Source organism: Peromyscus maniculatus, chromosome 15 (assembly GCF_049852395.1).
Source record: "Peromyscus maniculatus bairdii isolate BWxNUB_F1_BW_parent chromosome 15, HU_Pman_BW_mat_3.1, whole genome shotgun sequence".
NCBI lineage: Eukaryota > Metazoa > Chordata > Mammalia > Rodentia > Cricetidae > Peromyscus > Peromyscus maniculatus.
In genome coordinates, this window is record NC_134866.1 from 1,223,435 (window position 1) to 1,294,147 (window position 70,713).

At 50.3% G+C, this 70,713-nt stretch overlaps 2 protein-coding genes across 4 annotated transcripts; one reads left to right on the forward strand and one right to left on the reverse strand.

Moving 5' to 3' along the window:
• Positions 1-9,416: 9,416 nt before the first annotated feature.
• Mrpl36 (mitochondrial ribosomal protein L36) lies at positions 9,417-10,670 on the reverse strand. 2 transcript variants are annotated; one of them, XM_006989999.4, is made up of 2 exons: positions 10,528-10,670; positions 9,417-10,266 (listed from the first exon to the last, which is right to left on the reverse strand). In XM_006989999.4, exon 2 carries the CDS (start codon positions 10,251-10,253, stop codon positions 9,939-9,941), a length of 315 nt encoding a protein of 104 aa, XP_006990061.1. In that variant the 5' UTR covers positions 10,254-10,266; positions 10,528-10,670; the 3' UTR covers positions 9,417-9,938. The 2 variants fall into 2 exon arrangements, with proteins under 2 accessions (XP_006990061.1, XP_042117278.1); XM_042261344.2 differs by lacking the exon at positions 10,528-10,670 and adding an exon at positions 10,345-10,490.
• A 2,228-nt stretch (positions 10,671-12,898) lies between these two features.
• Positions 12,899-22,296, forward strand: Ndufs6 (NADH:ubiquinone oxidoreductase subunit S6). Of its 2 annotated transcripts, none has more exons than XM_076551663.1 (4): positions 12,899-13,055; positions 13,631-13,684; positions 21,727-21,849; positions 22,115-22,296. In XM_076551663.1, the coding sequence occupies exons 1-4, from the start codon at positions 12,948-12,950 to the stop codon at positions 22,268-22,270; spliced, it is 441 nt and encodes a 146-aa protein (XP_076407778.1). In that variant the 5' UTR covers positions 12,899-12,947; the 3' UTR covers positions 22,271-22,296. The 2 variants fall into 2 exon arrangements, with proteins under 2 accessions (XP_076407778.1, XP_006990060.1); XM_006989998.4 differs by having other exon boundaries at positions 12,900-13,055; positions 22,108-22,296.
• The last annotated feature ends 48,417 nt before the right edge of the window (positions 22,297-70,713 follow it).

Below are 70,713 nucleotides of genomic sequence, written 5' to 3' on the forward strand. Positions count from 1 at the left end.
GAGGAACACGTCCTGTGGGCTAATCAGAACCCGCAGAAGAGCCTCGGTCCAGAGCTGTGGACGGACAGGCAGTCGAGGGGTCCAGAGCTATGGGCGGACAGGCAGTCGAGGGGTCCAGAGCTATGGGCGGACAGGCAGTCGAGGGGTCCAGAGCTGTGGATGGACAGGCAGTCGAGGGGTACAGAGCTATGGGTGGACAGGCAGTCAAGGGGTCCAGAGCTATGGGCGGACAGGCAGTCGAGGGGTCCAGAGCTATGGGTGGACAGGCAGTCGAGGGGTCCAGAGCTATGGGCGGACAGGCAGTCGAGGGGTCCAGAGCTGTGGATGGACAGGCAGTCAAGGGGTCCAGAGCTGTGGATGGACAGGCAGTCGAGGGGTCCAGAGCTATTGGCGGACAGGCAGTCAAGGGGTCCAGAGCTATGGGCGGACAGGCAGTCCAGGGGTCCAGAGCTATGGACGGACAGGCAGTCGAGGGGTACAGAGCTATGGGCGGACAGGCAGTCGAGGGGTCCAGAGCTATGGATGGACAGGCAGTCAAGGGGGCCAAAGGCAGCCAATCCCACAAGTCCCAAAGCCAGGAGTGAAACTCAGCCAAGTGGGTGTGCAGAGTCTCCTTCCATGCTGGCATTCTGGGTCATTGTTACCAAATCTCTCAGTTAGCATGGGCGCAGAGACCACAGGAAGAGCAGGGTCACAGATCTCTAGAAGACACCATCAGAGAGCACTGTATGTAGTAGCTTCTCCCTCAAAGTAAAGGCCCTGGCCAGGCTGCAGAATCTTCTACAGATGTGGAAATGAGAAACATTCTCCTTAACAAATGAGCCAGAATCACATGCTGCCTCAAGTCAGGGGCCACAGCCCTGGCTGCAGAGGGCACTGTATTTTTTTTGGTAGAGGAGGTTACTGGGATGGCTCTCCTGCATGATAGGCCAGTGCTCTGCCATGGAGCTGCATCCCAGACTCAGGGATGCTCTCCTTTGAGGTTTCCATAGTGGAAGGGTTCGAATCTGGCATCTTGGTGAAGAGGCAGGAAACTTTGTACCGGGCTGACTGCTGCTTTGGAAGAGGCAGCTATACTTCAATTTGATCTTCTAGAAGTTTCTCCTGAGGCCCCTAGAGCTGTGTCTCTCTTCATAGACACTGGAGCTGAGTATCAGAATAGCTAAACACAGAGTTGCCCTAACAAAACCAACCTACGCAGATGCAGAAAGAGAACAAACTGGGTCAAGAGCTCAAGGGGTCCCTTCCCCACCTGGGTCCGGCAGAGGACCCAACTGCACTAACGCCCTCCACTCCAGATACTCCAGACGGCCTGGAAGGGGACATGAGCAGCTGGCCTTTCAGGGTTGATGCAGGGCTGAGGCTTCTGAAGGGCTTCACAGGAACCCACAGGAACCTCCTCTGTGCAGCTGGTTGTGTCTCCCTCTGGGGATCCAGGCTGAGGGTGCTGTCCTGGTGTTTGCCCGTTCTTTCCTCCCGTGTGAACACAGGTCCTTTGTAGGCTTTCTAAAATGCCCAGCATGATCCTGAAGGGAGCCGAACCCGTGAACATCTCCCTGCAGGAACCTTTTAGGCTTCTGCCTTTGCCCCCTTCCTTCCTTCCTTCCTTCCTTCCTTCCTTCCTTCCTTCCTTCCTTCCTTCCTTCCTTCCTTCCTTCCTCCCTCCCTCCCTCCCTCCCTCCCTCCCTCCCTCCCTCCCTCCCTCCCTTCCTTCCTTCCTTCCTTCCTTCCTTCCTTCCTTCCTTCCCTTTTCCAAGTTACCAGTGTCTCCTAGGTTAAAAGTGATTCCTGGAGAGATGACCTCTCTTCCATCTGCCCCTGTCTTTCTAACTTCTAACCTTATTTTATTCCTTCTTCTTCTTCTCTCTCCCTCCCCATTCCCTCCCTCTCACATACACACTGCAGGATCATTTCATATAGCCAGTAGGTGACTCTGCAGCCCTTCCCCCTACCCAGTCCATGGCCAGTCACCACTGACCTGGGGACAAAAGGACGGACACACGCTGTCTTTAGTCCTGGGAGAACCTCACACAGGCCTAAGCAAACAGGATGTCCTCTTAGTCTCAGAAAGCTACAAGGGGATGCAGATGCCACCCTTTACCGTCTTGAGGTACCTTAGGATGACTCAGGAGGCTCTGTGCTCACTTCCAGTATCAGAAAGGAACAGAGAAGTCCCTGTGTGTCAGATGCTGGCTTTTGTCCCTTAGGGCTGCCTTCTACAGCATTCTTGTCACTGGTACCTGGCTGTGTTTTGGGATCTTTCTGGAAAAGCCAAGCTCAGCTTTCTCTTTCCTCTGCAGGAGGAAAAGACATTTTCAGAAAGTTCTCATCCCATCTCATCTGGCCCAGGTGTGGCGAAGCCCATCAGAGCAATGGCGGCGGCCGGTGAATGACACCAGTATGCACCATGGCTGTGTGATTGTTAATCTTGATTATCAACTTCACAGATTAAGAATTACTATTGAATACACCCCTGAGTGTGACTGTGAGGGTGTTTCTAGAATGATTTAAGCGAAGAGGAAAGACCCTGAATATGACCAGCTGTTTCACTCTGCCTCTGCCATGCTTCCTCACCAGGATCAAACTGTGATCCCAAGTTAGGCCTATTCCTTAAGTTGCTTTATCAGGTGTTTGTTACAGCAATGAGAAAAGGAATGAACATGCCATGGTAGTGGGATTCAAACATGTGCCACTCTAGCCCTCAAACATCCCTTTGTGATATTACCTCCTTAGACATGCCTCTGGGCAAAATCACAGGGCACGTGCACAGTGGCTGCAACCAGACACACTCCAGAGCCAGGCAGGATGGGACTCTGAGCAGTTCTGCTCATAGTCATTTGCTCCAGGCCTGAGCACAAGGCCTAAGCCCAGTGTCTCTCAGAGACCCCAGAGGGTCTTGTTGGTTCCCAGTGAGGCTTGCTCTCCCTGAGGATGGGCTGCCCTCCAATGGCCACAGCCTTCCCAGTAGATCAAGTCCCTGAAGTCAGGCCTGAGAAAAACTGTGGAACATGGACATGTCGCAGGTCTCTGCACCTGCCATGCTACTAAAGGAACTGGCTCATCTCTCTTGACTCTGTGGCTGGATGGCAGGACTACAGCAACATTTCCACCAGAGCTGGGGTAAGAGGAATGCTCTTGACAAGGAAGGGACTGGACCAGCATGAAGCTGCTGGGCCTTCTCTGTTGAAGAGAAAGTCACCTGGCTGCACCACAGCCAGGGGTGTGTGCCAGCATCAATATACTCAGGACTGAGATGCTGAGTGGGTACATGCAGGCTCCAGGTGGGATATTCCCCACGCTGCTGTTTTCTCAAGCCACACACTCCTGGGTACTCCTCCCTTCCCATCAGTAAATTTCTCCCCACAGACAAAGCTAAACATCCTTCGCTTCCCAGGCAAGTGTTTAGAAAGGGCCCTTGCCTGATGTAGCATGAATCTTAGAAGGTCTTATTAATAAAATCAAAACTGAGGCCTAGTATTGGGATGAACACTGGAAGATCAGAGAGACAGAACAAGCCACAGCTAACCTCACTTGGCCAACTTCTCAGCTGATCTTGTTTCCTCAGACTGGATGCCTCTGAGTCCTCATCCAGAATGGATCTCAGCTGAACTGTGCTGTTCAAAACCTAAAGGCTTAACCAGCCAAATGCTTCTAGTTTTTGGTCTTCACGCCTTATATATCATTCTTTTTCTGCCATCACTTCCTGGGATTAAAGGGGTGAGTCACCATGCCTGGCTGTTTCCAATGTGGCCTTGAACTCACAGAGATCCAGATGGATTTCTGCCTCTGCAATGCTAGGATTAAAGGTGTGAGTGCCACCATTTTCTAGCCTCTGTATCTAGTGGCTGTTCTGTTCTCTGACCCCAGATAAATTTATTAGGGTACACAATATTTTGGGGAACACAATACCACCACAGCCTGACATGGGTTTCTGCCTCTGCACGTAGGGGACTCTCCTCTGTCCTGGGACTGCTGAGCCTATGATTTTATGAGCAACAACCTGGCCCTAAGGAACTCCTTTCTATCATGTCTACTTTCCAAAAATGAATTGTAGTCCAGATATTGATCAGGAGCCAAGGCCTTTTCTGTGTTCTCGTTGGGGTATATGCCAATACACTTGCATGTACAGACATACAACACATGTGCACATTTGTGAAAGCATACAAACATACACATGAACACCCAACATACATGGGCAAACACACCTGCACAATTCACAGGTGAGCTCACACTGACAATGTACACCCACAGTAATGCAACACATAGACATACACCAGGTATGTATACTATTTGCACATTCCCCCCAAAACATAATGCATGAGCAGATACGTGTACACATGTCTCCTCATACATGTACACTACACAGGCACACCAGACATGAACACATTTTGCTTTTGCAAACATACCATCCCACACCACAATGGCCTAGTGCACATGTGTGCACACATGTGCTGTGCTCTTCTAAACAAGACCTGGTAGACTCCTTACAAGCTCTTCCCTTGAGGTCTGGATTCTTTCCCAGGGAAGCCTGAGAAACCACTGTAGGTCACTGATCTGACACTGGGCTCTGGACTCCATGGTCCTGAGTGGCCTTTTAAAAGCTAGTACTGCCTGTAAGCATGTGTACTTTACAGTTTCCAACAGGTTTGTCCCTCTGGGCTGTGTCACATGGCCAGTTGGTGCCTATCCCCTGCTGCTAGTGTGAGAGAGGGTGAGAATTGGTAAGGCTGGGTTCCTTATCAGAAAGGGAGTCTGGGGGCCCTTTGAAGCAGCCTTTCTGAATCCAGAGACTTGTGTTTGGTGCCTGCTCCATGGCTGACACACTCACCTATAAATAATGGTGGTGACAGGTCCCCTGTCAGCACCCGCTGATGGACGGCTCCTTCTCCTGCCATTACAGCCTTGTGACTGTGGGAAAATTAATTTAAGTGGTAGTTAATTTCTAATGAATTCCATTCAAGCGGCTAATATGGTCCCTTGGTGTTATGGTAACCTTCACGGATCATTGCATTATGTAAATAAATTCTACTTTATGCTGGTTTATTAAAAAAAAGAGAGTAAAGATTGGGAAGTCTGGGTAATTCTCACACAGTCACACAAACAACCCACAGTAGCTGGAAACTCTTTAAAGGGGAAAATACAAGCCACTTTGGAGCCTGTCCAAGAAGGGACAGCCGCAGAATGGTGGAATCATCTATTTTTAGGGCTTTGCATACACCGGCTCTCCCCACACCTCCCGAATCTATGCAGCTTATGTTGTATTCCAAAGAGAGGGTTTCTACCTTAAGCCATGGTGAAGTTGTACCTTAGGGAGTCTTGATTTCAACACCTAGGTGGGGGGTGTCTAGGTGAGGCTTGTCCTGGATTCAGGAGGACGGAGTTTGGCTTCAAGTCACACTTAGGAGAGTTGCCATCAGGAACAAGGCCTTGACATCTCTGTGTAGTGTGTAGTTTGAGGTATGTGGTGTGGTTGTAGTGTGCAGTGTGTGTGTTGGAGGGAAGTATGGCTGAGGCAGTATTGGGAAGAGGAGCAGACCATCTCTCCCGAGGGACTCACTCACCCTGCAGGGGCAGCCCAACCGCAGCTCACAGGAGAGCCAGGGCCTGGTGGTCAGCGCACACAGAGGAGTCGAGATGCAGCCTGAGCCTTTACAGACGGCCTCCCGTCTTCCTCACTCCGCTCTTTGGCCCTGCCACCATCATTCCTGCAAGGTGCTGGGCTTCTTGGTGGCATGGGTAGCACTGAACACCTCTCCACCCTGATACTCTGTCCTGTCCTGCCACAGCTCTTGACTTCTCCTCCTCTAGATATGCCTCTTTCACATCGCTATCTCTTCTTCTTGGGTCTAGGGGCTGGGGTTCTGCAGTCCATCATTTTCAAGATCATTCACCTGTTTTCATCTAATACAATATCCAGACCACCCAGAGGTCCTTCAAACTGCAGCTACCCTGATGGGGGAGGCGCAGCAGCACTGCTCACTAAATAAAGAGTATACAAGCCACAGCCATGGGCTGCCAAGAACACACATCCGTCTGTATTGTTTAACATTGAGAAGTGCACATTTGAAACAATTTGAAATTGAGTCACAAAAAACTTATAATGTTATAAGTTTACCGTTTTGTATTAGGTCTCATTCATAGCTTTCTTGGGCCACATGTGGCTTGTAGGCTGTGGTGAACTCTCAGGGCACTAGAATCCTATAGAATATTATTGTAAGGTGTGCTACTTTTGTTTCTGTTGCATTTGTTTAACTCTGTGAAGCTGTGTTACTGTGCCTGTCTAAGACACCTGATGGTCTAAGAAAGAACCGAATGACCAATAGTAAGGCAGGAGAAAGGATAGGCGGGGTTGAAAGGCAGAGAGAACAAATAGGAGGAGAAATCTGGGAGGAAAAGATCAAGGAATGAGAGAGGAAGGAGGAAGACTCCAGGGGCCAGCCACCCAACTACACAGTAAGAGTAAGATTTACAGAAGTAAGGGAACAGGAAGAGCCCAGAGGCAAAAGGTAGACAGGATAAGTTAAGGAAAGCTGGTAAGAAACAAGACAAGCTAAGGCCGGGCATTCATAATTAATAATAAGCCTCCATGTATGATTTATTTGGGAGCTGGGTGATGGGGCCCTGTTGTTTGTTACTGCTCTTTTTTGGGGGCCTTGCTACCCAGCTCCCAAATAAATCACACATGGAGGCTTATTCTTAATTACTTAATTAATTCTTAATGCTGGTCTTAGCTTGGCTTAGTTTCTAGCCAGCTTTTCTTAACTTTAAATTATCCTGACTACCTTTTGCCTCTGGGCTTTTCCGTTTCTATTCCTAAATACCTTTGTTTCTTACTGTGTGGCTGGCTGTGTAGCTGAGTGGCCGGCCCCTGGGTCCTCCTCCTCCTCTGGCTCCTCACTCTCCAATCCTCTAGTCCCAGATTTCTCCCTCTCTGTATTCTCTCTGCCTGCCAGCCCTGCCTATCCTTTCTCCTGCCTTGCTATTGGTCAGTTCTTTATTAGACCATCAGGAACCTGTGCTCGTGAAACATCAGAGTTAACTGGGGGGCTCGGGTGGCATCAGCCATCGATAACCCAAAGATGAAGATGCCAGAGGGAGGGCCGCTCTGGTCAGTGTCCAGCACCAGTGCGGGCAGAGGATTAGAGACAGTGTCTTGGTTTGCAGGTTTTCATTTGGCCCTTAGTACCCACAAGGTCGAATCAGAACACTGTGAAGCTGTTCCAGGGAGAGCAACTAATGTAACTAATGTTTCTACCACATTTTACCCAAAGAATTAAATGCTTTTCTGAGAAAACCAGCTCAGTAAATTAAGGCTTTAAATTTTTAAATTTAGAAAAAGTACAGTATTTTAAGACTTAAATTTTTCATCACGACAAAAATAAAAATTAACCAACCAAGGGAAGGAAGGGAAGTGTGCCCCCATCAGACTTCTGTAGCATGTTCCTGCCAGCACTCGGGATGCAGACTTGAGTGGCCACCTGCAAGTATTCCTGCTCAGGTATGAGGTCAGTGTAACTTGGTCCTGCAAGTATTCCTGCTCAGGTATGAGGTCAGTGTAACTTAGACCTGCAAGTATTCCTGCTCAGGTATGAGGTCAGTGTAACTTAGTCCTGCAAGTATTCCTGCTCAGGTATGAGGTCAGTGTAACTTAGTCCTGCAAGTATTCCTGCTCAGGTATGAGGTCACTGTAACTTAGTCCTGCAAGTATTCCTGCTCAGGTATGAGGTCAGTGTAACTTGGTCCTGGAGGCCAGGGAAGGACCTACTGACTCTATCCTGTCAGCACAATCAATCAAGGAGGAGACTGGAACTGGGGGTCCCTCAGGCCTGCCAGAGCGGAGGTGGCAGCTGGAATTCCAGAAGCCAGGTCCTAAGAAGTCATGTCTGCCCCCATTCCCCACTTACCCTGCACGCTGGTGGGGCAGCCTGAGTTTTCTGCACTGTGAACAGTCCCTGAGGGTCACTGTCACTGGTGTGTGGTGCCAACTCTAGAAGAAAGAACTATAGCTGGTGCCCTGAAGATCAGACAAACTGCCTTACAAAGCCGTTCCCAAGGACTCAAAGCTGTGAACCATGAGAAATGCCCAAGAGGTGAGCCAGGCATTTCCCACTTCTTCCAAATGGCCATGGGTGTCTTCCCATAAAACAGAAATCCTACCCCACTGGGCCCTGCCTGTTGCAAGAGGTTAGGGTGAATGAGTGAGGCTATTCAAAAGTTTACTTATTCCTACTGAAAATAAATTCAACTGGAGAATTCTGGAAATAAAAGGACGACCAATGTCCTGTATTACTAATACAGTGACAGGCACACACCGAGTATCTGTGGCGTGCCATGACATGATAGCTTTGAAACTTAATTTTCCATCTTATAGTCAGGAAACTGAGGCACCCAGAGCAGATTGTTACAGCTAAAGATGGTGGCTTTGGGATTCACATCTTAGCTGTCCCACTACCTACTAGTGAGTGCCTTCTAAGTCCAAGAAGCAGAACTAAAGTGGCCTCATAGACTTAACTAACCACAGTGAGAAAAGGGGCTTACAACCAGGCCTGTCCGTCACCCTAGCCCACGGCCCTCCGCTGGCCAGGTGTTTAATGGGTTTCTGCAGAGTCCAGGCTTGTAAACCCGCAGCATGTAACCTGGTGTCGATAATGAACCAGAGAACTTGGTTTGTCCTGTTTGTGCCAGGTCTTTCTCTGCTAAGTTGCTGGTTGCACTCACGACCACCAGCTGTTCCTCCCGTGTCCCCAGACTCTCCTCCAGGCTTCATGTTCACACGTATGCTCACGCATGCCCTTCAGAATGCAACAGATCACAGCACATGGTTTTCCTGTCCTCCTTAAAAATACATTATTGCCAGGATCCCTCTTCTCAAAGCCCTGTCTGGAGGGTCCCTGCCTACACCTACCAGCTCACCAAGTATCAGACCTATGTCATACAGTTCCAACAGCTATTGTAAGACCCCCACGAAAAGGCAATGGTCCTGTAACCACCCACTGAAAACACCTCTGATTTCATGACACTCTGGGAAAATGACCCAGGGTACCAGTAGCTACCAGGTGTCATTCCTGGGCCAGAAGGTCCACAGCACTCTGCACCAGAGTCACAGGGCCACAAAACATGCTGTAGTCTGGAATGTAAGCAGTCTGGAATGTAAGCAGACTACACAAGGTGAACCTGAAGTTTATTGGACTAATGAGATTTAAAACCACAAAAAGCCAGTGTCAAAGACCTATTCCAAGAGGAGCACAAACCCCAGACCGCTTTTTAATGCTCATGAATGCAAACTTTGAAAAATTAGCTGGTGTCCTAATGCTCCCTTGGGAAGCCAGTGTGCTTTGTCGTTTTCTTTGAGCTGAAAATGGACTAACCTCCTTTTGAAAGCATGAATTTGCTGGTATAAAGAACACTACTACTCCTTAAGAACAGTCATGACAAACATTTTTTAATTGGTATCTGAAAGACATCTACATGTAAACAAGGTTTTCCTTGAGTAAAGGTTGGGGTAGTTGTTATCCAACAGCACCGGTTACTTTTAAGCTGAGGTGGGTGTGATCCCTACAGGAGCCTTCTGGCTCAGTTGGCTTCTAAAAAGCACTTGCATTCTGCTGCATCTGATGAATGCCAGGGAAGCAGAGGCAGGAGGTTCTCTGCAGTTTCAGGTCAGCCAGTGCTCCAGAGCCAGACCCTGTCTCCAGAGGTAAAGCTGGCTTTGCATTCCTGTTTCTTCTGTCCTCCAGCTCGACACAGAGCTGCGGGAACAGTAAATCCTTCCCCATCTGTAGCTCTGGACTGACTGGATTTGAAGGAACTGGGCTACGACTCGGGGTGGGGAAGCAGGTGAGTCCAACAAAACCCTAAGTCACAGATCTTAGATTACAGAATGCTTACATTTATTTTTCTTTGATACGGCGAAACGGATTTCCCACGGGCATTGGCCCTTACATCTGCCTCTGCTTATGCCTGGGGTTGGTCTTGCAGAGCACGAACCAGCGCCCACGCCTCTTCACCATGTAGCAGTCCCTGCAGCGTCTCTTGAGGACACCCTTGGTCTTGAAGCCCTGCGAGGGCTGCAGCTGCGGCAGGGGGCGGCCCCAGAGAAGTGAGCGCACCTCGGCGGCGCAGGGTCTGGCGCTTGGAAGGGTCCCCAGCAGGAAGGACGAGAAGGCCCGGGGCTGCACGGCGGCGAGGCGACTCAGGTGCAGGAGCGGGTCCACGAGCGAAGCCACCGCGCTTCTCACAAGCAGGGCGGCCATGCCGAGGCCAGACCTGTGGGGGAGAGGAGCGAGGTCACCGGCCGCTGCACGCCTGTCTGTCTAACCCTAGGCCCTCCCTTTTCAAGGTTACTTGGAGTCAGAGGTCAGAGCACACGGTCAGGCTTCCACGCACGGCTCCCCACGTGCCCCGCCTGCGCGCTCCCGGGAAGCCGCAGATCCCTGAGGCTCAGCTCGGCCAGGGCCCCCGCCCGCACTCCCGGCCCTCAGCTCTGCCGCGAGCCTCTGCCTGCCGCCCACGGGACGCGGGACCCACACCTGGGACAGGGTGCCACCCGCGGCGAACTCTTCCCCTACGCAGCTTCAGGCGCCGGCTACCAAAAGCTTCCGCGTCTGCGCAGTGTGTGGGGGGGACGACGCCACCGCCAGGAAGAAAGATGGCGCGGGGTCACGTGGGATGACGTGCGCCTTGGAGCGGAAGACCAAGGAGCGTGCTTCCGGAGACACAGCCCTGCCTGTCTTCCCCGTTCCTTATCCAGAGTAACCCCAGGCTAGCCCTGCCCCTGCGGATGCTGGAGCCACTGCGGGTTGGGAAGACCGGTGTCCACGAGGAGAAGACAAAAGCTAATTACAGAAATGCAGACCGAGACTGAGAAAGAAGCGGCCAGCAGTGAACATCCTGGAAAAAAGCAACAGCATCCAGACAAAAATTACGTTTCCGTTCAGTGACATTCTGCACCCAGCGGGAAAGGCCAGGAGAGCAAGTGCAGACGCCGCTCTAGCTAGTCAGTCCAGTCCCTCCCCCAAGCTAGGAAAAGCCCCAGGACGTGAGGACGGGGTTTGGCAGGGAAGTCCCCACACCAGGGCTTCTACCCCTAACTCTCTGCTGTCTCGGGTAAATCACCCAGCTTACTGTTTATAGCAAAGTAGGTTGCCAGCAAGGCTGCCCTGCCCCGCCATGGCCCCCAGTCTCACTTCACAGAGTTCACTCGGCCCATCGCGGCGCCTGCTCATGGGAATGCCTTGACCCCAGAGTTCGACCACTTTAAAGTCAACGCAGGTCAGAGCCATGGCTGGGGGGTCAAAGGCGCTTGCTGTCCAAGCCAGAGGGCCTAAGTTCAATCCCCAGAACCCACGTGGAAGAAGAGACTGACTTTCTCCAACTCTCACATGTGCTCTGTGGCACCCATGTGCGTGTGAACCCATGTGTGTGAACATACACACACACACACACACACACACACACACACGCACGCACGCACGCACGCACGCACGCATATTTTAAAAAGAGGCAAATCGGGGCTGGAGCGATGGCTCAGTGCAGTGGGTCTCAGCCTTCCCAATGCTGCAGCCCTTTAGTACAGTTCCTCATGTAGCGGTGACCCTCTCCCCATAAAATTATTGTGGTTGCTACTTCATAACTGTAATTTTGCTACTGCTAGGAAGTGTAATGTAAGTATCGGACATGCAAGGTATTTAATATGTAACCCCCATGAAAAAACGGCTTGACCCTCGAAAGGGGGTTGAGACCCACAAGTTGAGAAACCTCTGGACGAATCCTTTCCAAGCACCTGCTGCTCTCGTGGAGGACCATCATTCTGTCCCCAGCACCCACACAACAGCTCAAGCCATCTGCAACCCTGTTTCCAGGAGCTCCTGCGCCCTTTTCCTGGTACCAGGCACCCACCGAAGTGGCCATACACAGGCGCATACACTCATGCACATAAAATAAAAGGAAATAAATCTCTTACAAAGAGTGAGAAAGCGACAAATCTGTAGAACATGGTGCGGTGACATGAAATTAGCCTGAAATCCCAGTACTCCAAAGGCTGAGGCAGGAGGCTAGTGAGTGCTGGTTAGCCTGGCTTACATAGCTTAAGGCTAGCCTGGGCAATTTAGGCCCACATTTACTGGGGGCAATTTTCAACTTGGCGAGGCTTTGGTGTGTGCGTCCTTGTGTCTCGCTGCCTTCTCTGGTCATCTCCCATTTGTCTTCAGACTCACCTGGCCCTTATGCTATGGCTGAGGCAGAGAGGCAAGTGCCAGGCCATCAGCCTCCAACGCTGGCTGACAGACCCAAACAACACATGCCAGCTTCTGGCACTTTCTCGGAATCAGTGACCCATCCCTGCTCTGAGTCTGGGGTCTGCCTCCAATCCTGTCCACATCTGAGCAAAGTCGCCTACTCTACGGCCTGACAGTGTGTGATGTTCTGAGGAGGGTTCTGACTCAGGCAAGTGCTGGGGCGAGGCCAACACGCGCTCCAGAGTCACAGGGGACGATTTGCATCAGGTCTCTCTACACAGCAGAGCTTTTCGAGGCTGCTTTTCCATGCTGGGTAAAATCGCTTGCAGTCTAACTGGAAACTTTGTTGGTGCTGCGTGGCCAAAGTGCTCAGAAGTCTCCCTTTCCCGCCCCAACACGCACGACCAGGAAAGTTGGGCGCATGTCCTGTAAACAATATTGAAAATTTGCATTTTCTCCATTGCCATAAAAGCGCACACAGCGCGTCTTCACTTTCCGCCTCCCTTGCCCTGGTCGCGCTAGCGAGCTTTGAACACCGCGCACAGTTAATCCGCAGCTCCGCGCCCCAGCCTGGAGCAGAACCTGTTTGCCCGCCCAGGGAATCCACGCCACCGCAGGACGAAATAAGTCCCGCGAGTGCGGTCCCCGCCGACAGCTGTGCGCCTGCGTCGGCGCTTGGTACGACGCGCCGGGTCAAGGGTCGCCGGCAAGATGGCGGCGGCGTTGACCTTCCGCCGGCTGCTGGCTCTGCCTCGGGCTGCGCGGGGTTTCGGGGTGCGAGTGTCGCCGACCGGGGAGAAGGTCACGCACACCGGCCAGGTAACGGCCGCGGCCGCCGCGCCCGGAACCCGAGACTGACGGTGGCAGCGCGCCTGGCAAGGTGTGCTTCTGCCAGGCTCTCGCGCGCGTGCGCAGCCCTGCCGGGATCACCGTGGGGGGTTGGCAGCCCCCAGCCCAGCTCTGACTTCGAGCTAGTGGCTTCCGGTTGGGAGCTGGTATGCACGCATTCTTTGGTTCATATTGTCATAGTAAGTCCCAAGTTTTAGTCATAGGCAATTGCTTTAGTCTAAAGCAATCCTAACGTTCAATATGCAAACCAAAAAATAAAAATAAATAAAAATAAAAAAAGGAAAGGAGCAGTGTCTCCCGAAATGTCGCCCATCGGAGTTGGCTCTCTGTGAAGGCAGGGCCTTGTCTCCAGTCTGCACTCCAGTCTGTCAGCCCCGTGGGACTCCTTCAGTACAAGTACACTGCCCTCTTGGTGGGTCTGCCTCCTCATCAATGGCTGTAGGCCACAGGGAACATTGCTCTGTGATATCTGTGATCGGTATTATGTGACTTCATTCAGAATGCAATTGTAGAAATCATAGATGGTCCTTTTTTTTTTTCTCCAGGTTTATGATGAAAAAGACTACAGGAGGATTCGGTTTGTCGATCGTCAGAAAGAGGTAAGTGGAAGATCTGGCAAAAGAGATAAGAATTCATAAAACACAAACAGGCTGAGTGAGTCTAATAGAGTGAAGTGTACTGAGCACCGATATACCACAGTGAGTGCTGCACCTGACTAGGGCGTGGGTTGTAAAGAGAACACAGGCACAGAGATGGTATTACATACAAATACCTTCCAGCGCTGTGTAAGGGCTAAAGAAACAAGTGGATTTCACGGTTAGACTTGGGCCCATCTTTGAGGTGGCTCGTGTGCATGCAGATATCCTCAAATCAGAGGCATTGGCTGGTCCCAGGCTTCTCATGGAACTGGTATTTAGTGTGTGCCAGCTTAACATGGAAGAGCTAGAGAAGTTCTCACATATCCCAAGCACCCCAGAAAACCTGGAGTCCTAAATGTAAATTGTGTCAACTCCCTCCCCTCTCAGAATACACAGCATCCTGTAACAGTAGTTCAGGCTTTCACAGCATAGTCTTGTTTTCGGTCTGGTACCTGTCATAGTGGCTTTATTGCTGACAAAACATCATGACCAAACGAAGCATGGGGAGGGAAGGGCTTATTTCATTTTATAACCCTCAGGTCACATTCTCGAGGGAAGTCAGGGCCGGACCTGAAAGAGGCCATGGAGGAATGCTGCATGGCATTCCTGGCATGGTGTGCTCAGCCTGTTTCCTCAGGGCACCCAGGACCCCCAGTCAGTCTGGAGGAGGCACTGCCCATGGCGAGCGGGGCCCTCCCGTATCAGTCATCAAGAAAACGCCTCCACAGACTTCCCTGCAGGCCAATCCTGTGGAGGCATTTTCTCAGTTGAGTCAAGTGGACATAAAACCAGCCAGCATAGTATCTCTTACGTTAAGGAAGACACACTATTAAAATTTACTCTTCTGATGACTTACAAAGATAAGAATTTTTTAATATTCGTCACATAGATTGTGCTATGCTCTCCCAGGATAGGGGTAACTTGAGGAGGTTCAGTCCCCCACACAGGGGAAGGTCGTTTAGTTCAGACCCTTGTGACTATGCTGCTAGGGAAAGATTAGAGGGTTGGGTCTGCCCGGCCTATGTAGCCTAAGTCAGTTTCTCTGTCTCCCGTGCCTAAGCGGCCGGACTCTTCCTTCTGATATGGTGGTTCACACTGTCCTCCCTGTGTGCCTTCAGTCATGCCCCTCCCTCTGCTTTCAGCGCAGTTCTTTCTGTTCTGCTGTAGCTGTCCCTAAATCAGAGTCCCCCGCCCTCCCTGATCTTGGCCACATTGTCCCAGTGTCTAGTTTTTGAATTCTGATTCGTAACAAACTCACTTGTGACGCGTTGGTTAATTGTGAGTTCATATTCCCAAGTTTCAGCTAGTATCCTGTTGGGTCTAATGAATACGAGGCAGAGAATTTTGTGTTTTTTGACTTCTTGTTTGGTTTTGATGTCTGCTAGGGAAGGAGGAGAGAGAGAGAGAGAGAGAGAGAGAGAGAGAGAGAGAGAGAGAGAGAGAGAGAGAGAGAGAGAGAGATTGAGAGAGATCAGTCTTCATTAAGAAGGTGGAAGCCAGTGAGTGAACTTATATGCTAACACAGGCTTCAGGGTGAATAGCATAGGCTACTAGTTCTCAAGTTCAGTTTTCTCATTTGTAACTTATTTTTCATAGTGACTGTTTGTCATTGTGGGTGTCCAGGAGATGGATTGCCTTGGGAGACAACTTCTGCTCCTAGTGTGGCAGAACAGATCTCTCTGTTTACTATTGAGTGCTATTGCATTCCATTATTGTGGCCTTTGCATGTGTTCCTGTGTACAGTCCTCCAGTGTGGTGTTTCACACCTGCTGCACACTCCCCATTCCTTTGGTCCTCCAGTGTGGTGTTTGGCATCAACAAGCACATGGTGTTGAGAACAGGACAGTTCAGTACACTGTCATGAAGGATATTTTCTCCAGCTAGGTGTGCAAATGTGACATTGGAAGTTGGACACTGATGCGTGTTGAGAGGATGGGCAGGGCCAGTGGCTTAGTGGCTTTTGTTTTGCAGTGTGATCTGGAGATGGTAGGTTTGTCCCCTTGGAGGTGCAGCATTTATTCTCAGGTGTGCTGGGCATTAACAGAGGTTACTGAGGGTGTGGCTGGACTCTACCCTCACTTTGCAAGTGTCCTGTGGCAGGGCTGAGGGTCAAGCAGCTGAGGGGTAGACGTGTCTTGACTCTGAGCCTGGTCCCTAGCTTCATTGTCTTTGTGGTTTCTGGCTGGCCTGGCAGAGGGTCACAGGGAAGAGTTTAAAGATAAACTGAGACAGTAGAGCCAGTGTGGGTGGACAGAGCACTGTGCCAACAGGGGGCTGGCCTGGTCCTGCCCTGCCCTGATGGATGGTACTCAGACCCGCGTCGTCCTGGTGTCTTGTCCTGGTTCAGCATTGTACATGTCTGGGCACATATTTCTGTGGCAAACACTTGTTTGCTGGGTGATGAGGAAGCATCTGCTTAGGCATTCTTTTTTTAAACACAAATTCCCTGTTCATGAGTAATTTAAAATACTTATTTTGGTTTTAGCTTTTTTTTTTTTTTCCTTTTGGAGTTGCTGAGGTGGAACTCAGGTCCCACATGTGCCAGGTAAGCCCTGTGGGTCTGCAGAAGGCTCGAGTCCCACATACACTTTTCCTGCTGTCTGTGCCCGGCCTTACAGAGTTGGTGAACCATGTTCGAACCTGACTACTTCCTCAGCTCCACATTTGCAGAGGACTCTCCCAGATGTAGCACATTCTGGATTTGCACAAGTGTGTGGTTTTTCTCCCCTGAACATTCTTGGACCTGTTTCCCTCTGTCTTTAGTCTGAGTTTCATCAGTCATAGGTTAGGAAGTGAGCTGTATCTGGATTTGATCTGAGGACCATGGGTGACAGGATGCTGGGCAGTTAGGCCAGCTCTGCAAGAAAGCTGGGAAGCGTTCAGGAGGACCCTGGCTGGCCGTGACCTGAGGGGTTCGATGTCTGCAAAGGACCCAGGGTCTAGGTCTGTGGTGCACCTTCATCCTGAGAGGCTGCTGCACCTGTGCTACCTGTCCTTAGGCTGTAAGAAAGAGGCCAGAAGTCAGGCCTGATGACCTAGAGCAGATGGGACCCTGGGGCCCCTGAATGAAGAGGAGACAGAGCAGTGGTTACTTGACTGTCAGGCATGCACTGAGGATGGAGAGTCCTGGGGTGGGTGCAGTAACAGCAGCCTTGTCCACAGTTGAGGACGTTTTGGAATTATTGGTGTCTCTGGTGTCATGCTCTGGGCTGCCAGGCTAGTGTGCTTCTCCCTGCAGGAGCTCAGGTCTTCACCTCTGGGGCTGGTGGCCAGGCAGTGGTCTCAGGCAAAGAAAGCACAGAGAGTGCCGGGGACCCTGCTTCCCTGAGCTGCCGCCACCCTCAGCCCCTCGAGAGGCGGTGTCACTTGCAGTTTAAAACTGAGCAGTTGGGCGGAGTATAGGGCACCAGGAGATGGATCGGGTCTGCCATGCACAGGCCTGTGCTGAGAAGCAGACCTCCGTAAGGGACATACTCTCCTCAGAGCTATGACTAAAGTCTTCTGAATTTGGAAGGCTGTGGCCTATCGTAAACACCAGAGGATGGTATTTGTTCTAAATTCATAGCCACCACCCGGGGCCAGTAGTGGCAACTTTTCTCCAAGGCAACAGCAAATTCAACAGCCCAGGACACGGCTGAGTGTCATACACACAGCTTAGAGGCTGCTGTGGGCACTACTCCAGTTGTGCCTGTGATTTGCAAGCTGCACACATATGTACATACAGTGTCTGACTGATAATTGAACCAAGCTTTGAGTTTATTTTACACTGATAGCCTTCCTGCCCATGAAGCCCACGTCTCACAGCACTGGGTGGTCCTGCATCTCACAGCACTGGGTGGTCCTGCATCTCACAGCACTGGGTGGTCCTGCATCTCACAGCACTGGGTGGTCCTGCATCTCATCTCACCGCACTGGGTGGTCCTGCATCTCACAGCACTGGGTGGTCCTGCATCTCATCTCACAGCACTGGGTGGTCCTGCATCTCATCTCACTGCACTGGGTGGTCTTGCATCTCACAGCACTGGGTGGTCCCGCATCTCACAGCACTGGGTGGTCCCGCATCTCATCTCACAGCACTGGGTGGTTCCGCATCTCACAGCACTGGGTGGTCCCACATCTCACAGCACTGGGTGGTCCCGCATCTCATCTCACAGCACTGGGTGGTTCCGCATCTCACAGCACTGGGTGGTCCCACATCTCACAGCACTGGGTGGTCCCGCATCTCATCTCACAGCACTGGGTGGTTCCGCATCTCACAGCACTGGGTGGTCCCACATCTCACAGCACTGGGTGGTCCCGCATCTCATCTCACAGCACTGGGTGTTCCGCATCTCATCTCACTGGCTGGTCCCGCATCTCACAGCACTGGATGGTCCCGCATCTCACAGCACTGGGTGGTCCCGCATCTCACAGCACTGGATGGTCCTGCATCTCACAGCACTGGGTGGTCCCGCATCTCACAGCACTGGATGGTCCTGCATCTCACAGCACTGGGTGGTCCTGCATCTCATCTCACCACACTGGCTGGTCCCACATCTCATCTCACAGCACTGGGTCACTGCTTGAATTGTGCATCCATCTTGGTGGATTTCGTAGCATCCTGTTTCAGCTTTAATAACTCTGTCTTAGTTTGAAATAAAGGAATATATTTTCTGTAGGAAACCAGATCATAGACAAATGAACTTGAACCTGAGTGTCCTTAGGCTACGCCCGCTGGCTACTGAGAAGAAAACGAAAGGGTGGCCCTAAGTTTTGCTTTGCCCTGTGTAGAGGACACACCTCAGTGTCGCACAGTTCAGGCACCGTGACAAGTCCTTGGCAGCTCTCCCTGTTGGCCTTCTCCTGTGCCCGACGTGATTTCCTCCCCTTGTCCTCTGGGGTGGAAGAAGCAGGGCGGAGCCTGGTTGAACACAGTGCAGATCTGGATGTGGTTGGGGTGTTCACCACCCAGGTTCTTTGTATTCCTGCCTTGAACCAGGTCCTGAGAAGCAGATGTTCCTCATGGGGGTCAGGGTGCCCTGGAGCCGTGATTAAATGACAGGAGGGCAGGCGCTTGTCAGTCACCAGCGTGGAGGCGTCAGCTGTCCTTCCCGCAAGGACTGTGATGAATTCCTGTGAGTGTGTTAGTGTGGCCTTTGTGACATGCTGTCACCTCTGCAGACCAGGGTTTACACCATGGGGCTTCATTTGTGTGGTCGCTGCCTTTACCCACACGGGGGGCCTAGAACAAACAGCTTTTCCCGGCTGTTCTGGATGCTGGTGTCAAGGAGCTGCCTGACTGTCACGGGGGACTGTGGTCACAGAGGACTCTGTTCAACAGAGGACTGTCTTCACAGGGTATTGTGTTCACAGGGACTGTGTTCATCACTGTGTTCACAGAGGGGTGGAATCACTGCTGATGAATATGCCTAATGCCTATTTGCTGCAGCTTGCTTCCATTCCCAGTGCCTTCCAGAATGTTTACAGAGCTGGACCTCAGAGTAGGGGCTATGCCAAGGGGCAGTCTATAATTGATAATATGCTCTAAGGATACCTAACCCCTCCTAGACATCCTGTGAGTGTGGGTCTCAGGGATCTGATGCGAGGGGCCAGGTCCTGTTTTCATGGCTGTCGTGTCTCCCCTGCACTCCTTTCTGAGCCAGATTTGGGACTTGACATCAAGCTTCACCCACCCCAGGCCTGTGGGCTGTGATCTGACTGCACTGGTGAGATGGGGTTGCCGCTCCCTGTCTGTACTCCGGGGAGTCCAGGGACTGAGCAGCCTCGGGTTCCGGAAGTGAGCCGCTTTTTGTAAGGCCACTCTACTGAGGTTAAGATGGGAGATGCTGGGCGGCACATCCTGTTAGCTGAGTAGTGGCACAGACCTTCCCTGCTCATAGCCAAATACCTTCAAAGGGTGGCTGATCACCCTCCATGGCTTCAAAAACTGCTGGAGAAAGGAGGACAGGATCCTGCTCACAGAAGGGATGCAGGGTCTGCTCGTGGGCCTGGAGTGTGTGGGGGTCATGTGTACACAGTCAGAACATTTGCAGCACTCAGGTATTGTGAGTTCTCTCCCTGTGCATGTGTAGATGTTGGGGCTCCGGGGTGCAGTTTTGGAGTATTACCACCCTAGGTCTTGGGGCTCCGGGGTGCAGTTTTGGAGTATTACCACCCTAGGTCTTGGGGCTCCAGGGTGCATATTGAGGTAAGGAAAGTGGTCTGTGAGGCAGTCGGGTGTAGCCATAGCCCTGTCCAGTCTCTGGGCTTTGCCCCTGTTGGCACCGTGCTAGGATGTTTGAGTCATTTTGAAAAATACGAAAGCTGTGAAATGGGAGGAATAGTATAATGGTTTCCTCTTCCTACTTGCTAGGCTTTCACTGTCCACATTGGTGAGCTGAGGTAATTTTCAGGCATGTAGTCTGGCCTTTGCTCTCTTCAGTCAGCATGTGGTCCCATTATCCCCAGGTCGTCTGGGAACAAGTATTGAATATTATGTTAGTTGTTCTAAATTGCCAGAACACATAAGTGTTAGAACACACTGACCTTCAGAGCATGTGATCATGACAACAGAATCACACCTAGAAAATTACAGTAAATCCTTTAACCGATATGCTTAGCTGTGTGATGTTTTTAAAAATGTACAACTTGACTCAGTCTTTTAAGTCATATGGGACAGCTCTAGGACATCTCAGTATTGAGCAGATAAGTGATGCTTCTGCATGCTGCAGGCTTCATGGTGGATAGGCATGCTTTCTGTGTGCTTGTGCCCAGCACATAGGAACCAAGTCCAGGAAATGCATGCTGTGGACATGCAGGCACAGTGGAAATACACTGACTACAGTGCATTTTTCAAGTGGGCAGAAGGAGGTGCACAGCGTGGTTCAGAAGTGGCCACTTGGTTCTACCCTGGTGTTCCACCTGCTAAGTATCCACTAGTGAAGTAAAAGATGCACAGGGCCCAGCTCGAGGAAACCTGGTAAGAGAGACAGACACTAATCATGTGAGTCACTACTCAGTAATCTGATTGAGAGAAAATACAAGTGACCAGAGGGAGGGGTAATTAATTGATGGACATCGTAAACATCATTAAGTGATCATGCCACTTTCCTCGCCACATAAATTGACCCCAGAAAGGTAGGACTAAGTCAGACCAATGTCCATAAAGAAGCCAAGTGTTAACATAACACCAGGCTGATCGTTTTGTGGTTGGATTCTCTGAGCCCTTAGGTCTCCAGTGATCCAGTACTACATGATTTGTGTATGAATAGAGAGCAAGGTGGAAAACATTGAGATGTTTGCCTCATGAACACAGACAAACAAGGTTAGGGGGCTTCTGGTATTGACAGACATGGAGCTCCAGAAGGGCACATGACCCCAGTAGTGAGTGACTGTGAGAATCAAATGTTAAGAAAACTCTAGTTACATGGAGAAAATGGGTGTGGAGACTCCTAGGGACATAGTCTACAGCAAAGAGCCACCATAGTCTCATACCCTCCTGGGCCTGGGGAAACAGTGAAGCTGGTCTCTGGAAACAGTGTATGGGATAGGGCTTTTGTATTCCGGACAAGCCTGTTATACTGTTACACCCATATACCATGTGGGGACAGATGATACGTTATTGTTACCTGAGATCACATTCTTAGGAAATGCACATGACAGTGTGTAGAGGTCCAGGCCATGTGGCCACATATACTGTGTGTTGGGTTTGGGAGAAATGTGGATGTGTGAGGAGAAAGATAAGAGACAGAGCAGGTGACACTGAATGAGCCCAAGTCTCAGCAATTACTAATCCAAGGAAGGGACAGGGGGGAATTTGCCCTGTTCCAAGTCTGAAAGTTTGGGGTTATATTCCATTACAGGGGTACATGGTATGTGCCTACCTGTGTTCAATTGACCTGTGTTTTGAAGGATCTTAGTGCTCATTTTGAGTGACAAGTTTGTGGATTTGGATGGATGCTGGACATGTAACTTGTATGAAATTATGAAGATGTTGTTTGTCTGTTTCTTTCTCCTCATTCTAGGTGAATGAGAGCTTTGCCATTGATTTGATAGCTGAGCAGCCCGTGAATGAGGTGGACCATCGAGTCATATCCTGCGATGGAGGAGGTGGTGCCCTGGGCCACCCCAAGGTGTACATAAATCTGGTATGGAGCTAAGCAGCTTGCTGTTTCTTGGTGCTCACCTTCCCTCCCAGCCACCTGCCTAGCTCCAGGTATCCCTACCATGCGTGGGGTGGACCCAGATAACAGCCACAGCTCCACGTTCAGTCTTTGCCTTGTGTTTTCACAGGCATTTCTGGTTGACACCATATTTCAGGTTCAACCTGACTTTCAGTGTGCTGTCTAATTGGGATTTGAAGTAAAATATAAAAGTATGAGATGTTTCCTTTTGCGTTTTTTCAGGATAAAGAAACAAAAACGGGGACATGTGGCTACTGTGGCCTGCAATTCAAGCAGCACCGTCACTAGTGTGGGCCGTGTCCTGGTTCTGACACCTGTGGGACATCTCCATGTTAGGTGTTTTGGTGGGAGGTCACTGCTCTGTGAATGGTGTCCCTTCTTATGAATAAAAGACGATACGATCGTGGACAATGAGTTGTTTGTTCCTTTCATGGTGAGAACTGGAAGTGAATGTCCACGTAGCAGACGTGAGCAGGAGCAGCTTTGCTTCTGGAGCGGCTGCCCTGCTACGTGTGGGTCAGGTTGTCCTCAGCTCCTCACCTGTGGGGTGACCAGAGAAGTGGCCAAGCGAAGGAGCAGTGAGGAGACCGTCCGAGTGGCCTCAGTCTGTGTGGCACAGAGCTGTACCCTCACCTGCAGATGCAGGGTCCTCCCTCCTCGTCCTTACACCAGCAGCATCTTCCGACCTGTTGGAAGGCATTTACGATTACTGACCCAGTGAAGGATGTACTTCATATTTAACTCGGGGTTATAATGCAGCAGTACGCCACTAATAACAGCAGCTGACTGGAAAGGAGTCCACAGGGATGTAGAAGCTCCTGAGGGAGGAGTGGGGATCCCCAGGGAAGAGGTGAGGACTTGGGAGCCCCCAGGGAAGTGTTTCCGTTGGTCAAGGTTCTTTTGCTCTACCTGTGCAATGATCAGTGTAGTCCAGGGAAGGACCACTGGGTGCCCAACACCCAGGAACTGGATGGCTGACCTAGGGGCTTCCAGTTCCAGGCTTTAGAAGCCAGAGGCAAAGGTCTAGGTCATCAGGAAGAACCATGTTTGTGCCACTCAGTCTTCTACTGTCCTCTAGCCTAGTTGGAAATACCTCAGGATCATCTAGGGGTCATGGAGACTTGTGATTGTAAAAAAAAAAAAAAAAAGATTCTGGTGCTAGCTGTTTTGAAATAGTGGCAAAACAACCTCCAGGAGTGGAGTTGGGCTTTGCCAGCAAGCAGTTGTGGTTTCCCTAAAGGTCTGGTATATTCAGGAGCAGCTGGTCACCAGGATGAGGGCTAGCCAGCTGGCTGATGGGCTGATCGTCCTGTGCTCAAGCAGCTGGATCACCAGGGAAGGGCCTGACAGCTGCCAATCAGGAAATCAAACCACTCCAGTCCCCAACTTATTTAAAGGAAAACAAACAAAAAACATTAAAAGGGACATTTACAACAAAGGCTTAACAGTATTAACTGTGCCATAGTATTTAACAATGTGATCACAATGCTTAACTTACATTCCAGATTCAGGGGTGATGTTGCCCCTCTAATATATGAAGATTTGGGGACTCTCTGGGAAGCTAGAGAACTCGAGGACGTGGGAAACGCAAAAGAGGACATGCCACAAGACAGGTTGTAGTCGGAAGATTTCTCCGGTCCCGCCAAGCCCCCACAGTCCCACAGCCCACTTATAAAATAATCACCCAGAAGCTTATACTAATTACAACTACTTGACCATTAGCTCAGGCTTATTACTGACTATCTTTTACACTTAAATTAACCCATGTTTAGCCACATGGCTTGGTACCTTTTCTCAGTTCTGCCTTTTCATCTTGCTTCCTCTGTGTCTGGCTGGTGACTCCTAACTCAGCCTTCCTCTTCCCAGAATTCCCCTTGTCTGCTCTCCCTGCCTATGCTTCTGGCCTGGCTATTGGCCAGTCAGCGTTTTATTTATCAATCAATCAGAGCAACGTTCACAGCATACAGAACAACATCCCACAACAACAAGACACTCGGGCATGAGAAAGGACACAACTAAGCTAGTTCTGATTTTAAGAAAGCCTGGTTGGGAGAAAAAAAAATGGCAGACTAGAAATGTCTTTTTATGTTTCTGCAAGTAAGTCAGGAAGAAAAGGAGAGACTATGCTCCCAGAAGAGAAAGCAAGGGGAAAATCTAAGTAGTTCATCAAACAACAGGAAATGCTTATGTGTGTGGGTATATGCAGGTGAGTATAGTGCCTATGGACGCAGGAGTTAGCAACAGCTGTGAGCTGCCTGGTGTGAACTTGGGTTCTTAACCACTGAGCCGTCTCTCCAGCTCAAAGTTCTTAAGTTTGTTACTATAATTTTACACACGCACAACTTGGATACTGACCATTCCCCCACCCCCAATCCCTCAATCCTCACAAATCTTCCATGTTCGTGTCTGCTTTGCTTTGTAGATTAACCAGGGTCATTTGTGTGACCATGGGCTTGTAGCAATCGGCTGGAGCCTGGTGGGCTCTGCGTTGGGTACACCGCTGAAAAGAGTGATGCCCCTGTCCCAGAATGTACTGCTAGAGGTAAAGGGTAGGACCCCTGGAGCCCCTCCCCCTTTCTCGGCTAATCATTGATAAGGCTGACCAGCTGTGGGCCCCAAACAGGTAACTACAGTTGCTGTGAGTCAATGATTGCAATAGTTGTATCCAGGCTAGAGAACAGCATTGCGTAGCCCCAGGTCACATCTGCTGGGTCTTACACGCTTCTTGCCCCTTGTTCCTTAATGTTCGCTGGACCTCCATCACTTATACTTCAAATTTTCGGCAACTTCGTGTGTTTGCCTTTACCGCTGTTCATGGTAAGGGGAGCACTTTTGTTTATAAGTAGAAGCACTCGGTGTTAGGTCAGTTTAGTTAACCAGAAATATGCTCTCTGTGGGCCTCTGATTTCCCCAGATTTGGGTTGCTAGCTAGGCCTACAATACCAGGTGTAGATACACCCCCTGTGGAGTGGGAGTTGAATCCGGTAAGAGGACACTTGTTGCCCCACCACAGTAGATTTGCTATCTCACAAGTGGGTGTGTATTGTTTCCAACAGGTTTCTTTATATTACCCCTACCTTGCACCCATATCTTCCCGCCTCTTTCCCGGCATAAACCTTTCCACCCGGTGTTACCCATTTCACTTTTAAGACATGTTTTAGTATCCCCTGTCTCTTAAGGTAACTGCCCCCTACCCTCTTCCCTGTTTCCTGGCATCTACAGGTATCCTATGTTAGACATACTGAACTAGAGTTGAAGCTAGGATCCTCATATGAAAGTTAGTATTTGTCTTTTGGGGCCTGGGTTACTTCACTTAGATTAATTTTTCTTCAATTCCATTCATTTCCCTGCACATTTTATTTTTCTTTGTAAATGAGCAATATTCCATTGTGTATATATACCATATTTTCACTATCTGTGTACCAGTTAAAGGGCATCTAAGCTGCTACCATTTCCTAGCTATTGTGAATAGAGCAGTCGTGAGCATGGCAGTAGGTATCCCTTTTGTAGGTTTTAGAGTCCTTTTCCTGTTGTATGTTTTAAAGTCCTTTTCCTGTTGTAGGTTTTAGGGTCCTTTCACCTGTTGTAGGTTCTAGAATCCTTTTCCTTGTAGGTCTTAGAGTCCTTTGGGTAAATGCCCAGGAGGGGTACAGCTGGGCCATATGGTAGTTTTGCTTTCAGAAACCTCTAGACCGATTTCCAAAGTGGCTGCCCTTGTGTACATTCCCACCTGTGGGGTATGAGTTCCCCTTTCCTCGTATCTGCACCAGCATTTGTTGTTTCTGGTGTTCTTGATGGCTGTCCCAGCTGGGACAAGATGGAATCTTAAAGTAGTTTTAATTCCCTGATCCTTAATCCTTAGCCATCAATTCCTGAGGTGTTTGCTAGCCATTTGTCTTTCTTCTTTTGAGAACTTTGTTTAGTTCTGTAATCTTTTTTTTTTTTTAAGTCGGATTGGTTTGCACTCTCTCCCATCCTGTAGGCCATGTCTTCCCTCAGTTGTATACTTTGCTGTGAGAGGCTTTTCATGAACGCCCATTTGTAGGAATAACAGGCGCTCTTAACATGTGAAGTCAGAATGGCAATGCAGAGGAAAATAGAAAACAAGCCAATGGCTGGACTCCTGCAAGGAGACAGAGCTAGGCTCTGAAAGCACAAGGTGAACTGGAAGGTCCCCCGAGAGACGACTGTAGACCGGCAGCCCTACTTGCAGAAGGGATCCACAGTTCACATCAACTATAGACCCAGATGGGGACTTGGTCCATGGGTGACTTCCTATACAGAAAGCCAGCTCTAGAGGAGTCATTAATTGTATCATGCCAGGAGCCATCTTGACATGAGGGCTATTGTCAGGGGCTGAACTGCCCCAGGGAACAAGAAATGGCATAACCATCCAGGGTCCCTGGGGACACTACATCATACTGAGTGTGTAGAAGACTTCTACACAAGACAGTTGTGGCCAGCATGAGACAGGTGTTTGAGCAGAGGGGATGCATGGCTTCAGATGTCATATATGGGATTCCCCAGGGAGTGGGTCTGAGAGTGCCAGAGCTACTAGCGGCCAAGTCCTGGCATTCTCACTAGCGGGTCTTTAAATATTCCCTGCCCATGTCCATGGTATATGCTGCCCTGAGACCATCATGGTCATGCATGCAGACTGAGGTCTATGAACTGATTATATGAGCACCCCAGGGCAACCCACATAATCCCAAAGTTTGGTGGGTGAGGAGGGCTTGCTGACAGCACACACCAACTCCTAGCCAACACACAGGCGGGGTACTGGAGTGAGCATGTGTGCAAAGAACGAATTGTCTTCAGAACAGGAACTTTTGACTCAGGCTGTTGGATTCCAAGCAGATGGAATCTGAAAACAGTTGTCAGCAGCTGTGCTCATCTGTGACAAATCAGACTTCAAGGTCACTAGACAGAGGAACATGTCCTCACATATTGTGGGGCTGGATGGCTCAAGCGTGAGGTGACACATCAGAAGCAGAAAAGTCACATGCAAGCTGGAGGAAATGCTGGAATTGTGCTGAAAACATTCCTGGTCTTGCACGACACAGGTTGGCATGAAAGGTTAACACGAGGGAAGTGGTGAAGACAGAAACAGGCCGGAGGGTGTGACAAGAGACCGATGCCCATCTGTAGCGATCTGGCATCAGGCTGCATGTGAGTTATGTACCTAAGTGTGACAGAGGGTTTTCATTTAATAAAGAGTTTATCTTGAGTTATGGTGGCTAAGTATGAAGACTTACACAAAAGGATATTTGTGGAGGGCTGTTGGCAATGGGCAGATCATATGAAAACACAACCTGATTAGTTTTCTTAGCTAATTCAATGAGATAATACAAAGGCATATTAGCAGTGCAGGTCATTGTTGGTTAGAATATATGCATGACCTGAGTGTTCAGAAAACAGCAACACGGCTCTGGTGGTGGACAGCTTTGTATCCTCGTGGCTCAGGTATGTTCTTGTCTACAAATATTTTTACTAGAACAGTGGCTAGAAAACTCTGGGGATGAGGTTACGGTGTGTGTGTGGGTCATGATTGTCTTTTGTATACTTTTTGAAATTTTGATAGTAAATGTGTCATATGAAAATACTGTTCCCATGCAAAAGATACCAAGAGTATCTTACTTATTACTGAAAATTCCAGAGAGGAGAAAAATCCATCGTGTTGCATCAGCATACTGGCATCAGTCACTGTGTTTATACTGTGGTCCATGGTGACACCATCTTGGTAGAAGTGGCTGGAGCTCCTGGTAAACCTCACACAGACTTCTGCATCACACCATGTTCTGCTGCAGTCACAGAGTGAGGCTTTGCAGTAGAGAAGGAAACGTTGCTCTGAGTATTTGAATCATCTGCTGTCCTCTTCAGATTGGTGGCAATTGTACTTGAATGCACATGTCTGCTTGTGTTCAACCATCACTACCAGCTACAAAATACCCCAATAATGGAGGAACTAGATAGACATGGCTAGCAATACTGAATTTTAAAATCATAGCAGATTCTTTAAACAAAGTGAATCTGGATCCCACTGAGTCATCTTTTTTTTTTTTTATTGCTTGACACTTTACTACATGCATCACATGTGTTTTGATCATCTACCCTCAAATTCTTCACTTATTTCCTTTATTTTTTCCCTCCCAACTTAATGTGCTCTGTTTTTAAATTCATTGAGTCCCCTAGGTGCTGTCTGTATGTGTGTGGGTGTGGGACCACCTGCTGAAACGTGGACAGCTTCTCAGAGGTTGCTTGAAGAAAACGGTCTCTCTTCCTAGCAGCCATCACTTCCCAGCAGATCCTCGGCTGGGGATGGGGGTTGGGCTTTGTGACAACCTCCCCATCCATGCCGATCTGGTGCGCATATTGTAAACACAGTCACAGAGTGGTGAGTTCATGCATGCGGTGATCCTTTCACATCTGGAAAACTGTTTCACTAAAGTTGCCCACAACCTCCTGTTCTTATAATCTTTCTGCCTCCTCTTCCTTGAAGATCTCTGAGGTGAGGAAGTGTGATGTAGCTGCCCTGCTTAGGGCTGAGCATTCTGAAGTCTCTTATTCTCTGCACACTGACCAGTTGTGGGTCTCTGTATTCACTGCCATTTACTGCAAAAAGAAGATGTACTGACCTATGGGTATAAAGATAAGAACTTGGGAGCAATTTAATACTATGTCAATTTATCAGAAGAGGAGTAGTAGGTTTTCTCCTAGGTCTATGACCTACCCAACCTCAGGTTCTTGGCCCAGTTACTGGAGCCAGACATGAGTTCCTTATTGTGTAGTGGACCTTACATCCAACCAGAAAGTAGTTGATTACTCCCATAGCACTGTGCCGCTATTCTACCAGGACATAACCTGCCGGGTCACAGGATTCACAGGTGGATGTGATTCTTGGTTACCTTTCTCCACCGGCAGCATACATAGCATTTTCTGGCACTATGAAAGCTATCAAGGAGGGATGAAGCTTCCAGGTGAGCACTAGCTTGATTTCTTCACCCTGTTGGCTCAAGTATGTGGTGTCTTCAGCAACAGGGTCTTACCATCAAGTTCTATAAGATCAATAAGAGCAGTGACCCATACCTGGCACTAGGCTTTTTATTTGTTATCTATAGTATCTGGGAGAGGCATTGCCATCCCACATTATAAAGTAATTCCATTCAAACTGTGTGTGAGTGTGTGTGTGTGTGTGTGTGTGTGTGTGTGTGTGTGTGTGCGCGTGCGTGCGTGTGTGTTTAGGAAGCTTTTATAGCCTTTTAAAATATTTTTAGTATTAATTTTTTTCCCTATAGTCTATTCTCTACTCTGGTGTCTCAGTCAATGTTCTATTGTTGTGAAGAGACACCATGACCATGACAACTCTTATTTTATTTATTTATTTCTTTTTTCGAGACAGGGTTTCTCTGTGTAACAGCTCTGGCTGTCCTGGAACTTGCTCTGTAGACCTGGCTGGCCTCAAGCTCACAGCGATTGCCTGCCTCTGCCTCCTGAGTGCTGGGATCAAAGGCGTGCACCACCACTGTCTGGCAGCAGCTCTTACAAAAGAGAGCATTTAATTAGGGCTTGCTCATAGTTTCAGAGGTTTAGTCCACTGTCATCAAGGTGGAGAGCATGGTGCCACACAGGCAGACATGACAGAGGAGAAGTAGCTGAGCATTCTATATCCAGATCACAGGCAGCAGGAAGAGAGACTCTGAGACTGGCTTCAGCTTTTGAAACCGCAAAGCCCATCCCCAGTGACACACTTCCTCCAGTAAGACCACACCCACCCCAACAAGCCACACTTCCTAATCTCTCTCAAGTAGTGCCACTCCCTGATGACCAAGCATTCAAATGTATGAGCCTATGCTGGCCATTTTTATTCAAACCACCACACCTGGCCTTCAATCCCCTACTCCACTTAAGGATTCTTGCTCCATTATTCCCTTTTCCCACCTCATACCACCCATGTTCTATTCCCCATCCCTTGAAATCTTGCCTCCCTCCACACATGGCCCCTTACTACTTTCTTGGCTCCTATGGGTACTCCACTTTAAACACACATATCTGAAGATGTAACACAAATCTTAAAAGATCTTATTAATAGAAACAAACCCGGGAGCCAGATATTGGGGTGAGCGCTGAAAGATCAGAGAAACAGAACAAGCCACAACCAACCTCACCTTGCCAATTCCTCAGCTGATCTTGTTTCCTCAAACTGAAAGCTTCTGAGTCATCACCCGAATGGATTTCAGCTGAACTGCTGCTCAAAAGCCTAAAAGCTTAGAAAACCTCTAGTTTCTGGTCTTCATGCCTTATAAGATAACTTTCTGCTTCCTGCTGCCACTTTCTGGGATTAAAGGCATGAGTCTTTCCCAAGCAAAGACGTGAGATCTCAAGTGCTAGGATTAAAGGTGTGCCACAACACCTGATTCTATCCCTAGTGTGGTCTTGAACTCCCAGAAATCCACACGGATCTCTGCCTCCCAAGTGATAGGATTAAAAGTGTGTGTGCCACCATTTTCTGGCCTCTGTGTCTGTCTAGTGGTTGTTCTGTTCTCTAACCCCAGGTAAGTTTATTAGGGTGCACAATATATTGGGGAACACAATATCACCACATGAAGATTCAAAGCTAGCATCCACATGAGAGGAAACATGATGTTTGTCTTTCTGAGTCTGGGCTACCTCACTCAGGATGATTGCTTCTAGAACCACTCATTGATCTGTGAATTTTATAATTTCATTTTTATTTACAGATGAATAAAATCCTGTTGTGTAAATGTATTTTGTCTATTAATTTCATCTATTCATCAATTGAAGGACACAGGCTGTTCCCATTTCCTGGCTACTGTGACTAGAGCAGCAATGAACATGAACAAGGAAGTATCTCTGTAGTAGGATCGAGTCCTTCGGGAATATGCCCAAGAGTGACATACTTGGATCATATGGTAGATCTATTTCTGGCTTTTTGAGGAACATCCACACTGATTTTCATAGTGGCTGCATCAGTTTGTACTCCCACCAGCAGTGAGTAAGTGTTCATCTTTCCCTATATCCATTTCTTGGCATCTTTTTTTTTAAACCTTAGCCATTCTGACTAAGGGAGTATTTGCCCCTAGAATTAATACTGCATGTTGGGCAAGGCAAGTCAAGGCAAAGCTTGAGTCTCCCAGAGTGTACTTGCTATGGCAAACATTCATTCTTTTCACCTTCTATCAGGACCCAGCCTGTTCCCAGGTGGCAGACTTCTGAGATGGAAGAAGGATATGGAAGTGTTAGAGGCCACCCTTGGTTGGTTGCCAAGCAGAACGTCTCATCTGGCACTCATACTGCACAACACCAACAGGCTGTTAACAAGTGGGACACTTGGAGGAAGTTGGTTCTTTCTAGACAAAGCCAACAGCCCCACAAACACTGGCAGACCAAGGCACGCTCGAGCTACTTGTTTGCCCATAGCAGCTTTAGGAAGGGGCAGAGCCAGCAAGGCCATGCTGGGCTGCATCTGCATGGCTGCTCATAGCTCCTGGGGTGTCTGCACACATCTGTGTAGCCTCACCTGAACCCATGCCTGGGAGCCACAGATGCCAGTCTCGGCTTGTGAACAGGCCTCTGACTCCAGAGGTCACCCTGCCTCCTGTTTGTCCGGGGGCTGGAACGGATAAACAGGGTGAAGCCCTGTCCCTCCATGAGCAGTGACAGTACCCTGGGATCTAGCAAGACAGGCAGTTCTTGGCCAAGAGCCCCACCTGACCAATGCCTGATGGCATGGCAGCTCCTGCCCCAGCTCACACACTATCTAAGGCTCTCAACTACGTGTGCCCCCCAGCCTGCCAGGATGGGAGTGCGAACATTCTAGAGGTTATTCAAAGATGGAGCTGACATGTTAGGTAAGGAAGAAGGAGGGGTAAGTGGAGGCTGGGACCCAGGAGTGATCCCAGGTTAACATTGGGGCTGGAGGAGTCTGGAGCCCTGTGAGGCTCCCAGTGGTCCTGGGATTTTCCAAGGGTCAGGCTGGACTGGTCAAATTTGACCTTGCTGTAGCTACCCCTCCCTCGTCTTGACCTGCTAGCTGCTAAGTCTGAATTGCAGGTGCTTTCTATAGAGGACCAGTGTCACCCCAGCTCAGAAGACACCTGGGTGAACACTCCTGGCAATCCCTGAGCTGAACTGCCCGTTGTGGATGGGTTACCTTCACACCCCACACACTGTCTCAGGCTTGAGCATGTACTACCTTATGGGTTTGGTGGGGGTGGTGTGGTATTGGAAATAGAAAATAATTTCAGGAATATGAGAGGTAAGCTCCCGGACACTTAAACACTGGGGTTTCCCAGGGCTCTGCAGAGGATAGGGATAGGTCCTCAGGTGCTGAGTGACAAGCTCTGTTGGCAGGGCAGCAGCTTCCAGCTGCTAGATAGGAGGCCCCAGCCCTGGACAAGGGGCAGTATCTGGGATCATGGGAAGATTCTCCAAGATGTGAGGTGGGTGCTGAGCAGGATGCTTTGGATACTCCTGAGCTCTCCTGCTATAGTCTGGAGGCCTATCTATCTATCTATCCCCTTTTACCACCAGGCAGAACAATGTGTTGGAAAAAATCATCAGTTGTGGGATATGGTGAAAAGACAGGAATATGAACTAATGTTTCCCACAGAGTAGCTGTGGGTGGCCCATACAACCAAGTTCCCAGGACCAGGTTCTGATCCTTCCCCACTGGTCCCTGCAGGGAGCAGTTGGCCTGGTTTCCCTGGATAGGTCAAGGATGGCTCTGGGGTGAGGCCAGGACTCAAGCCTAGCTGGCCCCTGCCTGCCCACCAGAGGGCAGTAGTGCACAGCTATCCTCCTGGTCTTAGTGACAGGGACCCCAGGGCCTAAGGTGCTGGCTGGGTCCAAGTCCTTGGAGATGACCACACCCGACACTGTGCAGAGGCCCGGATTCTACAAATGACATTGCTTTTGAAATCTGTTCTTGGGAACAGTAGCAGATGTTTGGGGAGATATCCAAAAGCCAAGGGAAGCAAGGCTTTTCTCCCTAAAGCAGGTGTGGCCTCTCAGGTAGCTCCTCCTCTAACACCACAAGGCCAAGGGAAAAGGAGATCCTTCACATACAGAATGTGCCAGGGTTTGAGTTTTCACCTCTGAGCAGTGCCCTGTTCCTGGGCATGTCCAGCTTGGTGTGTGGACACCCTGTAGAGGAGGCAGATGCTGAAAACCCTGGTGTCTGTGTCTTCCCAGCCTCCAAGCTCCAAGCACCTCTTCATCCAGGTTGCCATGAAGGTGTCCTGTTACTGTGCCGAGGAGGTGTTCCGGTGAGGCCTGAGGCCACCGTGACTGCCAGCAAGTCCTTCTGGCCACTGAGGCAGAAGACAGCTCACGGGAATGGAGGCTGAGAGTTCTGGCTCGTCCCGCGGTCACACCCACCTCCCCTCTCCTCAGGGGCCAATCTAGTATTACAGTGTTAATCCACTAGACACGGGGGATTTTAAATTTCATTTTTGTGCAGTTATTTAAAGTTTAAACTGATAATGTCTAACCCAATTAAATTCCAGTCAATCGTGCTCTAAATGCACTAAGTCTTGTGAAATATGAATGAGGTGTCCCCGCGCTTCTTAACAACTTAATCTCCGTGCCGATGCTATGCTCTTGGGATTACTGTGTCGAAGCCAGGAAAGAAGCGAAGAGAGACAGACACATCCCGCCAGATCAACTCGAGGACTGGGGACTCCCAGCCCAGGCCAGGGCCTGCTCACTTGTTTTGCTCATGAGGCTTTCTGGCACATTCAGAATTCAGAGCTTATGGTGAAGAGCACCCACTTATGGCCAGTCGCCAAGATGAGGACACACTTTGGGAGTAGCCTTCAAAGGCAGGTGACCACACTGGGCATCTCCCCTCCCTTACCGCATCACGTGGGGCCTCCCAGTCCGTTCTCTGCAGGTGCTGAGTGCGAGCTCTGCTTCCCAGGCTGACTCTCAGGATGCCTGGTTCATGGCTGACAGGGTGTTGAGGCTGTCCTCCCTTAGATGCCTACATCAGCCCAGCTGCCGTGTGCTCCCATACCGAGTTTCATCTTGGAATCCTGACTGTTGTATGGTGTCAGGAGGGGACTTTGGGACCTAAAGGGGCTGTGAGATTCTCCAGAATGGCACTGGGAAGCTGCCCCGGCGTTTTCTAGGATGGACTTCTCTGTGGGAGGAGAAGCTGAGCTCTTCTTCGGGGCTTTTTCCAAAGAGTCTGTGGTCAGTGGTTATCCATCATGACACATGAAGAGGTTGTGATTTCAGAACAACCCTGGCTGCCCCAGGATTGATTACAGAATGATGGTTCCTCGATGTGGCTGCTTTATAAGGCCGTGTTTTCTTAGAAAGTGATTCAGAGTCTTCAGATTCAACCCAGTATAGCTTAGAAGCAAAGGCAAGCTCTGTGAGGACTGTGTGGGTTGGGAATGTGGCCCTTCTTCAGAGGCAGGAAGGACTGCTTTCTAGCTTGTAGCTGTCAATGTAATAACTTCACTGAGAAATAATTTAAGTCATAAAATCCACAAAGAAACCATTTAAATCATATGATTCAATAGTTTGGGTCATTATATCACCTTTTGAAACTATGGTAAAACACAAACATGAAGTTCCCCATGTAGACATCTCTTCTAGGGTTCTGGGCATTGAACCTAGTGCCCTGTGCATGCCAGGAAAGCATGCTACCACTGGGCTAGAGTCCAGCCCCAGCGTAACCCTGTAACCATTTTTACATGTTAAATTCCATGGCACTATGGACACAGTGTGCGACTATTACCACTGACAGTCTCCAGAACATTCTGGAGAGAAACGTTCTGAAGAAGAAATGACTGTCCCTTCCTCTACCAGCCCTGGCACCCCCATTCTACCATCTGTCTTCACGAGTTCCCTGACTCCAGGGACTTCACAGGGTTCATTCACAGTGTTTGCCTTTTACAGCTAGCTAATCTTACGGGACATGATGTCTTCCAGGACCACTGACTTGGGGCAAGAGTCAGAACATGCCTTCTTTTCAAGGCTAAATAATACTCTGCAGCATGGCTGCAGTTTACTTGTCCATCATCCTCCCGTGGATACCTGGTTACCCGCACTGTGTATGTCCATGAAGGACGCTGCTGTGACTTTGGGTGGGCAGTGTCTTCCCTGTCTTCAGTTCCTTTAGGTAGAGGTCTAGCAGCAGAATGGCTGGTTCCTGTGGGGGGCCTGTGCTTACTCCTTTCAGTTATTTAATGTCTTGTTTTGGGGGCACAGGGACACCTGCAGCCGGCGCTCCAGGGCTGAGGATCCTGTCTAGGAGCTGGGATCTGGGACTCTCCCTCCCTTGGTTGGGCTCTTGCCCAGAAGTGGTGAGGCTGGACTTGCAGGACAGCGGAAGAAAGAGGAACTGAGGTAACAGTCAGTGAGCTTCACAAGGGCTTCATGTCCAGCTGCTTCCATGCAGCAGTGTCCAGCGTGGCTGACCATTGCTCACCACTGTCCCACATTGCGGCACCGCCATCGCCAGTGCCTGTCACCACACCACCACCTGCCAGGCTCCACCTTCCACTGCCGCCTGCTGTTGCCCTCCATCGCCTGTCACCACTCTCGACCACAGCACTGCCCACGGTCGCCTCCCACTGTTTTACCGCCTGCCACACCCACCACTGTCCACGTCACTGCTTCCCTCCACTGTCCACGTCACTGCTTCCCTCACCATTGTCCATATCACTGCTTCTTCCCACCACGGTCCACATCACTGCTTCTTCCCTCCACTGTCCATATCACTGCTTCTTCCCTCCACTGTCCATGTCACTGCTTCCCCACCACTGTCCACATCACTGCTTCTTCCCACCACTGTCCACGTCACTGCTTCCCACCACTGTCCACATCACTGCTTCTTCCCACCACTGTCCACGTCACTGCTTCCCACCACTGTCCACATCACTGCTTCTTCCCACCACTGTCCACGTCACTGCTTCTCCCACCACTGTCCACATCACTGCTTCTCCCACCACTGTCCACATCACTGCTTCCCACCACTGTCCACGTCACTGCTTCTTCCCACCACTGTCCATGTCACTGCTTCCCTCCACTGTCCACATCACTGCTTCCCTCCACTGTCCACATCACTGCTTCTCCCACCACTGTCCACATCACTGCTTCCCACCACTGTCCACATCACCGCTTCCCTCACCATTGTCTATATCACTGCTTCCCACCACTGTCCACATCACTGCTTCTCCCACCACTGTCCACATCACTGCTTCTCCCACCACTGTCCACATCACTGCTTCTTCCCACCACTGTCCACATCACTGCTTCCCTCACCATTGTCTACCCCCACATGACTGCTTTTTTTTCACACTACAATCCCCCAACCGCCTGCCCATCCACCACTGCCTCCATCACACCACCATCATCACCATCATCACCATCATCACCACCCACCACTACTGTTCACAGCCCACCACTGCTTACCACCCGCATCAGCATCTGCTGCTATCCAATTCCTGTCCCCATCGCCCACTGTCCTTCCTTAGCCTCCCACTTGGAGGCTCTAGCCTGGCCCATCTCATTCTGTCCCTACACACTCCCACACAGGCTACTTCCATTTGTATCTAGCCTAGGACCTACTGCCTGAGTGTGTCGCTCTCTTGGGGTTGTCTCTCCTCTGGGGTGTTGATTTTCTTGGTTGTGTTGCACTCTTGGGAGTGTGGTCCCTGTAAATCGTGACCCTTCCTTTGGGGTGTGGCTCTCTTGGTGGTATGGCCCCTGGGAGGTATGTACGGTCCCTGTGGGGTGTGCTCCCTGGAGAATGTGGCCATTCCAGGGGGTTGTTGCTCCTCTGAGAATTGACCCTCCTCCTGGGTTAGGCTCTTTTCTTCCTCAGGGTTCCTGAGCCTGGGAAGACCTCCAATCTCACATGGCCACTTTCTCTGCCCACTGCCTCAGTTTCTGGGCTCTTATCAGACAGACCTTCACTGCCCAAGGCCAAAATTCTCCAGCCCTGTTAGCTCTTTGCTTCTTAGACTTCTTCAGTGTTGCCTGAGACCTTCTAGAACCACAAGCCCTATATGGGTGGAGCCCTCTTCCTGCTCTCCCTGGGTCCTCTGCAATCTCAACATCAGTTCACAGAGGGGCTCCTGAAATGCATGAGGCATCCTCAGGAGAGATGGATCAGCCATGGAGTTTACCTGGCTTAGATTACAGGGGGCAGAGAAGCATAGGCCAGCAGAAGCCACTATGGTGGTGCCGCCTCCCTGCATCCTCCCACCTCTATGCTGGGGTCCATGTGTGACTTTGATTGCACTAGTTGATGGAACATTGAGTAGACACATGGACAAGAGAAACAGAAAGCCTGTTTGCAGAAATGGAGTGTGGTGTCCCCAGGGTCTGCCACCCAGCTGGGTTTTGCCGTTGTAGGTGCTGGCCCATCTGCTTCTCCCTTGTGTTTCTCATGCTTTGGAATCTCTGTGCAGGAACCTGTCCTGGGCAGGTTTGTTGCAGCGTGGTGTGCAGGGTCTGTCAGTTGCCGCTGGCTCTCCCTGACTCTGTGTGTGTGTGTGTGTGTGTGTGTGTGTGTGTGTGTGTGTGTGTGTGTGTGTGTGTGGTGGGGTGTGGGACGGGGAGGGGGAGGAGCCTCCCTCATTGGTACCACTGCACTGTGGATGCATCTCTTAATTTAGTTTTCTGAGCGGCCGGCCTCTTCCTTTGCACACATATGCGTACTCCGTGTGAGTTACAGTGTCGGTGATAACCTGCACTGAGAATGGTCTGCATTTCCTCTGCATGTGCCTGTCGTTTACTGCCCTGGAGACTTTTCCAAAGGAAAGGCCTGGCAGCCTGCGTGAGTGACACCGTTTCAGTGATGACCAGCCTACACACGAGACAGTTCACAGTAAAATTTACTCCAGGGCCATAAGAACCTTCACCAGAAACATGCTTTTCCTGGTGCTACTGTGCCTCCCACCTGCGTTCCTGGGTCCACAGCCTTGTAGACGAGGATGGCAACCCAGGGCAGGAGCAGCTGACTCTGGGAAGGATTCTGGAGGAGAGCTGCTCTTAGGGCTCTCCCTCCCTGCCATATGCCCCAGCGTCCTGGCTCCTGGCTCAGGATCTCCTCCCATCTACCCACCATCGCTGACCACCATCCTCATCACCCACAGCACGGCTGCCCTCTGCCTCCTTCTAGAACGCTTCTCGTCTACCTCTACCATCTACCTCCACCATCTGGTAAACTCTGAGAACTCTGAAGGTTCTTTGGGGAGGTCTGGTGACTGGGAAGCTTGGGGAGAGCAGGTTTGTGGCTGTTGGGCAGGGTCCTTTCTCTGCAAGGAACACTTCAGCACGTTAGACCCCGTGTGGTGTGGGGGACAGGCCTTTCCAGAGGAGGAGAATGTTACCAAAGTCGTCTTCTAACGCCAGCCAAAGGAGACACCTGGTGAGTCACATGGGATGGTGCAGAGGTACTCACAGACCCCAAGGTGGACTTTTTGCTTTTGTAACCAGTTCTTGGATTCCCGGACAGTGCAGGTCTAGAAGATTTGTGATTGTGGGTGTCATTCTGTCAGCCTACAGTTTGCCCTGCTACCTGTATCCTCACCCTGACCAGAGGCCCTGGGATCATTCACAGGTGGGCACCACCCTGTATCAGGCAACTTCTCCATCTCTGCTCTTGAGGCCCATGTGCCACAGGGCCAGTCAGGGACATATTGATATGGTCACTTTCTGGGAGAAAAGCTTGTGCGGCCCACCTCTTGTCCATGGCATTAGCAGGAGCACCTGGTGTCTCCCAGGCTGGAGGCCACAGCAATTCCTGCCCTGATTCCAGGTTCCCATCATCTTCCAGCATCCGGCATAGTGAGGAACTTGGTTCTGATACGTCAGCTGGAAGAGGACAAGGATGTGGGGTCCAGCTGTATCTCAACAGCTACCTTAGGCCTCACACCGGGTTCTGAGACCCTGCCTGCTCCCACCCTACCCAGCCTTACCATTGCAGGCTGGCTCTCTATTCTCCAAGTCTCCTTTGGCTGGTGTTAGAAGACTTGGCCTCTCTTTGGACCTCAGCCCTTAGTAACATTCTCCTCCTCTGGAAAGGCCTGTCCCCCACACCACATGGGGTCTGTTTGTGGCGTGTGCCCCTCAGACTCAGGTCTAACGTGCTGAAGTGTTCCTTGTACAGTAAGGACCCTGCTTAATAGCCACAAACCCGCTCTCCCCAAGCTTCCCAGACCTCCCCACAGCCCTGTGTCAAATGTGGGTGGCAGTGATGGGCTGGCCACCCCACCTCTGTGAGTCCACAGAGGCTGAGAAAGTTCTGGAACCACAGACAGGAAGATGTTTGCTCCACCCACAGGCTAGAGACCTATTCCTTGGTTCTGCCTCTGTCATGACTGTGGGATTGTCTAGGAGACCAGGCAGCCTAGGCTTCCTGTGTCACCAGCCTGTGTGTCCCACTCGCCTGTCCTCCAGCCATCAAAGGGGATTAGCAGTTACAGCAGTCAGGAGGCAGAGAGAACAGGCCTCCAAGACATGGCCACCGCTCACAGCGGGAGGCTCACAATCAAATTCTAACGAAAGGTCACATTTGCAATAAGTAAGATGGAAATGTGGGTAATTGGTCGGGAGCGCTGATGCTTCTGTGGCCGAGAGCATTTGGATGGAGTCGGAACCTTTCTGCTCAGGTAATTAAAAATGAAATTTCACAGTATCATTAAAATGAGGGGGAGCAGGGTGTGATGATGTCATCACAAGAGGAAAACACCCTTCAAGTGAGCATTCGTAGCCTTTGTCTTTGTTATTAAAAGGAACACAGCCTTGCCCTGGGTGGGTGAGATATCCCACCCCTATCCCCATCCCGGGCCCCAAGAGTCTAAAGAACAGCGTAAGCCTCACAGAGAGTCCGTTTACCTGGACAAAAACGGGTGGAGGGACTGGTAGGCAGGCTCCTGTGATCCCGACTCTCCCTGTGATGGACAGAAGGGGAATGAGCTGGTGCACCCCGGCCCCTCTGCCCTCCCACACAAAGAGTGCCGGCTGACACACTGCTGCACCATCCGCAGCTGTGGCGGGGACCCCTGGTCAGGCCGTGTGCGGGGGAGGGCTCAGCTGGTACACGGAAGAGGACGCCACGGGGTAGGGGCTGGAACACCAGGGTTCCACCAGGGTGAAAACGGCACCCCGCAGCCTCACCTTTCCTATGAATGAAGGCGAAGGGCCACACCCCCAGACAAAATGCAGCGCTGCAGGAACTTCGGGTTTTTATTTGCATCGTTAATAATTCCCCCCCATCCCAACCTCTGGGCAAGCCACAGACACGGTCTCAAACCCTGCAGCGGGGGCGGGAGGCTGGAGAGAACCTGTCTGCGGTCATGCCCAGCGGTGGGAGCAGCTGTGGTGTTACCAGGCTCTGTGTAGAGGCCCCGCTGTGGCCGCTATGAGGCTCGGTGCTCTGGATGCTTGGGTGGTTTCTAGGTGCTCTAAGGGCCTCTGTTGGACTTTGGTCACAAAATGACCTGAAGCTGCTGTCTCCTCTGCTGGCAACACAGGAAAGCATCCCCATCTCAAAAGAGACTGGGAGCCCCACCTTACCCTGCCTCAAATCGTGTTATTCTAGATCTTTAAGAAGTATTTTTGGTGGTAAGTGTAGTTATTTACAAGGCTCATTTAATTTGTAAGTAGAACAATTAATTTTAGCTCAAGTTTTTTTTTTTTTGACATATATACTGAAATAGAGATTTTTTTTGGGGGGGGGGAGCAGTGACCAAATTCTTATTAATTGAATTAAATTAAATTTTTTTAATGTGAAAATGAAACACTGTGCCAGAGAGACCCTTGTTCCCTGGAGCCCTGCTCCAGTAATTTTGGTATCTAGCTACCTTTTATCTACCGAAAGCACAAGAATTGCACAGTTTGAAGTTTCCTCCTTTTATCTGAACGGTTGTTTCCTTCCACCTGCGGGGGAAACCCTCTTTCACCTTCAAGGAAGATAAAGTGCAGAGAGAGAGTTTGTTGGTAAAGGTAATAGCCAGGAAGGGGACATTCCAGGACAGACAGTGGCGCCTGAGCCCAGGGTTGGTTTCTCTGAGCTGCAGGCTTTGAGCCCGGTACTGATTGGCCTGTCCCCTTTGATAGCGGTGTCCACCCAGCTGCCGAGGGGCAGCGCCTGGCCCACTCCTCTTAGCAAAGGCATGCGGGGCTCACTTTGGAGGACTCTGAGCCGCCCTCCTCTGCAGCCCATGCTCCCTATCTGGGGTTTGCATTCCTTCACGGGGCAATAGGTGACAGATGACAATCTAAAGGCCTCCAGCGATGGAGCTCTGGGCTGAGCGAGCTCTGCTGACCAGAGATCTTGGGGCCCCCTCTTTCTCCCCCTCTGCACAAGCTGCCACAGTGGGGCCCCTTGAGTCCACACGCTGGTCAGGCTTACAGGGACATTTTGTCAACACTGTTCCCAGGCTGTCCTCACGCTGTGGCCATTCATGTCCCAGAGCCAGGCCTCTCCCCACTCCCTCTGCCTCTTGGGGCTCTCAAATGAGTCCTCTGTTAGGGTGTTCCCCTCACTACCATGTTGTCTTCTGGGTAGGCCCTCTGTCCTTACGTCCTCCAACTGGACCCAGAGAGCTGGCTCGTTGGTGAGGCTCCCTGTCCTTGCTCTGGGGTACTTTAGGGTGCTCTCCATGACACACCAAGTCTCCAGAGCACCTCTCACTGACTCCATCAGGCAAGAAAGGATGGATTCTATGCAGAACACTCCCCTGGACCCGGCGGCTGCTCTGTTGGTTCTCACTACCTTTGCCATCGGTGAGGACCCAGGAGACGGTTTTTCATGACTCCAGGTGATGACCCCACTCAGCATGCTGCAAGCATCTGACAGGACAGCAAGCAGTAACACCACCAACTCACCCTAAGCCTAGAGGATATGGTGTGGCGTCCTTGGCCACATCATTCTCCTGTGTCCTGCCAGTACCCTCTCTGGGACAGCATGGAGCTCGACGGTATGCACAGCCACCAGTACCACAGTGGACTCAGTGAAGATTAGCCCTTCTCAGAAGGCTCTGCCTGAAGGCCAAAAGGAGTGCACTGTGCTTCTTCCTAAACCAGGAGCAGCAGCCCAGATCACAGCCCCTCCAGGAACATCAGTTCTAAAATGCTCTGGCGCCCTGGCCCGGCCTGGCTAATCTAAAGCCTGCTGTGTTACTCATTCCGACTTCTGCTTCCGGGCTTTCCCTGCCTTGCTTCACGTCTCTCTTATCGCCACAGTGTTGCTTCCTGGCTGGGCTCTGGATGTGCTGTATTGATCTGTCTCACATTCCTACAGACCAATGCTGTTGGTGCCCAGAGTGCTTAGGCCCAGACCCTGGCTGGCACTGGGCTTGCAGTGTAACCCACCCCAGGGATCCAGAGACCTGTGGGCTCAGACCCAGGCACATAAGGAACCGGGCTCCTTTAATGACTCATCCAAAAGCCACCCTGGGCCCAGTAGGCCCAGGGGTAGGGAGCATTCATTCATTCTCTCTCTCTCTCTCTCTCTCTCTCTCTCTCTCTCTCTCTCTCTCTGTAGGACTATCTCTTCCCCCACAGATCTACAGGCAGGAGGCTGCTAGTTTGGTTCAGGATTGAGATCTAAGGATACTAGTCTTCTTTTGTCTCCCACTTCCGGCCCCCCTTCTACCAGACTCTGGGGTTTCTAGCCTGGACTGACTATGGCTGTAGCCTGACCTCTCAATACCTATTTCTCTTCCCTCCAGTTCTCAGACCTGGGCAGGAGGGTTTGCTCACTCACATGGCAAACTTGTAAACCATCCCTTACATGGTGCAGGATGAGTCAACACACAGTGGACTGGCAGCAACCAGTCTGGACAGTCAGTGCACACATGCAACCACTTGAATTAGCCCAACTCAAAGACTTCCATTAACAGATATGTCTACTGGGAAAGCTGTGCCTATACATGCATTTTAAAAATTAAAATATTACTATGATCCCTATTCATTCTTTATATAATGGAAGGAGCAGAGTTTAAAAAAAAAATCAACCAGGCCTTCTTCAAAGGGATTATAGGCCTTACCTCAATGGGAGATGGACTTTGTGCTAATCAGATTAGGATTTTAACATATGGGAGTCAAGCTCAATCGATACTTATGAGATAGCAGTACTTATTACCAATGTGTAATATACAGTAACCACAGTAAAAGGCATGTTCGTGCACTATCTCCAGAAGCCTGGAGGAGCCAACAACTTGGTACCAGCAAGCTTGCTGTGGTGCAGCCAAACTCCAGATTCAGTCAGTTGTCACTCAAAGGCTTGAAGAAAATCCACTTACACACACACACACACACACACACACACACACACACACACACACACACGCTTCTGATTTACTGTGAACCAAGAGTCCTTGTTCAAATCAATTCTGATTCATTTCCACTCCGCCAGAGGCCCCAGGGGACTAGAGACAGAGCTGGTGTAGATCTGTGGGCATGTGTGCCTCAATGAGACAGAGGGGGCTTCACAGTGGCCTGAAGGCTGGGCATCTGAAGCCATTGTCACCTGCTCATGGCTGCAATAACAGGCCCCTTCTCGAAGCTTCTGCTGCCCTTGTGGTGATGCCCGGGTGCTCAGTCCCAGGGATTGAGCTGAACATGCACAGGGCAGACACAAGTCACATGCCTTTTGTCACACATGGTGTGTGTCTGATCCGGCCTGAGGGCAGCTCTGGGGACTGACTCACTTTGCCCTTCCTTCCCTAGCTCGGAAGTAATTACCTGAGGAATTTCTCAGGAAGGGAGCTCTGGTCCCTTGGAACAAAAGAAGCTGGGTTAGGACCCTGGCTTGCTGACGCCCAGGTCTAATGCAGTGCATGTGGGTACTCCCAACCTTACCAGTCAGCTGTTAAGAAGTGCAGCCCCCCAGCAGTGCCCTTGGCACCCACTTGAAATGGGGAGCACATGTTTTAAAAGTGAGGACTTCTCCAGTGCTAATTACAAGCAGCTCCTTCCTCCGAGTTCCTAAAGAAATAAATTTTGAGGAAGATTTTAGCTCACCTGGGGGTTCGTTTCAGAAAAATTCTGTTGCTTATAAAGTCGTTTGTTATTTTTCTGTGGTTTTATACACAATGGAAGGGTGAGGAAAAGGTCAGCAATAACTCTGCCGCTGCGTTTTAGCTTGGAAAAATGTAATATTGATCGATAAGAAAATGGAAAAGGCCCAACTATTAGCGCCTTACTTGATCTTCTGCGACCTTTACCCGCCATGTCGATTTTATTCTTAAATGTTATGTCTACTGCTCAAAAGGTTTGTCCTGTTTAGTCCCTCATGTAATTAACACGTGCTCTTCTTCAAGCGCTCTAATGTGGAAACAAGACGTGTGCCTTGATTTCCTTGTTGAACCACTGTCCTTCTATTTCCTCTGCCACCCAAACCGGGTCACAGAGCACTCGTGCAGCGGCCGCCACAACCCTGCCTCCTGCAGATTCACAGGCAAGCCTCTGCTTAGGCACGGACAGTAGTGTGCTGCAGGGTTCCTCTGAGCACTGTCCCCGTGTGTCCAAGACACTGTGATCGAAGGACATTACAGATCCCTCTTTTTCCCACGAGGAAGCTGACGGTCTCCTCAGGCCTGGGGAGGTCAGCGTGCTCAACTAGCACATTTCAGCGCAGGGACCTCACAGCTGCAGGAAACAGCTCCACATGCTGCAGGGAAGGGGTGCTGGCATCCCTCAGAGGGACCTCCAACGAGGCATGGGGGCCTAGAGGATTCCCAGGGCCAGATCTCCGTCCTAGGAGGCACTGATGTGGTAGTAGCTATCTCTCCCCATGAAGACCCAACTCCACATACGCAGGTGGTAATATGTACTCCAGGCCTGCCGAGGCCTCCAAAGGAGGAGAAAGTGATGCTAAAAATAGGGTGCAGAGACCAGTATCCCAGGGCCCAACAGTGGACAGAAATTGGGGTGTCAGGCTTATCAGAGAGCCAGGACAAGCTTGTTGGAGCCTCAGCTGGACTGAGTAGGGTCTCTCTCCCCTGGACATGTTTCCACTGGAAACTGTGTGGGACATTACTTGGAAACAGAGTTCTTGGATGTATAGTCAGGCTAAGATGAGGTCAAGTTAGATTAAGGCCCTGGTTCCATGTGACCAAAGTCTTAGCAAGAAGGCAGTTTGGACGCAGCCTTTCAGGAAGCACACTGAAGACAGACAGTGGCAAGGTGATGTGTCTGAAGCCAAGCAGAACTGAGGATTTCTGGCAGTAGGGAAGAGGCATGAGGCCAGCTGGATGAATAGCAGCAGTCTGAACCCTAATTTCAGGCTGGAGGTATGAGGAGCAATTTGCTAGATAACACACCCCATCTGAGGGGCTCTGATGCTGCAGCCCCAGGAAATCAGTTGAGGGCCTAAGGTACGAAGGTTATCTCAGTACAGGTGGGGTGGGGGTGGAGTGGGAATTCCCTCTCTGTACACTACTCAGAGTAGGGGAGCAATGGAGAGGAAGATTTGACTGGGCTAGCCTGGGCACACTGCTTCCCAGTGGTCACACTCAGACCTGCCTGTCTCACTGTAGGCAAGTTCACACAAAAAGTGTGTGGAAGTCAGGAGGGCTGCCACGGGACCCACCCACCACCACGCTTGGCACACACAAGGCCCAGATGTCATCTGTGGCTGCCACCAATCTATCTCCAAAGTAGGAGAGGCAGTACCATGTGGTTACTCCCTCGGAAGGCCAAGTAACTCGATGGGTATCCATGTTGCATCTATACCTGGTGACCCTCTTTAGGCTACATTGTGAGGCACACATGTCCCTGGGGTCTAGGCTGTGAAAGGTCACTTTCAGTGTCCCTCCTCACTGTGGGGAGAGTTTTCCTGCCATTTCCAGGAAAAACACTGGCCTGTGCTCTGTCAGCCGCTTGGCTTGAGGCTGATGTTGGTGTGTAGTCATGAAGCATGTGGCTGTGTTTGCAGGGGATGCGGGGGCCTTGCCATTCTGGAAGTGAGGACCTTGTGGACTTGCGGACTGAGTCCTGTTGCAGGGCCCTCTGGACCTGTCTTCACCTGGCTATCTGCTCTCTTCAGAGGCCCCTCTACATCTGTCCCTTTTCAGGAACAGTGGGGGAGGAAGGATGCAGATAAGGCTCCTGGGGTTCCTGGTTATCAAGCATGACCTTTGGAGAGGCTGAGAGGGGAGTGTTGTCACCCTCAGAGATAGAGAGGTCATTTGGCTGGGAGCTGCCATCAGACATCCTGAGCGGTCAGAGGCAAGGCCATGCAAAACCAGCCTGGACTGGGGCCCCGGCCTGGGCTGTCAGTGCCTTAGTCAGACACCCAGACACACCAGGCTCTGGGGTATGTATGAGTGACTGATCGTCTATTCTGAAAGTTTGGTGACTGGGCATTTGCTACTCAGGACCTGCCCCCTCCTCCTGATTGACACAGACAGCCAAGCAGACCCATGGGCAGCATAGCCACTTGGCCTTCAGGAGGAAGCAAGGGTGATTGACTGAATGTGGCCTACAAAGACAGCTGGCAGGCCCGGGAACATCCGTCTCTCACCTGTGCAGAAAAGAAGAAAGTAAGTTGTTTAATTCAGTGCACAGAGGGCATTGTGTGCTGCAGGGTGCTAGTGGAATAACAGGTTGGCCTTGGGTTTGATTAAATCTGTGTTCCTCTGTCTTCCAAGCAATACCATGAACACAGGAAAGGAAGGAGTGGATTCTGTCTTTTAAAGATAGAAATTTTGAATTTCCATGAATTGATGAAGAAGTGGACACCTAAAAGAATTTAAAGTAATCTCTATTCACACCAAGTTCCAGAAACTTAATGTAGCCTTGGATTGAAGGAGAAGAATCAGAAAAGTAGCTTTCCCCAGAAATTATTGCTTTATAAGTTTCCATGGTTAGCTGAAAAGTAGAAACCGTCCAGCATCCTGTCCTGTATGAAGCTTGAGAATGTCCACATGCTGGTGCTCACACCAGCAAAGCATTCTGGGAGTGCAGTCAGTGGATAGGAAAGGCAATCCCCCACATAGTGCCCAAAGCAGCTGCACTCACTTGACTACCACTTGCTTCATGATAAAATGATTTCACGTTGCTGGTAGAGTTATCATGGGGTTTCATATCACCACAGAGATGTCTGGCAGTATTTCACAAAGTGTGTGTCATTGTTCATGTCCACTCATGTGCCATCAAAACTTGTATCTGTTCACATACATGTCACCAAAGTGGGAAGCAGTGTTCAGTTTATAAAGGTGTGAATTATAATACTTATAACATTTTTCTTTGTTTTTGATATAGTCTTTTTAAATTTTTAACTTTTCAAGTTTCTTTCTTTCTTTCTTTCTTTCTTTCTTTCTTTCTTTCTTTCTTTCTTTCTTTCTTTCTTTCTTTTTTTGTTTTTTGTTTATTTATTTATTTTGAGCAAAACCAAAACTTATTCTAAGCCACGGTCATCCTAGGGTCCTCCCTGCCATATAGCCTCCCTGGTTCTGTGGGTTGCAGTCTGATTGTTCTTTGCTTTATATGTAGAATCCACTTATGAGTGAGTACATACCATGTTTGTCCTTCTGGGTTTGGACAGTCTTAATAGTCCTGACTGGCCTAGAACTCTGTATGTAGACCTGACTGGCCTTCACCTTGCAGTGATCCTCCCAACATTCCCACAGTGCTACAGTTAGAGGTGAGCATTACCATGCCTGGCTTGGATAATCTTTTAAAGATGTACTTTTGATGCTGGGAGTAGAATGTAAGGCCTTGTACACAACAGCTAAGTTTCTATATCAGTGTGCTGCTACTACATGCTCAACCTAAAGATGCTTTTCTTGGAATATAAATCCCACTTTAGTTTAAAAGCTTATCAAAATAATCAAGAACATACATTTGTAACAATACTTGCTCGTCGGGACCACCAGCCTACAAATAATGACACAGAGAGTTATTATTAATTATGAAAGCTTGGCCTTTAGCTTAAGCTTGTCTCAACTAGCTCTTATAACTTATATTAACCAATTCATATTTATTTATGTTCTGCCACATGGTATTACCTCTCTTTCCATCTTGCACCTCCTGTTTCCTCTTCATGTCTGGCTGGCTACTCTGACTTTCTTCTTCCTAGAGTTCTGTCTCTGCCTGGAAGTCCTGCCTATACCTCCTGCCCAGCTTTTGGCCATTCAGCTTTTTATTATACCAGTCACAGCAACACATCTTCACATGGTGAAGAATATCCCACAACATACATTGGTATGCAACTGAAGGAGACAGGGCTTTCAATCAACACAGATCTTCAAATTACATTCTACAATCTTAACTGAAAAACAAAAACCAAAACCACTAAATTCTAGCGAACGAAGAAATGTCTTCATTATCTGTAGTCAAGAATGCAGCTGGATTGCCTCCTGTCATGGCGAGGAAGCTACTGTGTAAATGCATAGACCCATCAGAGACTGTTTTTTATGATGGGGAGGGCTTAGAGACATGGGCACAGAGCTGGGGAAAACCTGTATCGACCTGGTGAGGCTGGCTGTGGGAGACGGTGATTCATGGACTCCAACCTGAAAGGCTTTAATGTTTTCTCTATGGGCTATAGATGACCATTTGGGGCTATGTTCTCTTAAAGTGATATCTGAGGTCCGCCCTTCTCTGAGGATCCTTGTTCTTAAAATGATTTCTCAATGAAAGAGAAGACTTAGCAAGTCAAATGGAAATGCTGTGAGTTACTGGAACATTCTCGGACCTACAGGTGATGTCTTCCCCGTGTTCTATCTTTCCTTGCATGGATAAGGAAGATGCCCTGGTACAGCATCACCTATGGGAGCAATGCTGGTGTAAGCAGAAGTGATGTGTTCAAACTTGTGTCAGTATGCACTCATGTGAACATGAAGATCACAGCCTGTTTCTTTCAGGGGCATCCAAAGCACACTCGAGACGGCATGGGAAGACCATAGTGTGAACTTGGAATGCTGGCCAGAGACACAAATGCAGGATTAATTAGCATAGTATTGTGGCTGCAAGTACTGATGTACAGATGTTCTAGCACCTTGTACCATCTTCTACCACCCCTCAGGAGGCTCACACCTTCCTGCAGTTGGTGCTGCTAAGAAGATCCTTCTGGGTTCTGGTAATGTGTTCAGCTCTGACCACATACTGGAAGCATGGGGAATGAATTCTTTTTTTTTTTTTTTTTTTTATTTATTTATTGTGTATACAATGTTCTGGCTGCATGTTTGCCTGCAGGCCAGAAGAGGGCACCAGATCTCATTACAGATGGTTGTGAGCCACCATGTGGTTGCTGGGAATTGAACTCAGGACCTCTGGAAGAGCAGCCAGTGCTCCTAACCGCTGAGCCATCTCTCCAGCCCGGGGAATGAATTCTTAATAGGGATGTGTACACTTCTGTACTGTGAATTCTAATTGGTCTTAATGATAAAAACCTGGAGTCAGATATCAGGGTAAATGTTGAAAGATCAGAGAAGCAAAGGAGCAGTCAAAGCCACCTCTTACCTCCACGACTCCTCAGACCGAAAAGGGGCTGAGCTCCTGTCTCCGCTCACCTTATATTCTTTTCTCTGCCCAGCCATATCACTTCCTGTCTCCTGTCTGTACAGACCTCCAGACCCCTATGGTTAACTAATGGCTAGCTCCACTTTCTGATCTTCAGGCAAGCTTTATTTGTTAGAACACAAATAAAATATCACCACATATTTACCATCTCAGTGTCCCTTAAAAAGATAAATACCATGGTCAGTGATTTCCCAGCCAGAGGGTAGCTCCACTCACTTGAATTATTAATTATTTCACCCATGGTGCCTTTCTTTACTTGGTACTTTCTGCCTTCCATAATCACCAGGTGTATATGTGCACAGCCATTCTTGTCCATGTAGATTCTGATATATGTTTCCTTAGAGCTCACTTTCTGCTCCACAGAAATGGTCCACAAAAGGAGTTTCTTCAACTCCATCCAAGTGTGGTGGGTGGAGACTCCACCTGCAGCATCTGGAGCTGGACACCGATTGTGGCTACTCTGTGTTGTCTAGGGGCTATTTCACTGAGTTTTCTGAAAGTTTGAGTGTTGTGTATTAATGTGAAACTCAGGCCAGAGGGCATCACCAAGTAAACCTCAGGAATTTGTAAAGCAATTCTATCTAGAAAATATCATGAAAACTTCTCTAGCATCCTTTAAGATCTCATGCCCTCTCTGTCCAGTTCCTCTCCTACTTATTTGGAGCCCACAGGTGTGGTGATATTTTATTTGTGCTTTAATAAATAAAGCTTGCCTAGAGAACAGAGGAAAAGCCAAGCCAATATAATTAAACACAAAAGTCACGCAATGTTAGCACACGCCTTTTATCCTATCACTTGGCAGGCAGGATCTCTGTGTGTTCAAGGCCACCTTGGAAACAGAGCCAGGTGTGGTGGCACACGCCTTAAATTCCAACACTAGTTAACCATGGAGGTCTGTAGGTCTGTATAGACACACAGGAAGTGACAGAGCTGGGCAGGGAGAGGAAGTGATGTAGCTGGACACAGAGAGCAAATCAGATGGCAGAATAGCAACATATAGGCATGGGTAGACAGGAAGTCAGGAAGTTGCTCACATTTTTTGGAAGCTGTTGAGTTGGTGAGATAAGGTTAGCTGTGGCTGTTGCTATTCCTCTGATCTCTCTCAGGTTTTAACCCCTATATCTGGCTCCATGTTTTTTATTTAATAAGACCATTTAGAAATTCATCTACACACAGGACCTGAGGTTTTACAGTATGGGGTTTGGGGACCAGTTACTGCTCACTGTCCACTGGAATCCAAGGACACTCTGAGATGTGGGCAGGGCAGACATTGGTCAATATTCCTGGAGTTGTCCTTTGTAACTGGCACTGTCATAGGGCAAGTTCCCCATCCAAGGGTTTATTACACCTTCCTGCCCTAGAATACATGTGCACAGAGACATATACACATCTGTACCCATGCACATATATGCATGTGCATACACACAGGAATACTTACGTGTGTGTGGATACATAGTTACCTGATTTCTGTACAACTTGATTGTCTCCAGGATTTCCTATGGTAAAGTGTCCAGGTCATCATCTGAAGCAACAGTTCTTTCCAGTTCCCTTTCTGTGTGGGTCAGATAGCCCTCGTTTCTGCCACGTGTCAGCTTTAACCAAGCCCATCTCCCCTGTGTAAGGGGCTCCAGAAGTAGTTCTGTTGACAGAGGAGCTTCATTCAGCTGGGCTCAGCTCCCTGAATTCTTCCTGTTTGATTAGCCCTGGGTTTGCTTTTCCTACACATGTCTATTTTCTCCCCCTGTTCTCCCCAAGGAGAAGCCCTAAGTGATGACCTCCTGGCTCCAAACACCTCTGTTCACATATTCGGCCCACTGGGGAGGTTCTCAGGCTCACCTGGCTCTCGTGTAGCTCCTGGCTTCAGCATAGGAAGTCCCAGTGTGACAGTTTTCACTGTCAACTTGACACAACCTGAAGTTACCTAGGAAGAGGGTCTCCGAGAGGGATTGTCTGCATTGGTTGGTCTGTGGGATTGTCTTAATTAAGTTCACTGATGAGGCAACTTAGCCCGCTGTGGGCAACACCATTCCCTAGGCAGCGGTTTCTAAACCATAAGAATGGAGAGAACTGAGTACCAGCATGCACACATTCCTCTTTTTGACTGTGGCTGTGATGGAACCAGGTGTTTCAAGCTTCGCTGCCTTGACTTTCCTGTTATCATGGATTGTAACCTGAAATTGTGAGCTAAAACAAAACCTGTCTTCCCCAAGTCACTTTTCATTAGGGTCGCTTATCACAGCAACAGAAAAGAAAATAGAAGACTCAGCAAAGGCAATGGGGTTGGTAGTGTGGGTAGGCGGAGGTCAGAGTGATCCAGAGAGGGGAGTCTGCCTTCCAGTGTCCCTGACCATTGCTGATGGGGGCAAAGCAAAGCACACCGACAAAATCCTGCTTCTTGGGTGTGAAACTTAAAACTGAGGAATTGACATGTGGGGACCCCAGGAGGTGGGTAATTAGGAAACTGAGGCACAGCTAAGATGGGGTGCTATGTTATCACATGTGCACAGTTACATATGTGATCATATGTGCATGGCTATACCATGCACATGTGGTACAACTACATTATATAACTTGGATTTCACAGGCACAGTTAAACCATGTGGTTAATACATGCTTATTCATACAAATGCATGTAACCCATGTTGGTTACCCACCTGTGGTTCCATGTGTGCTATCCTAATATACTACTACACATATGTGGTTGGATGCAAATGCATATAGTTACAGGCACGTGGCTTCATGTCTGCTTATACACACGTGTGTAATTCCACTCCCTTGCTGGTTCTGAGGAAGCTCATGAGCAGCCTGCAGGGCCCATAGAACCAGAAGGCGAGCACTGCTGACAAATGGGATTGCCGACAAAGCGGGGTCATGTGTGTCTGTGGTCTGAGACGCCTGGGACCAGGCTCTGCTACACTGACCCACAAGGGCAGAATCAATACACACGGGTCTTTGCAGCTGGACCTACCATGACGTTTTACACTGGGACACCTAACCAGTTGCCTCCTGGGCCTAAGAACGCAAGTGGCCGTGTAGCATTGGGGCCCCAAAGCTTCCAAGAGAAGGAAGCGGTTTTCCTGAGGTCCATGTGTGGCCGAGCCTGAGTTTAACCCTGTTGCCCTGCTGGTCCCTGTGTTCCCCATAAGAGCTCCTCTCCATGAACAATGATAGGAATACCACTCACTGGGTGTGTGCTCGGGTTCCGGCCACCAAGAGTCACGGGCATGTTTGCAGTGTGTGTGGTGACACTTGAAAGTGGCTGTGTCTCCTTCCTGGAGGGAGGTTTGGAGACCCAAGACATTCCCCACCTCTGTCCCAGCCAGTCCGCAGGGCCCGGTTCACAAGGTGACCAAATGACCAGCTACCTGTTTCTTAAACCAGAGACTGTGAAGGAAGCAATGTTGGCGCCTCCTCGCCTCCTCTGGGCCTTGCTAGCTTATTTCCTCCACAGGGAACGCGTAAGCAAGGGAATGCAGTGAGGCGTGTCTTAGGCTCGCTCTCTCTCTCTCTCTCTCTCTCTCTCTCTCTTTCTTTGTATTTTTATTTTATGTTTCATCTTACATACCAACCACAGATGCCCCTCTCCTCCCTCCTCCCACCACCCATTTTCCCCTTCCAACCCATCCCCCATTCCCACCTCTTCTCATGGGGAGTCAGCAAAGCCTGGTACATTCAGCTGAGACAGGTCCAAGCCCCTCTCCCTACACCAAGGCTGTGCAAGGTGTCCCACCATGGGCACTGGGCTCCAAAAAGCCGGCTCATGCACCAGGGCCTGTAGCTGGAGGGCTTCTCTCCAGGTTCCCCAAGCCCCGCAGTCCCACAATCCATTTATAAAATAATCACTCAGACGCTTATATCACTTATAAACTGTATGGCCGTGGCAGGCTTCCTGCTAACTGTTCTTTTATCTTAAATTAACCCATTTTTATAAATCTATACCTTGCCACGTGGCTGGTGGCTTACCGGCGTCTTTACAGGTTGCCTCTCCTGGCGGTGGCTGCAGTGTCTCTCCTCCTCTTCCTGTTTCCCCAATTCTCCTCTCTCTTTGTCCCGCCTATACTTCCTGCCTGGTCACTGGCCATCAGTGTTTTATTTATATAGAGTGATATCCACAGCAAGGGCCGAATCCAGATCCCACTGCCAGGGGGCCCCCTAAACAGTCCAAGCTAAATAACTGTCTGGCGTATTAGGGTTTCCATTGATGCAATGAAACACCATGACAGAAAAGCAAGTTGGGGAGAAAGGGGTTTCGTTGGCTTACACTTGCATGTTGCTGTTCGTTATTGAAGGAAGTCAGGACAGGAACTCAAACAGGGCAGGAACCTGGAGGCAGGAGCTGATGCAGAGGACATGGAGGATGCTGCTTACTGACTTGCTCCCATGGCTTGCTCTGCCTGCTTTCTTGTAGAACCCAGGACCACCAGCCCAGGGATGCCACCACCCACAATGGGCTGGGCCTTCCCACATAAGTCACTAATTAGGAAAATGCCTTACAGCTGGATCTCATGGAGGCCTTTCCTCAGCTGAGGCTCCTTCCTCTGATGACTCTAGCTTGTGTCAAATTGTGTCACTGATACGAGTTCCTGCACCTGTGTGGGGGTGTGACCATGGAAGTGTGTGAATATTTGACTGTGCTCACAGGTGAGTGTGTACAAATGGGCATGTATGTACAGGAGTGCACATAGGCACTCATGTGGAAGCGTGTGCACAAGTACACATAAATGAGCACGTATGTGTGCTTCTCTGTGTTCTGTTTTCTCTAGAATAAACCAGTTGCTTTTTGCTCCTGAGAAGACTTGACCCCTAGGCTGGACTCCCATCCACCCCCCGAAATGCTGCCCACCTTCCCCCAGCTCCCAGGGACCACTGAAACCTGGGGACACAGATGCCCAAGTGGCATTTTGCATCTCTGTCTCCACCTTGGCTCCCCAAGGCCCCGAGCTCCACAGGATGAGCTGCCCCAGGCCGTCTGCAGCCTGCTCCAGCCTCCTGTGCCAGGAGCACAACTGAACACGTGGCTTTGCCACCACTCACCCCAGGGGAAGGAAGGCCAGTGTCCAGGAACCGGCCCCTCCCTCACCAGCCTCTGTCCTTCATCCCCCACTTCCTCTTCTCTCCTCTCTTATCCTCCCCTCCCTCACCTCCTCTCCCCTCTGGTTCCTTTGTGACCTTTTTGCTTGGCCATCCCTCTCCAGTGTAGGAAAGCAGGTGTGCTCCCTCCAAAGCAACGGTGCATGCTGTCACATGACTTGCTTACAAATCTTAGGTAGGCAGGACACCGCCCCCTATGTGAGTGTGTGCTATAGGTCCACTCTGCACAGGTGGACAGAAGGGCACTGTGCTCTTGATGAGAGTGCAAAGGGCACTTGAGTGCGTGTCACCCTGAAACTTGGTTATAGAGAATTACTCAGCCACATAAGAGGCTGCACAGTCTCAGCATGTGAGGAACCTGGGCAGCCACTGTGACACCTAGGACATTTTAACACCGAGTTTATGAAGGGAGGGACTGGGTAGAGATGAGAGGCTCTGAACTTACAGGGAGGCTCACACAGGCATGTGAATGGCTCTCACCTGCACACACTCATAAATACATGACCCACATTTTTAGTGGACCTTTCTTTTCAACATCCCTCTCCAGACCCTGTTTGGGCTGTGACACTTCTGAAAAGAGCACCAAGATGCCCAGAGGGGCACCTGCATCCCTCCCCTGGACACCTGCATCCCTCCCCTGGACACCTGCATCCCTCCCCTGGACACCTGCATCCCTCCCCTGGACACCTGCATCCCTCCCCTGAACACCTGCATCCCTCCCCTGGACACCTGCATCCCTCCCCTGGACACCTGCATCTCTCCCCTGGACACCTGTATCCCTCCCCTGGACACCTGCATCCCTCCCCTGGACACCTGCATCCCTCCCCTGGACACCTGCATCCCTCCCCTGGACACCTGTATTCCTCCCCTGGACACCTGCATCACTCCCCTGGACACCTGTATTCCTCCCCTGGACACCTGCATCCCTCCCCTGGACACCTACATCCCTCCCCTGGGCACCTGCATCCCTCCCCTGGACACCTGCATCCCTCCCCTGGACACCTGCATCCCTCCCCTGGGCACCTGCATCCCTCCCCTGGACACCTGCATCCCTCCCCTGGGCACCTGCATCCCTCCCCTGGACACCTGCATCACTCCCCTGGACACCTGCATCACTCCCCTGGACACCTGTATTCCTCCTCTGGACACCTGCATCACTCCCCTGGACACCTGCATCCCTCCCCTGGACACCTGCATCCCTCCCCTGGGCACCTGCATCCCTCCCCTGGACACCTGCATCACTCCCCTGGACACCTGTATTCCTCCCCTGGACACCTGCATTCCTCCCCTGGACACCTGCATCCCTCCCCTGGACACCTGCATTTCTCCCCTGGACACCTGCATTCCTCCCCTGGGCACCTGCATCCCTCCCCTGGGCACCTGCATCCCTCCCCTGGGCACCTGCATCCCTCCCCTGGACACCTGCATTTCTCCCCTGGACACCTGCATTCCTCCCCTGGGCACCTGCATCCCTCCCCTGGACACCTGCATCCCTCCCCTGGGCACCTGCATCCCTCCCCTGGACACCTGCATCCCTCCCCTGGACACCTGCATCCCTCCCCTGGACACCTGCATCCCTCCCCTGGACACCTGCATTCCTCCCCTGGACACCTGCATCCCTCCCCTGGGCACCTGCATCCCTCCCCTGGGCACCTGTATTCCTGCCCTGGACACCTGCATCCCTCCCCTGGACACCTGCATCACTCTCCTGGGCACCTGCATCCCTCCCCTGGGCTTTGCTAACCCCCAGCAGGCAGGCAATGGCAGCTGAGAGGCCAGGAGTGTCAGGGCAGTGACCTGTGTTCACCTTTTCCTGTCACTGTGCCATTTGAAAGCCTCTATTGCCACAGCCCTTGATGCAGGGTGTGGGCCAGCGTTTGCCAGATGACACCTGTCAGCCAGCCAGCACGGGCGCCTGACTTTCGGGGAGGGCATCTACCACAGCCATCTGGTACATTCCAGAGGCCCTGGCCTGGTGGAGATTGGTACCACCTCCGTCCTAGAGATCCAGGCCCAGGCTGAGGCCCAGCCGCAAATCCTTAGAAGTACAGTTGTCTGGGGGAATTCTTGGGACCCCCAGACCCAGTGCAGGCCCAGAAGTGCTGTATATGGACTTTGGTGCCTCCTGTCTGGTGTGGACTTGTAGCCTGCATGAAACACACCACCAAGGCCAGTGAAGGACTCTAGAACGTCAGAGAAGTGTTACCCGGTGGCAACCACAGTTCCATGTGCTGGGTGATGGAGACCGGGCTGTGACCTGTGCTGCTCACAGAGGCCCCCTCGGGAGGAGCAGCTCTGGGACAGGTACGGCCCATCTCCTTCAGCTGGTTACATGTTCATGAGTAAGAATATTTTATCCTCGTTCTAAGAGCAGTAAAGATTCTAGAGCACAGTAAGCCTTGATTCCAAGGCAGCCAGGAGGGTGAAATGATGGCCCACTCCTGTGACCTCGTTATCCCTCTCCTGCTTCCTTCTTCTTTTACCTTAGGTCACTCTGTGTTTTCGAGAAGTTTATTGCTTCAGGAAAATTTGAGAAGGTAAAGAGGGCAGCTGGGACTGGCGGCCCAGGTCTGTAATCCCAGAACTCATGAGCCCAAGCAGGAGGGTTGTGAGTTCAAGGCTGGCCTGGGCCATACAGTGAGAAACTGTCACAAAATAAGAAAGTAAAAAGAGGGCAGAGAGCTCCTGCTTCCCCTCCACGACTCCTCCATGCTAACCTGTCACCTCAGAGCAGACACTGTCCCTGTGCTCCAGTATGGATGCAGCGCCATTAGTCCAGGCCTACCTCTGCCCTCAGAGTCACTCAGCATAGCAGAGGCCACACACCGGATCAAAGGCAGAATCAGTGTGTTCATGTTTCAGTCATACAGGCTGCAAGTGTCCTGTGCTTTACCCTTAGCCCATGGTCACCATGGTCCCCACCTTCCCTGGCTCCCTACGTACCCTGCAGCCTTTACAGACTGGATCCCTTAACAGCCTTTATCTCCCTGCCTGTGGGCTGCTCCATGGTGGCACTTGTTCCATCCTGTACCTGTCCAGGTGCCCAGCCCCAGCCTACTTGAGTTATGAGATTTTCCTGGGGTAAAGCATATTCTTGCCTCCATGGAGTGGCTTCCAGCCAGGGGTCCAGGCACCTTGAAGGGCTGTCTCCAGCTGAATCCAGTAGGAACCACTTTGGGATTCAGGCCTAACCACTTTGCTGAAACCTGTATTTACACCCCACTCTATCTACAGATCCAGGAGCCTCCAGAGATAAGCATGCCTGCTGCCTGAGGGAGCCTGAGAAGGGGTCAATTTGGGAAGAAGAGCACTGGCCAGAGCAACAGATGAGAAGGTGCTAATTTCCCCATGGTACCACCCATCTCCTGTGCTCAGAAGGGAGTCTGTGGCCCTAAGGGCAGGGTGAGCCTTCTTTGTCCTTTCTGATTCATCATCAGGAGCTGCCCTCTGAGCCCCCTTCCTTGGGTCCCTGTCCTTGCTCTCTCCACTCTGAGCTGGTATGATAGGCTCAGACTTCGCCCACGGATGTCTTCTATAATCTGAATTCTCTGTTTCCCTCCCCAAGAAGACTAGACTCTGCGGCGGCCTCCTGGCCTGAGTGGGTGGCTGGATATGATGGCTGCAGAGTGACCTCCCTGTTGTCCTTGGAGACATCTGGTCACTCTCATGGATATGGCTCTCATGGGGTTTGTATCCTCCCCTCTAGGAATGGATTCCATTTTGAACTCAGGGACTGGCTGAAAAGTGAGATTCCACTCTCGATGGCTCAATCCAGAGACTCTGTATCAGTAGTCCCCTAGAGGGACTGAAAAAGGGCAGGACCCTGTTCCTTCCCTCATGGGGGAAGAGTCCACAGTAGAGGCAGAACAGGCTACAGTGTCCACTGCAGCCCACATGTCATGACATGGGAACCACACAGAAAGACCCCCCATAGTCATGGGGCTGGGGGTTGAGGGCTGGGATACATACCTCCCTGCTTCAGAGAGGCCTGCAAAGTGGCCTGTGGTTGCTGTTTGCAGCTCCCCCTGAGGGGCTGGGATATGGCCGGCAGAGACAGGGCTATTGGAAAGTGGCTTCTCTCTCTCTCTCTAGTTAGGAGCTGTGGGAAATGCCCTGAAGAGTGGGGGTGTCTGGGAGCTGACTACAGTCTAACAACTTGGGTAGACAGCCTACTAGACAGACAATGGCAGGAGGCTGAGGTGGAGGGCAGTAGAGACACAGAGCTCTTGAGTGGGGACCTGTGGCTCAATGTAGCATCCAAAGCTCACATCAACATGCTGTATTTCCAGCCTGAGCTTTCACCCCAGTTCTGAGGGACTCGGGTGGCTTCCTCAGCCCTGCCCTGCCCAAGCTACAAGGGCTGTATATGTCAGTTTGCTACAGAGCAAATATCCCAAAGCCCATAACTTCACACAGCAGAACTCTTTCATCCTGTGACCCATGGCTAGCTGCTGCCGCCTGTGCTGAAGTCCTAGCCTCTGTAAATGAGTAGTCAGCTTCCCCTGTGTTGAGCTCTTCTCAATCACAGACATGGAGAAAGCTCACAGCTCTCAGAGCTGCTGGACTCTTATGGCTCACATCACACTTGCTCACATCCCGTTGGCTAAAGAAGGTGATATGACTGAGCCCAGAGTCTGCAGGTGACATGGCTTAGGGTATAGGATTCCTCCACATAGGAAAGAAGTGGGTGGTTGCAAGCGATGGCACATGGAGCCAAATCTTCATAGAAATGAAGTGAGGTGACCCCTTCAGGTGAAGTCAGTGAGCAGTGGAAGGGAGTGGAGCTCTGTCCACAGGCTGGGACTGTGTGCACCTTGCTCTCGGCAGAAAGAGCAATGAACGTGCAGATGACCACCGTTGACGCTACTACTGCACAGGGTGTCTGCATGGGGCGTCAGTCCTGGGGAGGAGGTTGGCCAGCATCCACGCCAAGACTTTCTTTCTCCTTAATAAGTTACATTACATGGACACAGAAAGTGCAATTGTTTACCACTCAGCCTGGCTTTAAAACAACAACAACAAAAACCAGGCACTCGATACCAACAACCTACAGTAAGCTGACGTGAATGGGTTAAGAGCAGCCAATGTGGTATGCATTTTTGCCAAAGGGTCTGAGATGAATCATTATCTGTAATTGGGCTTCAGAGCTCACGGTGGGAGCTTGGGAGGTGCTTGTGGCATCTTCTTTCCTCTTAATGGGTAAACCTTGGTGACCAACTTCAAGTCTCAGTGAAGTGGGGAAGGAGGGACTGAGGCTGGTCAACACTGCAGTTCCCTGGGTGTTAGGCAGCTTCTTCGAGGGATGTGAAGGCTGCATGAGAAGCATCCTGTCAGCAGGGACACAGAGTCAGAGAAACCTTGGTGTGTGCATTTTTGTTACAGTGAGGTAGGAATGATCAGGGTCTGTCCATGGAAAGGCAGGGAGGCCATGTTTGGAGAACACATGGACATGTCTTCTGCTAAATGAAGCAGGTGGCATGTTTGTGGCAGTGGGTGGTGGTATCTGGTGGCATTCTGACCATTGTCCCAGATGTGGTTGACCTTGTGTATGGAAAGTCCTCCTGTGAGCGACACCTGAAAATATTTGTTGGTGGCCTTTTCCTAATGTTCTCCTAGAATCCCAAGCAACTTTTCTGGTTGTTAGTGCAAGGACTTGTCTGAGACTTTGTGTGAGAAAAAGCTTAGCTGAATATCCTTCTAATGGAGGGACGGAGCCTCTGGAGCACTCTGACTGTGGAGTGAGCCGCTATTTTATAACTATCAAGAGAGGAATTGGCCCGAGGAGAGCAGGCGTCTGCGTGTGTAATTCTCATCGGCAGACAGCAGTTGTGTGCGATGGAATGCAATTGATTATGGCCTGTGGACGGAGTTTGCAAGCTCATTTCGTCGGCCCCGAAGTGGGTATAGATAAACCTATGTTCTGGACTTCCCTGCGCCACTGTGACTTCTCTGCTGCTTGTTAATTGATGGGGTTGGGGAAGCTCCTCTTCCTTCCCTGTCACAGGAAGGTCACAGGCTACTTGCTGGAACACTGCCTCAAAGCACGACTTTTCCAGACGCTGTGACCTTCCTTACCCATTCCCATCACCTCACAGGTGTGGACCCTGCAATGACCTCAAAAAGATGTTGCCTCTGAGGGGTTAACATCTACATCCCTCTGTACTGCCAGGAGCCTTCAGAACTTAGGAAGAAGACAGGAAGATAGATCTTTGATCAGAATGTGCTGTATACACCTCTGAGAAGGTGGCCTCCAATTATATAAACAAACAAACAAACAAACAAAAAGCAGTCTGAGCAAGCTACCGTGACAAACCAGTGGGTCCCTTCCTCTGTGGCCTCTGCTTCAGTTCCTGACTCTCTGTTACTGCCTTGAGTTCCTGCCTTGGCTCCCTTCAGTGGTGGACTGTGACCTTTCCACATCAAGTTTGTTGTGGTTCATGTTTTATTACCACAATAGAAAGCAAACTAGAACAGCTAGGTAGCCAGAGACAGAGGCAAGGTGACCATTTACTTGGGGATCTATGGCTGAAGGAGTCTCCCTGGATTGGGAAAGAGAAGCTACAGCCTCTGCTGAGAGGTAGTGTCCATGGGTCCTGGGTAGTTGCTGCCCTGAGTGGGTCTAGGGGCATGAGGACACATATTGTAGATAGCCCTACAGAGAGCCATAGATCATCTCCACCACCGCCCTCCCCACGCCCCACCTGGTGCTTACAACCACCATGTAGCTAAATGGTGTTATTAGTTCAGAGGAAATAAACAGTTACATGTGACTGTGTTTGGACTATGTCAGCTTCTGTTTAATTGGTGTGTAGGCTGCAAGGCATGAATTACAGGATGTATAATTTATTTATGCAATAAAATACCGTTAACTGAGAGAGGAAAAATAAAGAGAAAAATAATATGTTTCACACTATAATTACATAATAAAGTTTGAATTAGAAATATGTTTTGGCCCACAAACTTTCTCTGACCTGAGAAAAAAATCAGCAAAGTCAGCAGGTTCGTGGGAGGGGCTGTTCAAATGCCGAATGAAGGCTGGACAGTGAACCATCAGGTAGCAGAAGCAACTGAGAAGTTGCTGCCCTGTTGTGGGATGAAGTATCCAGACCAGGAAAGCTGAGATACATGGGAAAAAGAGGTGTGGGTGAGGAGGTGGAAACCAAGAGGAAATGAACAGGGAAACCGCTGCCTGGGCAGCCATACCGCTCCTGCAGGAGCCGAAACCAATCACACCTGGATGTCTCTGCGAATCTGAAAAGCCGGCCACATGCTTGACCAGGGCCCTCTAACTGCTGTGGTGGGGGTCACACCAGGCTCTTTTTAGCAGGGAGAGGTATGTTGTCCACTCACAAGATGAAGTTTCTCCCAAACACACATGCCGTCACCACCATACTGGTTACCCCACTCCCTGCATGTGACTCCAGCTAGCAGCAGAAAGTTCGACCAAAGGGACTGTGGCCCCCTAACTCCCCTGCAGATGGATCCCCACATGGAAGCAGATGGAGCAATGTCATGTGACAGCTCAGCCCAAGTCCCTCCTTCATGCAAAGGCACGCAGCACGGGTAAGGACCCTCACCAAGGATACGTCCATGTGCCGCATGGGGGTTGACAGCCAGGGAGGAAGTCAAACATCCCTGCAGATGAGGTCCTGTCAGGAAGACATACAGAATAGACGCCGGATTCCATGGTGTGTCAGAGAGGTGGATGACAGGCGTGGCCTCCCTGACTTGTGGTCCCAGGTCAAGGCCATACTCCCAGCCCAGCTGGCCCCTTAATGCTATGGCTGACACTATGGGACAATGGAGGCTCAGAACAATGGTATCCGCCATTCTATGGAAGCCTTGTGGACACACATTGGGAAAAGTGCCTTGACCCCAGGAGCAACAACCTGAAGAAAAGAAAGCCTTGGCAGAGGGAGGTGGGTGTCACTGGTGTGTTCAGAAAACATGGTGTGGTAGATTTTGTTCTTGCCATCTAGAGGCCTGGATCAAATAACAACTACCGTCTTTGACCCTAAAATCTTGATGACATGGTCAGAGCAGAGCTGATGCCTCTACGGGACCAGATACCTGCCCTGAGAAGGGGCCATGGTACAGCCATGACCCTTGAGCAACTGTGCCATGCTCTGAGAAACACAGGTGCTTATAAACATCCACACCGTGCAGACCGCTGGAAACAGAGCCTGTTGATGTTGTCAGGACACACGGACACGAGATGTGTGAGGCTGCTGCTGGCATGTGGGAGTGGATATCTCCGGTGCAAGATACCTAAGCGGGGTCCCACTTGGACGTGGCAGTTCCCAGTGCAGTCCACAGACTGCAATGGTCTCTGAAGTGTGTTCTCAGATCAGCATTGCCGTATGTGAGACTCTCTGTGTGTACTACAGCATCACAGCTTTGGAAACGGATTTCCAGCTCCTTTATAGCCTCTGGGACACTGGTACATTAGGCCATCATCAAATAGCGCATGGCAGCATTTTGGCTTTTAGTGAGAATCTGTCTATCCTTAGCACCCATCAAGCTTGGAAAAAGGTCTCAGCCCAGCACCTTTTCCTGAGGCCCAGATTTGTAGCAAAGTATGGAAGTCCCCCCACCAGGATAAGAGTGGAGAGAGAGAGGCCGTTGTCTCATACACAGCCAAGTCTATGAGAGGCCCTGAGTGGCCACATCCAGATGAGCTTCAGGTCCCAGCCCATAGGTCCAGAGGATGTCCCAGATACTGCTACCGAACCATGCATGCTTGTGACATGGCAGAGAGAGAGAGAGAGCAGCTGGAGCAAGCACAGCACCATCCGCCAGAGAGAGGTCTTCACATGTCGTTTTATTCCCTTAACTCTCTTCACTAAAGGTGTCCAATTGGCAAAGCACCTGGCAGAAGGGAAGGCCTTGCCGTTGGTCCAAGGCCTGTACATGTTGGAGGACATCATTCACATCTGAGCCCAGGGTGAGGTGGGGAGGGATGGGACAATCCATCTGTGCATCCTTGCTTCATAACAAGCAAGCGATCCGGAGCCTCCTGGCTAAGTTCAGGGAACAGCTTACGCTGTGCAGGGTGATAGCAGGCTGACAAGTTGGTGCTTGCATGGAAGGGAGGGATGGGAACTTCACTGATGGACCAGGAGGGAGAAGGCCCAGGATGTCCCAGCTAGGAGGGGCCCCCAAGGCCTGAAAGAGGCCCACCGAGGCAGGCTTGGGTGGGGTCATGTCTGCCTGCTTTGAGGAGGCTTGCTCTTGAGGATCTTGACTCCCAAGATGGCACCTTATTTCTCACCCGTTTCAACACAGAAGCAAAGCTTGTGCTGTAGTCTTCCGGAATGTACCTGCCTTAGGGACAGGAGCTCAGACTTACATGAACACCATCAGCAGTCTGCTCGGCCACGTCCAGTCAGCAGGCTCTGCTGTGCTGGCTTGGCCTCAGGAATCCCTGAGGGGTGTGTCATCTGATATCCTGTGATTAGGCAGTCAGTCTTAATCAGGGACCCATAGGAAGTTAAATGAAGGCCACGTCCCTGCCTGGGATGGCAGCTTTCTGCGGCATACAGCACCATTTGCCCAGGTGGATCTATTAGTTTGTACTGCCAGGGTCTTCCAGGAACTTCCAGAGGTTTTGTGTGGCCTTCGCCAAGACATTTGAGGTTCGTTGGATCTGCCCTCTGACAGCCAGGAATGGAGTGGACTGTCCTGCAGCCAGACGTCTGTGGTCCAGGCTGTCCTGTGTCCTGTTCTGCTCACAGCTCCAGTAGGCAGCTTGGTGCGTTTACTGGTCATCGGGCCAGAGGCTCATAGCTTTTCAAGGGTGTCATTAGCCACATGGCTGGGTCCTGATGCTCTTCACAGTGTACCAGACAATAGTTGAGTGGAGCCTTTGACCGAGAACAAGAAACAAGATCACAGCTGCTAAGGTTGTGCCCATAGCTGATTTCTAGTTTTTTAAAAAAGGGGGCCAAAGCACAATGGTAGCTTGCTGCTGCCTTGCCTGAGGGCAACCGTGTCTGTTTCTTTAGGTACATCACTCCAGTGCAATAGAGCAAGCAGCATGCACACACTCTTCCCTGGAGTCACCCGAACTGTTCCAAGGGAGCTAACGGTTTCCATGGAGCCCTAGAACAAATCCATTGTGAGATGAGTGATCTTCCCACCCTGTGGCTAATCAGTTCTTAACATGGCTGTTACATATGACCTCCACATGTCAGCCATCCATGCTGTTCACACCAGGTCACTCAGCTTCCATGTGGTGACCACTAGCTCTGTGTGGTGGGGATGAGATTGGATAGGCAATGAGTTAGACACAAGGGATAAGGGACACTAGAGCCGCATCTTTGTGGCTGTCTCCTGCCAGGATGCTCCCTCTGTGGTTAAACCTTGAAACTTCAGCTTGTTCTTCCTACTGTACAAGAAATAAAGGCACCAGGACACTCACCCAGTTGTCACACATGCCTCTAATAAAAAGACTTTGGCTTCATTGCCATATTAGTTGAACCGTGGCTTTTAATCCATGTCCCTTTCTGGTGTGGTATTGTCTAGATGCTCATGGGAAGAAACACTCTCTTTTAGAGAGATCTAATCTACTGTGAATTGGGAGAGAAAATGAGTCACTTTATGCCATAAATATTTAGCCCACCTCCATCATAGTCATAAGACATCTTCTAAGTGTGGTGGCTCATACCTACAATTCCAGCACTTGGAAGGCAGAAGCAGAAAGATTCTTATGTGTTCAAGGCTAGCCTGGACTACATAATGAGTTCTAGGACACTGGGCTACAGGGTGAAACCTTGTCTCAAGAAAGATAAAAAGAAAGATGAAGGAGGGAAGGAGAGAAAACAGAGAGGGAGGGAGAGAGGAAGGGAGGGGGAGAGAAGGAGGGAGGGAGGGAGGGAGGCAGGGATGGATGGATGGAGGGAGGGAGGCAGGGAGGGAGGCAGAGAGGGAGGCAGCTCTTCCAGCATCTTTGGAGTGAACTTTTGTGTCTCTTCACAGTCAGCCTTCTCTGAAGTTTACTTTCACTCTCTCTGGTTCAACTAAATCTGACTTCCTGTGACCTCTACGTCTCCTGACTTCCTGTGACCTCTGCGTCTCCTGACTTCCTGTGTTCTCTGTGTCTGATGTTAAATTCTTTCCCTAACAGACCAAGAACTTCCCATATCCCTGGTCTTATGTCGGGTGCTGTGCTGGGTGATGTGAGGTGCTGAGCATTTTCCCTGACACTTGGGGCAATGGGGCACCTGAAACAGCAATTAATCTTCCCTCGTACTACAGAAATACCACATCGCCCAAACTCTTCCACAAAGTGCCGTAGCATAGAGAAGATGGACTCAGGGTGTACCTAACCTCATTCTCAGGGAGGGCTTGCTGAGTTCTGGTACATTCTGGTCACAGGGACATGTGGTTAGCATGTGTATGTACATGTGCACTGGTGTTTGTGCTTATATGTGTGTACATGTATGCATGTTCATGTGCTAATTTTGTATGTGGTATTCATGAATGCATTTGTGTTTATGTGTCGGTACAGTGCCTAAGTATCAAGTATGTTTTTGTGTGTGTTTTAATGTATGTGTGTCTGTGTGGTAAGTGAGGTCTGGTGCTGGTTTGTGGTTTGTGGATTTTAGACATGTGTCAAGGGCTGTCTGGGTTGGGTTACAGGATCCTTACCCAGCCCAGGGCTCTGTCTTGCTTCCTATCTTCATCTACCTGTGCTGGCCCACAGAGCACCACAGCCTGGGTGCTTAGATTGCAGAGGCTGGAGTCTGAGAGAGAAATGCTGCAGGACAGCTCCCTGAGGCCCCTTCTCCTGGGCTTGCGGATTCTGTCTTTTTGTGTTCTTATAACATTGTCTCTCTGTGTATGTCTTGCTCACACTTTCTATTCTTTTAAGAACCCACCCTAATGACCTCACTTTCTGAATTAACTCTTGATCCTACGTACAAATAAGGTTCCCACCTGGGTCACCATAAATTCTCTTTAGACACAGAACACAAAATGTTAAAAAGACAAAAAAAAAAAAAAAAGGCCCAAGAATCCTGAATCCCAGGCATCTTGTCATTCTCTGTTCTATGGATCCAATTTTCTATATTCCTAAGACAAGTCACTAACATATGGACTCGGTGAGACAAGAGACCCGAGCAGTGTGGTGACATCTTAGGTGTCCTCCTGTGTGATTCTTCTTGGGCCAGTTTGCTCCTGTCCCCTGGTTTGAAGACTCGTTGTCTTCTAGGAGGCCTTGGTGGAACCAGTTCTTCCAGACAAGCAGGGTGTCAGGGAGAGAGCAGTAATAAATGCCAGGAGGGCCTGGGAGCCCCAAGGCTCTCACTGTAAGGGGTCTGCCATCCCCTCCCCCCCCCCAGTGCCAACACCTGCCTCCTCAAACTCTGGGGCTGCTGCTCAGGTATCTGGTGCCCTGAGATGTGGCCTGCCACAGACTCAGCTTAGACTCTGGTCTCCAAAAATCATAGTCATGTGGTTGTAGATGATAAGGATCTTGTCAGTGGCCAGATGCACATTGGGGCTGATCAGTCATGGAAATTTAGAGCCTGGAGCCATGGCGGCCAGGTCCCACTGGTTTCCCTATCCTGGTATGCAAAGCAGCCTTTCAGGCATAAACAGGCCATGAGTGATTTAGAGCACTTACCTTGTGGCATGCCCAGTGCCATGTGTGTCCCAGGCCTTACCTGAAATCAGCTCAGGAGGCTCAGGTGGGTTCTGCTTTGATGGTCAACTTTTGGCACTTAGTGCTGGCTGGGTCACCTAAAACTAGCTTCTGTCATTAACCTTATGGTACTAGGACTTTGTAGAGGGTCTGTGTTTATACAACCATGAGAGGAACCAAGGAGGACTGGCCTGGAGGAGAAGGAGGAAGAGGAGGAGCTGCCAAGCAGGCTTGTATCTGCAAACCTATTATTAGATTTGCAGCCTCTCTGTCTCGGGGAAAGAGGGACATAATCATCCCAGAATCATCTGGGTGGGTCTTACCCTAGGCTCCAGGACCAAGACTGATCTATGACATTTCCTACTTTGGTAGTGAGAGTGAGAAGTCACAAATGTGTGAAATACAATACAATGTTGCAATTATAACCAGCAAGTCAATGAACAGAATCCCTGAAACCCTAGTTGCCCCCTTTTTTTGTATGTCCCTAGCTTCTGCCTAAGGGACATGCAGCTTTACTTTCTGAGTGTCTATTGATTACTTTGCATCCCACACCTCCCACCCAGAAATGCAGCCCTATGGTTTTCCAGTTTTGTTCCACAGCGAGTTCTCCCCAACAGCAGGCTTGGGTCTGGAAGGGAAGGACTGGTGTGGGGGCCAGCACCTGTCAAGTGAAGGACAACCCTTCAGTGAGAACCGACAGATGCCTCTACTATCTGGAAACTTCTCTGGGGGAGGGTGATAAACGAAAGCCTATTTTTAACACAAGGGCTGTGTGCTGGCTAGTTTTATATCAACTTGACAGAGGCTATAGTCATCTGAGAAGAGGGAGCCTCAACTGAGAAAATGCCTCCATAAGATCGGGCTATAGGCAAGCCTGTAGGATATTTTCTTAATTAGTGATTTGGCATGTCCACTGTGGGTGGTGCCATCCCTGGGCAGGTGGTCCTGGGTTTTGTAAGAAAGCAGGCTGAGCAAACCATGATGAGCAAGCCAGTAAGCAGCACCCCTCTGGGCCTCTGCATCAGCTCCTGCCTCCAAGTTCTTGCCCTGTTTGAGTTCCTGTCCTGCCTTCCTTCAGTGATGAACAATGATGGGAAGTGTAAGCCAAATAAACCCTTTCCTCCTCAAGTTGCTTTGGTCATGATGTTTCATCACAGTAATAGTAACCCTAGCTGGGACAGTCTGTCCTCTGAGAACAATTCATCAGCAAGCAAGGTTGCTTGAAAACAAAAAGGTTTGTATGTCTATTTGGCTGCCCATTCTGAAGACCTTAGTGCTTCTCGAAACAGGTGAGTGTGTGTGTGTGTGTGTGTGTGTGTGTGTGTGTGTGTGTGTGTGCCTGTCTGCATGCATGCACAGGAGCTGTTCAGAATAAAGTACAAGAAAGAAAACAGTAAACATTCAAGGTAATAGCTCATTCTGTACTCCAAACCGGAAGCATGAGTGGTCATTGATTTTCAGAAGCATTTGATCAGTGTAGCTGGGAAAGTGGGTTAGAAGCTTTGTCCCTGCTGGGTAGAGGTCTCCTTAGGGACTAAGGAACCAGGCAGCCTCCTTCCAAGGACTCCCAAACACAGGGAGCAAATGTGATCAAGGGCCCCAGGTCATCCAGCCGAGGGCTCTGCACCCTGCATCGCTATCTCTGGTGCCCCACAAAGAGGTACAGAGTTGCAAGGGCTCTGAAAACCCTTACCGGCCATAGCTGACATCAAGATAAAAGCAACAAGCCAAGCCTCATCAGCCACCAGGAACCCAGCTAGTGCTGCAAGTCAATATACTATTCATCCTCAGTAAAGTACAGAGGTGAAAGGAGGCAGGCCCAGTGTGTGTGTGTGTGTGTGTGTGTGTGTGTGTGTGTGTGTGTGTGTGTGTGTGTTGGGGGCAACATTCTCTTTACAAGTCCTGTGTTCCTCACCTGCTGTAAAGGGGTCCATTGTGTGTGGCTTTCACCTTCTCACTCCTGGGCAGCCTGGGGTGCTGGAGACTGACTGCTACAGGCTCTGGTCCTCATTATCACCAGGAGTAAGCTGCTTTCTGCCATTCCCAGGTGTCTGGTACCCACCCCTGGAACAGCCTTCAGGTGCCATCTCACACCGTAGGGACCTGCGATGGCCTCTGTGCCTCACTATACGTACAGCCAAGTCTCATGATGCAGGTGTCAACTAGGAGGCCAGATGTGGACCCTGAACTCTGAAGTTCTCATGCCCTAGGTGCGGCAGCCTCTTCTCTCTGTGCTACATTCACAAGGCTCAGAAAGGCCCAGGGACACTGACTTAGGATCCAAAATGGGTGGAGTAAGACCCACAGATGCCAGGTAAGTGATGAGCCTAACATGCCTTGAACTGATGACCAGAGACGTACAGACACCAAATGTGCACAGGCACCTGTGCGGAGTGCACCAAGGGTCCCAGGACACCTCACAGTGTGCTGTGCTTTCCCACTTGCGTGACACAAAGGACACTCTTGCCCAAGGCATGTGCTGCTGCAAAGCTGGGGCCTATGTTCAGGCTGATTATCTTGAACTTGGGCTAATGTTCCATGAAAAGAGACTGCATTGTTAAGTTCATTAATTAAGGCCCCATTTGCAGTCAGACTGTGGATGTGAACCACTTGTGTGCTGGGATAGGCAGTACGCCCCACTGATGGGCCTGCTGTGGCCTCAGTGGGGGAAGGACCTGGCATCAGAAGACAACAGCCCCAGGGGTCGTGGCTGGAGACAGAGTGTGCCTTGTGGAGTTTGACCAAGCTCTGTCAAGACCTTGGGGGTTTCACTTAGTCCTCGGAGGCTAAAGCCAAGGGCCAGGCAGAGGTGGTGGTCCTTGCTGTACTCCTTGGACAATTCTACGTGAGATGGCAGCGATGTGAGCCCCACAGCCCTCCTGAGAGTGAGGTAGGGACAAAGCAAACACCTTCTAAGGAAGATATAGGCCTGGAAGAGATGACAGCATACCGTTCCTTTGCTCCGAAATGTGACCAATGTGGGATCACCATAGCCCCATGAAGTCTCAGACCATCTACAGCCATGTATATGCAAGCACGTGTGTGCAAGTGTGCATATACTGGCGTGTGTGAGGGAAGGAGACAAAGAAAGTGATGGAAAGGACAGTGTACATACACATGTGCGAGAGTGCACATGAGGAGTATGTGTGTGCATATGCGTTAGCAATAGAAGGCTGCCTTCCAGGAGCTTCCCCTAAGCCTAACAGGCTGGTGGTAGCCTAGAGGCAGAGCTTCTTTCTTCTCCTCAGTGGCTTGCCTATGCTGTGGGAGGTGGAATGAGAGGCAGTGGTTATACCCCAGGACCCTGAGCAATCACGGAGCTCTTTCGGATGCATTGAGTCCTGGCAGCCTAGGGCAATCCTAAGAATCCACCTGGAATCACTGGGCAGATGCCCAGGGAGAGGCAAGGGTTGCTCCAGGCACAGGTGCATATCATCCAACTACACCCCGACCTGTGCTCTGGAGGGCAGGCTCACTCTTCAGCACCCAGACTGGGGAGATCCACGCTACAGCACCACATGGGGAATGTGTCCTCGGTGGCTCCCCATTTTCTGTTATCCCACCAGCTGCCAATTTAT

Coding starts and splice junctions, on each gene's coding strand:
- Mrpl36 (XM_006989999.4), bottom strand. CDS start 10,253: ATGGCCGCCCTGCTTGTGAGAAGCGCGGTGGCTTCGCTCGTGGACCCG.
- Ndufs6 (XM_076551663.1), top strand. CDS start 12,948: ATGGCGGCGGCGTTGACCTTCCGCCGGCTGCTGGCTCTGCCTCGGGCT. Junction 13,056..13,630: donor AGGTCACGCACACCGGCCAG/GTAACGGCCGCG, acceptor TTTTTTCTCCAG/GTTTATGATGAAAAAGACTA. Junction 13,685..21,726: donor TTGTCGATCGTCAGAAAGAG/GTAAGTGGAAGA, acceptor TCCTCATTCTAG/GTGAATGAGAGCTTTGCCAT.